Source organism: Hibiscus syriacus, unplaced genomic scaffold (assembly GCF_006381635.1).
Source record: "Hibiscus syriacus cultivar Baekdansim isolate YM2019G1 unplaced genomic scaffold, ASM638163v2 tig00001478_pilon, whole genome shotgun sequence".
Lineage (NCBI taxonomy): Eukaryota > Viridiplantae > Streptophyta > Magnoliopsida > Malvales > Malvaceae > Hibiscus > Hibiscus syriacus.
The window spans coordinates 3,335,336-3,396,283 of NW_024061874.1; the positions used below are offsets into that span (position 1 = coordinate 3,335,336).

General features: G+C 33.9%; 1 protein-coding gene and 1 pseudogene across 1 annotated transcript; both read left to right on the forward strand.

The window, feature by feature from the left end:
• Positions 1 to 20,015: 20,015 nt before the first annotated feature.
• LOC120127993 lies at positions 20,016 to 28,610 on the forward strand (annotated as a pseudogene).
• Positions 28,611 to 40,307: 11,697 nt separating this feature from the next.
• Positions 40,308 to 56,761, forward strand: LOC120128000. The gene is made up of 3 exons (XM_039145790.1): positions 40,308 to 40,419; positions 41,524 to 41,599; positions 55,875 to 56,761. The coding sequence occupies exons 1-3, from the start codon at positions 40,308 to 40,310 to the stop codon at positions 56,710 to 56,712; spliced, it is 1,026 nt and encodes a 341-aa protein (XP_039001721.1). The 3' UTR covers positions 56,713 to 56,761.
• Positions 56,762 to 60,948: the final 4,187 nt, after the last annotated feature.

Sequence of the window (60,948 nt, forward strand, 5' to 3'; positions counted from 1 at the left end):
GTGGCCGAAATGGTGACAGGAGGTGGCCATAATAGTATCCGGTGGTGGCCAGCCGGTGATCGGCTCTCCCTCCAGTGAGGGAGTTTAGAGAGAAGGGAGAGCTTCTCTCTCCTTCAAGAGAAAAGCAAAAGAGAAAAATGAAGAATAGCTTAAAATTGCCATTTAATGCCTATTTATACCCTCCTCAAAATTACGTCGTTTTGGGGAGGGGCTTCTGCGTAATTCCATTAGGGGAAAACCCTTTCCGTGATCCCTTGGATTTGTAATAGTTTCAATTTGGTCACTAAAAATCATGTTTTTGTGCCTTTTAATTTGGACTTCGCATTTTGTTTTATTTATATTTTAGTCCCTGGTAATATTTATATATATTTAGGGTAAATATTAGATTTAATCCCTTAGATTTTAATAATTTATAATTTAATTCGAATATTAATTAGGGATAAATTACACTCTTAATACCTAGATTTTATTATATTTCAAATTAGGGCTTTTAATTTATATATTTTTGTAAATTAATATTATAGTTTTAATTTTCTTTATTTTAGTCATTGTTAAATTTTATTTTTATTACCCTTTAAGTTTCAATATTTTTAATTTAGTACTTTAATTATTGTTCTTTATTTTATCTTTATTTAATTTTTGTCACATTAATATATATATATATATATATATATATATATGAAAAATTCATAAGCATTATTTGATTAATTTCACAAATTGATTAAATAATGATATTTATTTATTTTAAAATATTAAGAAAGTGTTGTCTTAAAGTAACTAGATGTCCTATTTAAATAAATAAATACCCTATTTATAAAACCTAAAAAATCAAATATGCTTATTTTAGTCAAATCAAGTTATTTTAATCTCAAATGCTTATATTGAGTTCTAGGGATGAAATATCATATTCTTATTATTTCAGTTGGAAAGATAAATATTCGTCCTAAAATAATTTAGGGATTAGTTTCTCTTCAATTTGAAATATTGGAATATTTCATATTTTCCTTAGAATTATGCGATTGAATCTGAAATAATAGGATTGTAAATTAAATTTATATTTGAATTCTTAGATTTCTATTATTAGATACAACTTATAATCGATGGGTACCAATTTTGGGCGTTGTGGGGGTGCTACTCCTTTCCCAAACGTAATCGACCACGAATCCCTTTTATTACTAAAAATAATGAATTTTTGGTTATATGCAGACCGATTTAGCTTTTAAATGATGTTTTCTTAAAAACTCTTTTAAAATATGATTTTTAGGTATTCAACTTACCTAAACCAAAAAAATCGATGGCGACTCTAAAATATTTCATTAAAAACCATTTATTTCATTCACTTGCTTTTCTGCCAAGAAACATTAGTGCCCGACGAAAAATCGATTACGACAGCTTGGCGACTCCACTGGGGAAAAAGTTGGTTAAGCCCTAAATTGATTATATATTGTCTCTACTGTTAAAGATTGAGAATTCATTTTTATTTAATTTATGATTATTTGGATTTCTTCTAATTCTTTATTATTTTTTTATTTTATTTTATTTTTTATATAATTGTATATTAATGTTTATATTTGATTGATTCTCAGATACTAGTATTCCCTTTTAAATGGTTGTTTGTCAAAGGGTAGAGAATTTCTCCTCACATACTGTGCACTGCATTATCATGACATGAGCTAAAACCCCGCTCTATCCTATTTGTTTGAATGAGAAACTACTCCCTCGTGTGGTTTTGATCTCCGTATCGGATAGTGGACCATTCCTTGAGCTCGCACCTTATGTTCCTCGTGTGGTTTTCACCTTCGTATAGACATAAAGAAGTGTGTTCCTTCGATTTGAACTCGATCTGAAAGTCTGTAATGGACCAGGATTGAAGGTTTGGTATCCCAAGGGGGCATCAACAAAGATAATTCGATGATCCTTTTTACCTTAGAGCCAAACCCAACATATATCAAACCTAGAACTTAAGTCTAGGTAGAGCTTAACCCAAAAAAGAATTTCGTAAGGTTAATACATAAGGGAAAGTTTGTTGAGTTTTTTTTTTTTAATTTTTACATAATATTACTTTATTTTCCAAACAAAGTATGGAATTAGATTGCATGAAGCTAAGATTTTTATGATTATTGACTAATTATTATTAATTGATTTTTATATTAATTTTCATTTTACATTACATAAACATAAGCTCTATACTCGAGCTCTTTTCTCTTTTAAGTGGGAGTGAAAGCGACGTCTTCGTGAGAATTTATTCTTCGTGTCAGACCTAGTAAGTAGCTTTAAGGGTTCATATACCATATGTCTTCGTGAAGATTTATTCTCTGTGTCAAGTATAGGGAAATGTGCCCTCTTAAATTGAACTAGACCCGTTTAAGCCTATAATGGGTGAGGATTGAGGGTTTGGCTCGCCCAAAGGGGCACCGACAAAGACAATTCAAGTACCTTTACTCCTAGAACTGAAACCATGCATATAATAAACTGTAGAAATTCACCCGATCTAAGACAATGCTGAAACTCTGTCCATAGATACCCAAATAGGTGTATACAAAGGAGAAATAAACTCTATTTTTCATCTTTTAATTTATTTGATTTTTTCTATGCATGCAAACTAGTAATCATGTGGTTAGGTTTATTTTTCCAAACAAAGCATGGAACTAAAAAGCATGAGGTTAGAATTTATATATATATACCATGATAGATAAGATATTTTCTCTCTATTAATTGGTACTAACCATTTTATTTTTTTCTTCTTATTTTTATCTATTTTTGTAGATACATTTTATTTTGTTCTAACTTATTTTTGATTTCTTTTGTTTGCATTGCATGATCATGACATGATTAGAAGGTGTTGATTTGTGAGTGGTCATCAAATTGAAAAGTTTTCATTAATGGACAAAGCGTTTTATGATCAAGCAAACTATGACGCAACCAGGGAATGGCATCCTGAGGGAACTCCAAGGATAGAGGAGAACTATGCAGCCAAAGAGCATAGCCCGTTGAAGAGAAAAAGGAGATACGAGAAATAAGAGAGCAAATGTCTAAGATAATGGGTAGAATATTTGTTTTAGCCAAAGGAAAAGAGACTCATGCACAAAAAGAGAGTAAGCTCAATGAATATAATCCTACAATCTCAGATATACAAGAGACTTTTGATCCTAACCAATTTGAGAAATTACATACAATCATCATTCGTATTCACAAGTTGTCTGGAGATACCAAGGAAATGTTGACAACTGTAAAAGCTCCTAGAGATGAGAAGAAATCATGTAATGTGAAATCATCAAGGTTTAGTTTGGTCCCGAAATTGGAAACTCTGATTCAATCCAATACGAAAGGCAATTCCCATTTTATGATATCCCTATATCATATAATGATTTGTACGAAAAGCTACTTGAAGCGCGAGAAGCGGCTCTGCATTATGTGAAACTGTTGCAACCTCCATATCCAAATTGGTATGACATCAACATTTATTGGGAATATCATGTCGGAGCTCAAGGACATACCATTGAGAATTGCCTTGCCTTTAAATATCGAGTCCAATGTCATTTGGATCATGGAATCTTAGAGTTTATGATAAATTATCGATTTAGTTTGGTAACTGAAGGTGCTGATAGATTAATACCAAAAGTGTTCAAAGGTAAGAGTATCAGTAAGGGGGTCCAGAAGGAAAGTATTTGCTGATGTACGAGGCTCAAATACATCATTTAAAGATTGAAAACGATAAATTGAGTACAAAACTGAAAACCATGCATGAGGATTTCCAAAAGGCCAGTCAAGCCTTTAAAAATGTTGATATAGAAAATACCCCAGAAGAGTGGATAACAGGGGTCACTAAACTAAAAAAGAACTTCAAGATACACAAAAATTGAGCGAAAAAGTTCTCTCATGATTTACGGATTACAGAAGAAAGACACAATACATCTGCCATCAAATTGGGAAAATGTCAAGCCGAAAATCAAATGTTGAATAGTGCTATAATCAACATGGAAAATTCATATCAGATCCATCGGTGTAGGATTGATGCTGAACTAGAAGTCACTAAGGCCAGAAACAAGATATTGATGAAATGTTTAGATGATTATGAAAATCTTGTACAAGAACTCCATAACCATAAAGATTCCCTCACAAGAGAAAATGAACAACATTGCTTACAACTCCGAGAATTGACACAAAAGATGAAAGAAAAAGACAATGTCATGAAGGAAGTTACTGCTCAAGCAAGCAATGTGGCTAATAAAACTGGTTGATATAGTTGGCTTCATGAGAGAATAAAAGTAGATTGACAACTCCACACCTGAGTATGAGTAGAAGTTAATTTGGCTGTTAAGGGAAATAAACAAGTTAGGAGTGAAATCTATCCCCTATATGTAAAGTTTTGTTTAATGTATCGAACCTTTTGCGTTTAATGAAAGTTGTTTTAAGATGATCACACTTGATTAATATCTTTTTCATACATGCATTTGCATTGCACAATTTGCATTCTTATTTTTGAATTTATGCATTTTTCGCATTTACATTGCATTTTTTATATACAAAAACATGTAAATAATTCCTGAAAGGTTTTGTAACAGTAAAACCGAGATCATCCATTCATATTACTGTATGATCATCATAAAAACAATGGAGCAATCTCGTGATGGATTACAAGATCAGTTGCTAGAGCAATTGACATGGTTACATCAAGATACGAGGAATGAAACATCGAATTCTCTACAAGATGGATCGAATCAAATTATTTAGATGATGGCAACTGATAAAGAAGAGATAAATGCTAAAGAGCAACAATGCTATCATATTAATGAGTCAAGAATGATAAAATACCTTGGGGCATCCCACTCAAACCTAAAGAATAGCTTCATTAATTATTCACAATACGATGAGGGATTCAAGAAGGTGGAGGAAACAATAAAAAATATGAAAAGTATGAATGATCTCCACAAAGAACTAGAAAGAAGAGAACTCAGCTTGATTCCAGTTTTGGTTATTCCTAATGAATTCAAGATGCCTGATTTTGAGAAATATGATGTCACCAGTATTCCCTTAATCCATTTGATAATGTTTTTCAGAAAATGGAAGGATATTTAAATTTTGATGATTTGCTAATTCACTCCTTCCATGATAGTCTCATTGGGCCAGCAGTAGTATGGTGCAATCATTTGAATCAAGAGTAGATTAAGAGATGGGTTGATCTAGCTGATGCATTTTTGGGACAATATCGGTATGTTAAAGACTTAGCTCCAAAACGTAAAGATCTTCAAGGAAAGATGAAGGCCAATGAAGGATTTCAGGAGTATGCCTTAAGATGGAGAGGAGTGGCAGTACAAGTTCAACCTCCCATGTTAGAAGAAGAGATATCACATATGTTTCATGATTCCCTTCCCGCTCCTTTCTTCAAGTTAATGCTAGCAAATTCGACGAATGAATTCGATAATTTTGTGACAAATGGAGAATTAATTGAAAATGTAATCAGCGATGGAAACTTAAAAGTTACATCCAAAAGCCCAAATGATCAAAAAATAAAAGCTAATGATGTGAATGAATGTCGCATCTAGAGTCCCCATAACTGCAAAAGAAAAGGATCAAGTAGTTATTCAGATCAACCAAAGAAAGTCACATGATCGAGAAATAATTTAGAGGTGTTACAAATTTCCATCTTAGATCTGTACCCTCATTTGATTAAAGGTCAGTACATCACACCAAGACCAATGAAAGTTCCACCAAACCCTTCTGCTCCTAGCTATGATCAAGATAGTGTTTGTGATTTCCACTTAGGGTATCTGGGTACTCTACGTGTAATTGTAGGCCACTGTTAAAAGAAATAGAGATGCTTGTTGACAATGAGACATTGACATGAGAATTAGTGGAATAGTGGATGATGAACTCAAATAGGACATCAAAGCATGATTGAATCAAGTGTTGTCACTTTGGATAAGTAAAGGGGCATCCTGATCAAAGAAGAGATCATTCCATCAGTCATAGAGCATTTTCTCATTTTCAACATCTTGTTTGAACTTATTTTTGCAATAAATAAACTTGTGTTGCTTTTAAAGTTATGAGCATTGAATCAATTTTGCAATCTTTCATTTCTTTGAATATCAACAGGATTAAAAACTCTTTATGATTAGAGTTACACATCTTTGACAAAGTATCAAGATTGAAAACTGGTAAAACAAGTACCTTGACCTTACCTCAGATTAAATACACCATACCATACTCTTTCGAGATAGCCTTATCCTATTGCAAGGAATTAGACAAAAGGCTTGATATTTATATATAGGAGCGTACAACATGGGGCATCTTTTGTGTATGACTTTGCAAAACCAACTAGACTATTTTTCTATTGATGACGTTTGATGACGAACATAATCTTCACAAATAGGTAAATATAGTTTAAGTTAGTTGATTGGGAATTGAACTCTAACGAAGAGATTTTCTGACTTCCACCAAAAACACCTAGATTATAACATGTTCTTCTTAACAAGATTAAGAAGTTGGAGTCGTATACCCATGTTATATTAATATATATACAATAAAGCTTGAGTTGTCCCTCTAAAGCAATTGGTTAATCGCCTTAGCTTTATGGATAATATTCAGCTATCCTATTATACTTTTATATAAAATAAAGATTGGTCTGCCCCTCTAGAACAATTGGTTAATAGCCTCAACTTTATGGATAAGTTTCAACTAGCCTGATAAAGGTGATTATATTATTATATACACAATAAATATGAATTCAGCTAGCCAAAATGGCAAAAAATTTACTACATAAAGATGGACTAAGGGAGTTAAGGAACACCTGTTATAGTAAACATCACACGAGCACTCAGAAATTTCATTTTTAGACCGATATTTTCGCACTGTCTTTGCTAGAATTTACAAAGCTTACACAAATGGAAGATTTCAGAGAATCGAAATAGAGGTATTCTAGAAAGTCTAGTAATTGGTAATCCTAGTTGCGTCATTTTGTACGCATTCAGTTAAAATACCAAGTCAAGAAAGTGAGGCATGTGACAAAGTTCACAAAGAGCGAGAGAGGAGTGACATCTTAAATAGATATAACCCTAGAAAATAGGAAAGCTATCCTGAAACCAACCCAAATTTTAATACTTGTAAAAGAGCTATAACTCTAAAATATTAAAGAACTGATGATTCTTTTGATATTCTTTGAATTCATGCTTATGATTTGATTCTATTATGAACTTGTAAAAAATAACACTTTATAAAAATCTTTTATTCTTTGATAAAGAAATGAGGAAAAACATTTTCAAACAGGATAGTCTCAATTGAAGAAGGTCCTTGAAGCAAGTTAATGCCTATTCTACCTCTATTGTAGAAAAAGAATGAGTGATGCCAAAATGATGAAGCATTTCACATTCTTGAAGGCAAGTGGCCCGAGAGTCCAAAAGGTATGGGGAATTGAACTTGTAATACTCTCTTGTGACATTATTAATAATCCATCAAGAAGGATTACCTTATTCAAAAGGGTACATATCTCAGAGCATAGCAAAAAGACAATAATGCGACCAGTCAAATATGACTACCTCATTCAGAAGAGGCACATATCTCAGACATTTCTGTCAAAAGGATTGATCACTTCTTAAGTTTGTGACAACATGAAGAGAATCCCTCAAGTTACTTGACAACACTACTGTTTAATAACACTAAAATGAGAGCATTCAAGATAAAGAGATTTGGGAACGAATAAAGCCACGAGTACTCACAAAGGGGCCTTGCCAAAATCAGACCTCGTGTAAATCATGAGATTCAAATCAAACAGACATTGAGAGTGAACCTTGCAACTTACAATATTGGGGCATTTTGCAGGCCTATTTCAGACAAAAATAATCCATGTAGGGAATTTTGAAGGCTCACATTAGTATGAAAAATTAGGACATTTTGAAGGCCCATTTAAGATAAGAATGATCCCTGTTGAGACATTTTGAAGGCTCATTAGCAAGAAACAATTTTGAATGCATTTTGAATGTTCATATCAGTAAATGTTGGGGCATACTGAAGGCCCATATCTTCTTGTGTCAAGATCATTGATTTCAGAAAATATTTCCAATGAGATAGAAAGATATGAAGAATGAAAATGGTGAAACAGTTACAGTGGAGCTAACTATGCATAATTGCTTTGTTCATCATACAATTGTATTATTCTGGTGATTGATGCTAACAAGTCAAAACATCCCACTTGTATTCCCACTGAGCTTTGTTTTTAAATTTCTTTGTGACGTCATATAAAAGCTCTGAACACTATGCAAAGAGCTTCACTAATTGAGAAATTTAAGTAGAAACCACAGGAAAAGATGAATGTGTTGTCAAATGTTTTACGAACCAGTGATTATAGTGCTGAACCAATGTTGCGATCATATGGTGTTTCCATTTGTTGAGCTAATAGGAAGTTTGTCTTCTTCAACCCCATGGTTATAAGTGAGATATGATGAAGATTTCTTTCCACAGAAGGGGAGCTGAAATTTTAACAATAAGAAACTAGTGTAGCCAATTAAGGTTAAACGATAGGTTGTTGTTAAAGCATCTCGACATGATATAGTCTAATTGGCTTTATTCGAGATCTGATTAGATGTGGAGACATGAAAGGAATTAGGATAAATCCTCCTTATGATGTGTTTCAAGAGTCAAATTAGAACAAACACTGCTTTCCTAATTAATTTCTGCTGAGTTTGACATATCTACATCTATATTATTCAAAGATGATAGATTTCCTTTTCAAAGATAATAGCTTTATTGGATTTCTACACAAGTACAGGTGAAGAAAGTCGGTTTTATCAAAGACAAAATAGGGGCATCAAGGTTATAATTCTAACTGCAACAAGAGTTCCATAAATAAAACATTTCTTTCGAGACTTTAATAAAGCAAAGAAGACACAAAAATGCAAGTGGATCAGATGGTTCTTCATAAATACAAGCTTGAAAGCATAAGTTGATACACTGACATCTGAAGTAAATCCTGGAAAGGAGTGATTAAGTGAAAGAATATCAAATTCGCTACTTTAAAGTCAAATGAAGATTGCATCAACATTTATGCATTCATAAGAACATAATTTGCATAATAGAAAATGGATTACATTGATACATTTGATTGCATTCAAACATGAGGTTTTTACAGATCTTCGTATAAAAAAAGATTCATGATGATAAAATACCTTACAAGCAGAAGGTAGAATTCAAACCTCAAATACAAGAATCACTTCAAGAAAGACAAACATATGAAGAATAGATGGATGCAATCCACATAATAAGCATTATTTTGAAGTGGGGCAGGTTACCCAACTAACAAATTGTTTCGAAAAAAATGAGAAAATTATTTTCAAGGTTTCTCATTTAATCTTTTCTGAAAATGAAATTGTTGAATAGTAAGAAAACGATTTCCAAAGTTTCTTATTTAGTAAACCATTTCCCGAATTTGTAAGTCCTCCAGGCCATCAGTAAGTCTTTCGAGCATGATGTTTAAAGCCTTCGGGTCATCTGCAAGCCTTTCGAGCAAGATGATAAGACCTTCGGGCCATCCATAAGACCTTCGGGTAGGATGTTTTCAAATGAGATTTTAAAAACTAAGCCTATTTTAGGGGTTTTTTTAATTATCTCAAAAGAGTTGTTAAATGAAGCTAAGCCTTTTAAGGGGTTCTATTACAACTAAAAAACTAAGCTTTCGAGGGTTTCTTGATTTGTAAGTCCTTCGGGCCATCTCTTTCGAGCATGATGCTTAAATCCTTTAGGTCATCTGTAAGCCTTTCGAGCAAGATGATAAGACCTTCAGGCCATCCATAAGACCTTCAGTGATGGATGTTTACAACATTTCCTTTGCTTAATTCATGACATTTCAAATCAGCAACGTCTTGCTTGAGAAAGTTTCACTCGAAATAGCAATTTGTCTCACTCGAGATTAACGTAAATCCTTCGGGTCATCAGTAAGTTTTTCGAGCATGATGCTTAAATCCTTCGGGTCATCTGTAAGATTTTTGAGCAAGATGATAAGAACTTCGGGCCATTCATAAGACCTTCGGGCAGGATGTTTTCAAATGAGATTTTAGAAACTAAGTCTAAAAGGGGTTTTTTAATTATTTCAAAAGAGTTGTTAAAGGAAGCTAAGCCTTTTAAGGGGTTCCTTGACAACTAAAAAACTAAGCTTGATTTTAAAGGGTTTATTTATTTGTAAATACTTTGGGTCATCCTTTCGAGTAAGATGATAAGTCTTTCGGGACATCCATAAGACCTTCGGGGAGAATGTTTTCAACCTTTTCGTTGCTTGATTCACGACATTTCGAATCAACGACGTCTCTCAAAACAAATTTTATCTCACCTGAGATAGTTTATCTTCGAATAAATTTCTTTACATTCATTTCACATTTTTATCCAGATATTAAATATTTGACAGGAATTACAAAGATTAGCAAAGATTTCAGCAAAGAAATACCATATTTTTCAAGCTTTGAAAATATGGATTTCAGCAAATATTCGAATCCATCACTTGAGGATTCAACAACTCCGTCTTAATCAAGAGAAGTTAAATGGACAAAAAACTTATTGTCTTTTCGCCTTTGCCTTATTCTTATTAACACAAGAATGAGAAAAGAGTAGCAGCTGCAGACATTAGTTTTTTATTCATTCGTTTTTATTTTTATTATCATTTTTTATTATTATTATATTATTATTATTATTATTATTATTATTAAATAATTTTATTACAAATCAGGCCCAAATACAATAAAATGAAGCCTATTTACAAATCAATCCCGGAGCCCAATAAACTGGAGGCCTAGATCCGAGAAGTCCAGACCTAGCCTGGACCACCCAGCAGGACCCAAACTTGATTAGGGTTTTCATCATCTCAACTCACAGCCACCACAGCTCACAACCGTTGGATCTAGCTTTGATCCAACGATCCATATGCTTCCACAAAAAAACTCTAGGGTTTTACCAACCCTAGGGTTTCACCAACCCTAGGGTTTATTTCGGCGCCGCCTCCAACTGCTCCACCTCCATGTCCCTCCAACTAGCGAATGACATGCCACTACCGTCGCAATGAAGATTCCAGAAGACACGAGGACGTCCGCACACCTCATCGAAGCTAAGGTAAGTCACCATTGTAGATCCAGTGATTCACCGAATGAAAAACGTTTTGAGGGCTATAAAAAGCCTCGATTTACCTGCAAAGAAAAAGGACAGAAAGCAATAAGCATAATTCCATTATGGGAAAACCCTTTTCGTGATCCCTTGGATTTGTATTTCAATTTGGTCACTAAAATCATGTTTTTATGCCTTTTAATTTGGACTTCACATTTTTTTATTTATATTTTAGTCCCTGCTAGTATTTATATATATTTAGGGTAAATATTAGATTTAATCCCTTAGATTTTAATAATTTATAATTTAATTTTAATATTAATTAGGGATAAATTACACTGTTAATACCTAGATTTTATTATATTTCAAATTAGGGCTATTAATTTATATATTTTTGTAAATTAATCTTATAGCTTTAATTTTCTTTATTTTGGTCATTGTTTAATTGAAATTTTATTTTTATTACCATTTAAGTTTCAATATTTTTAATTTATTACTTTAATTATTGTTCTTTATTTTATCTTTATTTAATTTTAGTCACATTAATATATATATATATATATATATATATATATATATAATTCATAATTATTATTTGATTAATTTCACAAATTGATTAAATAATGATATTTATTTATTTTTAAATATTAAGAAAGAATTATCTTAAAGTAACTAGATGTCCTATTATGATATTTTAAATAAATAAATACCCTATTTATAAAACCTGAAAAATCAAATATGCTTATGTTAGTCAAATCAAGTTATTTTAATCTTAAATTCTTATATTGAGTTCTAGGGATGAAATATCATATTCTTATTATTTCAATTGGAAAGAGAAATATTTTTCCTAAAATAATTTAGGGATTAGTTTCTCTTCAATTGGAAATATTGGAATATTTTATATTTTTCCTTAGAATTATGCGATTGAATCTGAAATAATAGGATTGTAAATTAAATTTATATTCGAATTCTTAGATTTCCATTATTAGAGACAATTTATAATCGATGAGTACCAATTTTGGGAGTTGTGGGGGTGTTAATCCTTCCCCAAACGTAATCGACCACGAATCCCTTTTTATTACTAAAAAGAATGAATTTTTGGTTATACGCAGACCGATTTATCTTTTAAATGATGTTTTCTTAAAAACTCTTTTAAAAGATGATTTTTAGGTATTCGACTTACCTAACCCAAAAAAGTCGATGGCGACTCCAAAACATTTCATTAAAAGCCATTTATTTCATTCACTTGCTTTTCTGCCAAGAAACATTCGTGCCCGGGTGAAAACCGGTTACGACATAGTGAAGTAACCAAAATCTTTGAATAACCCTTAAAGATTCATTTTTTAACAAATTTTAAATCTAATTTGTCTTATCGAGAGAGGAGAGAATGGTGGACTCTAGAAAAAGAATGGGAGTCTCTTAGGGTATAAGATTCAGATCTGATAATTTTCGATCTAATATGGTCCTATAAGGTCATTTAAAAAATCAAGTTTGAATTGAGTGTTAAGATTAAATCTTCGACTCAGCATGATATGATATAATAACGTAACTATCCTTTATATATTTAGATACAATTGTAATAAATGTTCCCTCTATATTTTTCCAGATATATTAAATATTGACAAATAAAATTTTTATGTTAGGAATTGACTCAAATTCTAATTGGAAATTAATTTGGATTTTATTATAATCCTGTTGATTGAGTATTACTTAGTGATTAAGTTCATTTACTTTAGAATTCTTATCTAATAAAGATTCTTGTTGATTAAGTTTGTTTCTACTATAAATATAGAGTAGGTCTTACATTTTAAAATTATGAGAGAACTATTTTAGAAATACATAATTCTTTTGTAGTCTATGTAATTTTTCTTGGTATTTACCTTGCGTAATTTTAATAAAGATGTTTGAAGAGTTTTTTGAGATACTTTGGACATATATTGGTTTTTGGGATATATGACATATCATGTATTTGTACTCTTTGTGATCTATACGTTTATAGTAAAATTTAAAAAAAAATTATATCTTTTTAAGATCGTTGGATGAAGAGAAAACAAAAGCTGAGATTAATAGTATAAAATGAGAAGATATTTACCGAAAAGATTTAAAGCTTTCAGGTTGTATCGGATAATGAATGGAGAGTATTAAATTCAAACTAGGTTGAGGTAGATAAAACCTTAGTCCAACTCGACCCGTGTCCATCCTAAGTATAATTATTGGAATTTAACCTTTTAATTGACTAATTCAAATCGAATACCGTAAAAAGCCTATTAAGAGGATGATATTCCTATCTCAGTTTTGATTTAAACTTAACTTAACCTTCTTATCTTAATAGATCAATTGATACCAAATAATATAGTAAGTACATTTTTAACTCAATTTGATACTTTAATTAGTTTTGTTGATGGATCATGTATGTTTATTTATCAACTGTGGTACTTAAACTTAATATTTTTGTAATATTATATCTGAAATTAACAAATATAACATGTGATTATGCAACATTTTCATCGTGTTTTAGAATCTCATTGACGGTTAAGATTCCACGTTATCACATATATTATGTTAAGAAAAAAAATAACAATTAAATATTATGGTAAATAAAAAATGTAGATACCATATTAAAAAACAAAAACAAATATTAATCTGTATATTAAACAATAAATTTTTTAATTTTTTTGGATAAACTTTAATTTAGTTAATTAATATAGAATTAAATATTTTACTTATTAAGGTGCTTAGATTAAAGGAAATATATAAAACTGAACACAAAACGAAACGCTAAAACCTGACACAGCCTCTGTTTGAGATATGGTCCCAGAGCCTGGCCCATTGAAAAAGACAATCGTATCACACTATATAAACCTACTCCGAAGCACCAATGGAATTGAACTAGTCGTCGTCTAACTGCAGTCTTTCCCCATTTTTATTTCCTTCTTTTTCTTCAAATAATTCATTAGCCATATATATAGATTCTAAATGATCAAGGAAAAACACAATTAATTCTTCGCCCTCTAATCTTTTCATTCAAGCAATCAGGTCGCTCTCAGACTCTTCTCTTCTTTTTTGCGTTTAATTTTGTTTATGAATTCTCCATTATTCTTTATTTCGATGTCAATCTCTTTATGAGTTGGCTTTATTTCGATGTCAATCTCTCTATGAGATTCGCCGGTGGATGAATTTCTTGATGGTCACGGATCCACATCATTTTTCTGTGTTTAGATGAAAATCCTCACTAAATTTAATGTTTCTTTTGGATTATATCTTGGCTGTTTCTTGGGCAATTAACTTGAGTTAGATTAGTAAATGCAGGTGGTTTCAGTAGCAGTTTTTTTGTTTTTTCTTGAATGATCATCGTTTTGAATAAGTTTGATTTTCCAGACAATGTATAGAGATATAACGTGTGTGCTTTCTGTTGAAAAGTCATAGCATTCAGGCGGCTAATTTGGGCAGCAAAGGGGCGGCTATTTTTTTTTTGTAAAAATGACACCAAATTGTTGAAATAATAAAGGTATAATTACTAAATTTAGTCCCTAAACTTTAAAGTATTTATAAGATTAGTCCTTAAACTTCAACTATAAATACCGTATCACATTTAGCTTCAAAATCATCTCAAATCATTCTAGCTTTCTCCCAATACTAGAGAATTTAGATAGTTTCTTGAGAGTTGTTTTCTCCTTTTAATCAAGAGAGAAATATCATTGTTTTCTCCTTGTTAGATCGAGAGAAGTTGTAATTCATATTTTCTCATAGTAAAATTCTTCTACCGTTACCCGTGGTTTTTACCCTATATTATTTAGGAGTTTTTCACATAAAATTTGTGTCTTCTTTATCTTCATTTTTATTTTCTCAATTTATCAGTTGCGATTGTTGCTCTATTAGATAACCGTATTCCACAACAATTGGTATCATAGCCAGATTAGAGTGTGTAATATCAATTTATTATCTTTGTGGTTGCCATTAAAAGGTGGATCCTCCAATATAAGAAAGTAAGAAGGTATTACACATTCTTTGAAGGTTCCATAGAACTATTCACGATAGTGAAATAGTGGTAGCTATCCGTAATAGAAGCTATGACAATGAAATTTGATATTGAAAAGTTCAATGGGAGAAATTTCTCATTGTGGAAATTGAAGATGAAGGTCATCCTGAGGAAAAACGGTTGTCTAGCAGCTATCAGTGAAAGGTCAGTAGATTTCATAGATGACAACAAATGAATAAAAATGGACGAGAATGTTATGGCAAACTTTCATCTAGCATTAGCAGATGAAGTATTGTCAAGCATCGAGGAGAAGAAGACAACTAAGGAGATATGTGATCATCTCACCAAATTGTACGAGGCCACATCGTTGCACATAAAAATTTTCCATAAGAGGAAATTGTACACTCTCCGTATGCCAGAATCTACTTCAGTGACAAAGCACTTAAACACGTTGAACACTTTATTTTATCAGCTTACATCCCTAAGATGTACAATAGGAGAACAAGAACGTGATGAACTTCTACTTCAAAGTCTACCTGATTCGTATTATCAAATCATCATCAACTTGACAAACAGTAATGTCACCAGTCTAGTCTTCGATGACGTTGCAGCTGTTGTTCTACGAAAAGAAAATCGATGCAAGAACAAAGAAGATAGACAAGTAAATATGCAACAAGCAGGAGTGTTGACAACGATGAAAGGGAGATCAACATAACGTGGCCAAAGCAGCAAATACAAACATGGTAGATAGAAGTCGATGAGCAAGAAGAATTTAAAGTACTACAACTGTGGAAAGTAGGGTCACTTGAAGAAGGATTGTTGGAGTCTAAATAAAAACTCCAATCCACAAGGCAATACCGCAAACACTTCAGATGATGGAGATGCTCTATGTTGTGAAGCGTCAACCACCGTGGAAGGTAGAAAATGATTTACAGATATACGGTTCATTAATTCAGGAGCAACATATCACATGACCTCAAGAAGAGAATTGTTCCATCATTATGAACCTATCTCAGGAGGATCTGTGTATAGTTGCAATGATCATGCCTTAGAAATCATTGGCGTAAGAACCATCAAATTGAAGATGTATGATGAAACAATTAAAGTTGTTCGAGATGTGCGACACATGAAAGGGTTGAAGAAAAATTTATTATCCTACAGATTGTTGGATAATAATGCAAGCAAGATTGAAACACAGAAATGAATCATGAAGGTGTTTCGTAGAGCGCTTGTGGTGATGAAAGGTGAAAAGATAGAAGCAAACTTGTACATGCTGAAGGGAGAGACTTTGCTAGAAGCAGAAGCCTCTGTTGCCTCATGTAGTTCAGATTCTGTAATGCTATGGCATTAAAAACTTGGACACATGTCAAAACAAGGAATGAAAGTCCTTGTGGAGAAAAAACTACTTCCAGGCTTAACAAAGGTATCACTTACTTTGTGTGAGCATTGCATAACAAGTAAGAAGCACCGGTTGAAATTCAACACGTCAAATTCTAGAGGAAAAGTGTTATAGAATTGGTTCATTCTGACGTATGGCAAGCACCAGTTACATCCCTAGGCAGAGCAAAATACTTTGTTTCATTTATTGATGACTACTCCAGGAGATGTTGGGTGTACCCTATTAAGAAGAAGTCATACGTGTTTTCTTCTTTCAAAAACTTCAAAGCGCGAGTGAAACTTGATTCTGGAAATAAGATCAAGTGTTTCAGAACAGATAATGAAGGAGAATACACAAGTGAAGAATTTGATGACTTTTGCAAGAAAGAAGGCATCAAAAGACAGTTCATAGTGGCGAACACTCCTCAACAAAATGGAGTGGCATATCGGATGAATAAAACCTTGTTAGAAAGAACAAGAGCAATGTTGAGGGTTGCAGGCCTAGAAAACTCATTTTGGGCAGAAGCAGTCAATACCGCCTGTTATTTGGTGAATCGAGCTCCATCAACTGCAATAGAGCTGAAGTCACCAATGGAGATGTGGACTGGTAAACCAGCTGATTATTGAAACCTCCATGTATTTAGAAGTATCGTGTACGTGATTTACAACTCCCAAGAAATTTCAAAGTTGGATCCAAAATCCAGGAAATACAAATTCTTGGGGTATGCTGATGGTGTAAAGGGGTATCGCTTGTGGGATCCCACTGCCCGTAAAGTGATAATCAACAGGGATGTTATCTTTGTAGAATATAAACTAAAAAGAAAAGAAGACGAGATAGCTGGAGATGTGGACTGGTAAACCAGCTGATATTGAAACCTCCATGTATTTAGAAGTATCGTGTACGTGATTTACAACTCCCAAGAAATTTCAAAGTTGGATCCAAAATCCAGGAATACAAATTCTTGGGGTATGCTGATGGTGTAAAGGGGTATCGCTTGTGGGATCCCACTGCCCGTAAAGTGATAATCAACAGGGATGTTATCTTTGTAGAATATAAACTAAAAAGAAAAGAAGACGATGATAGCACTGAAAAGTCAGAGACTACGCAGATACATGTGAAAAAGGAGTTTGAAAAAGGTGATTCTTTTGAAGCAGAACCAACACATGATGAACAAGAACCAGAGAGTTCTGAAGCTCCAACAACTCGACAATCAGATCGTGTAAGAAGACGTCCCAATTGGCACTCAGATTATGTTATAGAAGGAAATATTGCATATTGCCTTTTAACAGAGGACGGTGAGCCATCAACATACCAAGAGGAAATAAACAACTCAGATGCTTCACTGTGGATGATAGCGATGCAAGAAGAAATCGAAGCCCTTCATAAAAATAATACATGGGACCTTGTGCCACTACCACAAAGAAGGAAGCCAATTAGTAACAAATGGGTCTTCAAAATCAAGCGAAATGGTGACGGTCAAGTTGAGAGGTATCGTGCAAGACTGGTGGTCCAAGGATATGCTCAAAACGAAGGTATTGATTTCAATGAAATTTTTTCTCCAGTGGTTCGACTAACAATAGTTCGAGTAGTCTTGACAATGTGTGCTACATTGAATTTACATCTAGAGTAGCTAGATGTTAAAACAACTTTTATTCATGGAAATCTTGAAGAAGAGATTTATATGCTCCAGCCTGAAGGTTTTGAAGAAGAAGAAAAGAAGAACTTAGTTTGCAGGTTGAACAAATATATGTACGGTCTAAAGCATGCGTCGAGGTGTTGGTATAAGAGATTTGATTCCTTCATTATGTGCCTTGGATACAACAGACTTAATGCAAACCCTTGTGCTTATTTCAAGAGGTTTGGTGATAATGATTTTGTTATATTGTTGTTGTATATGGATGACATGTTGGTTGCAGGACCCAACAAAGATCATATTGAGGAATTGAAGGCACAACTAGTTAGGGAATTTGAAATGAAGGACATGGGATCAGAAAACAAGATTCTAGGGATGCAAATTCACGGAGACAAAAGTAATAGGAAGATTTGGCTTTCACAAAAGAATTACTTGAAGAAGATCTCGTCACGATTCAACATGCAAGATTGTAAGTCAATTTCTACCCTCTATTAACTTCAAATTATCCTCAAGTATGAGTCCTAGCAGTGAAGAAGAGAGGATGGAGATGTCTCGAGTAGCGTATGCATCGGCAGTGGGAAGTTTAATGTTTTCTATGATATACACAAGACTAGACATTGCACAAGCAGTGGGAGTGGTTAGTCGGTACACGGAGAATCCATGCAAAGAGCATTGGAATACAGTAAAGAGGATCCTGAGATACATCAAAGAGACCTCAAATATTACATTATATTACGGAGGATCAAAATTACTTATCAATGGGTATGTTGATTCTGACTATGCGGGGGATTTGGATAAAAGAAAATCTACTACAGGATATGTGTTCAAAGTTGCTGGTGGAGCTGTAAGCTGGGTTTCAAAATTACAGTCAGTTGTGGCTACTTCCACAACAGAGGCAGAATATGTAGCAGCTAGACAAGCCAATAAAGAAGCAATTTGGTTGAAGATGCTATTGTAGGAGCTTGGGCACAATTAAGAGTATGTCTCTCTGTTTTGTGACAGTCAAAGGCGCTTGCATCTAGCAAGGAATTCAGCATTTCATTCAAGGACAAAGCACATACGAGTTCAATACCATTTCATTTGTGAAAAGGTGGAAGAATGGACGATAGATATTGCAGAAAATCCATACCAAAGACAACATATCATATTTCATGATGAAGCCAGTCAATGTTGATAAATTTTACTTGGTGTCGATCCTCTTGTGGCCTGTCAGAAACGTAAGCAACATGAAGGTACAAGGTAGAAAGAATGGTATGAAGATATGATTGTTCCAATCAAATCTTCAAGTGGGAGATTGTTGAAAAGTCATAGCATCAAGGCACCTAATTTGGGCAGCAAATGGGGTAGCTATTTTTTTTGTCAAAAAGTGGCACCAAATTGTTGAAATAATAAAGGGATAATTACTAAATTTAGTCCCTAAACTTTAGGGTATTTATAAGATTAGTCCTTAAGCTTCAACTATAAATACCCTATCCCATTTAGCTTCAAAAGCATCCCAAATCATTCTAGCTTTCTCCCAATACTAGAGAATTTAGAGAGTTTCTTGAGAGTTGTTTTCTCATTTTTATCAAGAGAGAATTATCATTGTTTTCTCCTTGTTAGAGCGAGAGAAATTGTAATTCCTATTTTCTCATAGTAAAATTCTTCTACCGTTGCCCGTGGTTTTTACCCTATATTATTTAGGGGATTTCCAAGTAAAATTTGTGTCTTCTTTATCTTCATTTTTATTTTCTCAATTTATCAGTTGCGATTGTTGCTGTATCCGATAGTCGTATTCCGCAACACTTTCTGGATTGATAATCACATTGAATCCATGACTAAAGTTTGTTGTTAACTGCGTTGCTTGCTTATATTTGATATTTTAAAAGAGTTAGACGTTTTCTGTATCAAAAGAATAATAGAAATGCTAATTTCTCTGAATTTGATTAGCATTAGTTATGAATATGGATTTCGGTTTAATCTTTGCAGTGAGACTGGGAGCCATGATTGCTAAGCGAGATCGGTTCAGTTGTCCTACTGGTTGTCGTAGGCAGGGTATCCTTAGATGGGCAGGCGACAAAGAAAAGTAATCCCATCATAATTCACAAAGAAAATTAAAAGGGCAATGGTGGCCGGTTTTCAACCACAAGATCAAAAAATCACACTGAATACTCGGAGGATGAGGAATTTCTCAAGAGACGTCGGAATGGAATAGACAAAATAAGTACATTTGTTGAGGAAGATGTAATAGATGAATGGGATGAGGAGGCTGTTGCTATAATGAACATAAAGCTCGGAACAATTGTCAAAAGTTGGACAGTGATAAAGAGGATATGAACATTAAATGCATAAAAAATACAGAAAGTTGGAGAGTAGTGAGGAGGATTCTGCAATTACGAACATTAAAGCATTGATGATTCACAACGTTCTTCCTCATCGGCATCATCTTCTTCAGTCAGTCTCATCAGAATGCGATGGTAGCAGCAGCCATGATAGATCCACAAGGAAGAATGTTGAGGTATTGGATTTAGTTCTGGTTTTGCAACTGACATGTCTTCTTTTTCATTTATATGACTTCACTGACGAGTGACAAATCCTGCATGAATCAGGCCAAAAGAAAAAATTTCAAGTGTCATTAGTGCATGAAAGAAAGAATAACTGTCGTTCCGTGCTTACAATGTAAAGACAAAGTGTACTGCACCCGTTGTACCAAACAATGGTAACATTTTCAACATAATAAGTTTCAATAATCTTCTATTATTAATAATCTTGAATTATTTCTCATTTTCTCTCCTGCTGTGATGTAGATAGTTATTCCAATATACCCGAAGAAGAAATCGCAAAGCAATGCCCATTTTGTAGCAGGAATTGTAACTGCGGCATCTGTTTGCACTCAAGTGGATTAATTAAGGTTTGTTGTTAAACACTCAGGCTGTGAAAGGTCAGTGGAACTTTCACCTAGTAACTCTCTTTCTACTTAATCTGCAGACGTCAAAGAGAGACATTACATATGAGGGAAAGATTAAGCATTCGCAATACTTGATTGAGTCACTGCTTCCCTTCATGAAACAGATTTGCAAGATGCAAAAGCAGGAGACAGAAGTTGAGGCTCACATTCAAGGTATGCTTTTCAATATTTAAAGCTTTGGCCGCATGCTTTCTGTATAGTTCCTGACAAAAAGTTATGTATATAGGATTACTGCCTTCCAAAGTTGAAATACCAGACTCTTTCTTATTCCGACAAGCGTGTGTATTGGTAAGCAATTCCTGTACATAAGAATACAATATATCATGCAATTGCATATGTTATTTACATGTTATTTTTAACCATCTCCCTGGCCCTGATTTTTTTCTCCTTGGAACAGTGACCATTGTGCAACTTCAAAATTTGATCTTCATCGTAGCTGCCCAAAATGTTCATATGAACTGTCTTAGTTGTTGTAAGGAAATTTGGGAGGGAAGCCTTTCAAGTCGTGATGGAGTTTCTTATCAATACATGTAAAGAGGTCCAGATTATGTTCATGGTGGAGATCCTTTACCAGAATCTCTTCTTCAAGAAACAGCTAACGATCAAACTGAGCCATCTATTCTGTAGAAAGCTAACAATGATGGAAGTATTACCTGTCCTCCAAAGGAAACTGGTGGTTGCGGTGATTGCAGATTGGAGCTTAAGCGTATCCTTCAGGTGGGTTGGATTTCGGATTTGGAAGAGAAGGCATGGAAAACCTTTAGCAACTGCAGAATGAGACAATGGCTTCGGGATACATTACATGGAGGTTCTTCTAGAGAAGGATGTTTTGACGATGGCTTATATTCTTTAAGCGCAGATCATGCAGAAGGCCTATGTCATTTTCAAATGCGATGGGATAAAGGTGAAACCGTTATAGTTCAGAATACTCTTGCAGATTCATCTGGTCTAAGCTGGGAACCGATGGTAATGTGGCATGCTTTATGCGAAAATGGGAATTCGGAGCCATTGATTGTCTAGCTGGCTGTGAGGTTTGTTTCATTGTTTCCCAATCATTCATTCACCATTTTTTTTGAAGTCTAACTTTGCCAAGGTATATTTAGGTTGAGATTAATACTCGACAATTTTTCAAAGGCTATACAGAAGGGAGAACATATAGAAACTTATGGCCAGAGATGTTGGAAATGAAACACTCACACAAACAACTTTTATTGAAACTCAAATAAATATTACAAGAGCACTCTCACTCAAAAACAAGAACTACAACTCACTCTTATAAGACTTTGCTTCTTCACTTACTTAGAAGCTCTTAATTTTTCTTGATACTTAAACTAAAATGGGAAGGGATATTTATACTAATCAAGAACAATCCTACACCACACAAATAAAATAATTTAAACCATTAAAGTCTACAAATACCTAACTCTCACATAACTAAATTGATGTAAGCAATGACAACTTCATCTAATTGATGTAAGCAATGACATCAATTTAGTTTGGGTTTGGGTTTAGGCTCCCATAGTGGATCAAGTTTATGATCTAACACCCCCCTTAAACTTGATCTTGTGATTCCTAGTAAGTTCCTTAATCTTATGAAGTATTCGCTTGTCAGTGGCTTGGTAAAAATATCGGCAACTTGATCCTGTGACTTCACGTATTCAACTTCCACATCGTTTCATGCAACACACTCCCTTATATAGTGGTAGTGAATATCGATGTGCTTGTTTCGATCATGGAATACTGGATTCTTTGCTAAGGCAATGGCTGACTTGTTGTCGACACAAAATTTGGTAGGCTCTTCTTGTATCAAACCTATCTCCTTCAATATATTTCTAAGCCTAATTGCATGACAAACACATGAGGTAGCATCAACATATTCCGTTTCACAAGTGGACAATGTGACAATCGGTTGTTTCTTTGACATCCATGTGAAAGCAGTATCTCTCATGAAAAATATGAATCCAGTAGTTCTCCTTTGATTATCTATGTCTCCACCCCAATCACTATCTCTATATCCAACAAGCTTATAATCATTAAAAACTGAATAGAACAAGCCAAAGTCAATTGTACCTTTCAGATAGTGAATAATTCTCTTTGCGGCTTTAAAATGGGTGGTTGTTGGAGATTCCATATAATGACTAACCAATCCAACTACGTGAAGAATATCAAGCCTCGTGCAAGATAGATAGCGTAGACTTCCCACCAAACTTTTAAAGAATATTGGATCTATACTTTCGCCTTCTTTATGTTTGGACATCTTGATCCTGTATTCTGTCGGTGTGCTTATTGGCTTACAGTTCTCCATCTTGAACTTCTTCAGGATATCCTTTGCATAGTTTTCCTGTGAAATGAAAATTCCATCCTTTTGTTGCTTAACTTCAATGCCAAGGTAGTACGCCATGAGCCCCATGTCTGTCATCTCGAATTCCTTCATCATAACATCCTTGAATTCATTAAACATGCTTGGGTTACTTCCTGTGAAGATCAAATCATCCACGTAAAGGCACATGATCAAAATATCTCCACCTTTGATCTTGATATATAGAGCGTGCTCGTAAGGACATTTGTTGAAGTCATTCTCTTGGAAATACTTCTCGATTCGGCTATTCCATGCCCTTGGTGCTTGTTTTAGCCCGTAAAGAGCCTTCTTCAACTTTAACACCTTATCTTCGTGCCATTTGACTTCGTAGCCTGATGGTTGCTGAATGTAGACTTCCTCTTCAAGAACTCCATTTAGAAAAGCAAACTTTACATCCATCTGTTGTATCTTCCACTTGTTTTGAGCTGTCAAAGAAATGATTAGTCTGATAGTCTCCAATCGAGCAACATGAGCAAATACCTCATCATAGTCAATTCTAGCCTTTTGACTATAGCCTTTAGCAACTAGCCTCGTCTTGTGCCTTTCAGTCTCTCATTTGGCGTTTTGCTTTGTTTTGTACACCCATTTGACACCTATCACCTTATGTCTCTTGGGAAGTGATGTAAGTTCCCATGTGTCATTCTTCTCGATGGCCTTGATTTGTTCGTCCATCGCATCTCTCCATTTCTTTTCTTTTACCGCTTCTTGAAAGCTCACTGGTTCACAATCGGCAAACAGATAAAATAATGTAAGATTATCTTATCGTTCAGTTACCTCATAGAGATCTCTAAGGCTTCTTGTATGCTACACAAATCTTTCACTTTGACTCCCACTTGACGATGATGAAGGTGATGAGTCTCATTGAGTGGTTGATGTTGGTAAAGTGGGTGGAGTTTCAAGCTCTTGTTGAGGTCCTTGTTGAGGTTCACCTAGTTGTTCCCTCATTGTCTTCTCATCTTCTTCAAACTGAGGAAAGAAATTGAAGTCATTTGCATGAGAGTTAAAATCCCATTCTCCTTCTTCATTGAAGACCACATCTCGACTAATCACAATCTTTTTATTGTGTGGATTGTACAGCTTGTAGCATTTTGAATTAGTATCATAGCTGATGAAGATAAAACTCTCGCTTTTATCATCAAGCTTCGTTCTTATCTCGTCTGGTACTTGAACATGGGCTATACTTCCAAAGATTCTCAAGTGAGAAATGCCAGGCTTTCTTTCACTCCATGCCTCTTGCGGTGTCTTTCCCCATACACTTCTTTTTGGAGATCGGTCTGTCAAGTAGACTGCACATACTACTGCTTCCACCCAAAACTCATTGGGTAGTTTCTTGCTTTTGAGCATGCTTCGTGCCATGTTGAGTATTGTTCTGTTCTTTCTTTCTACGACACCATTTTGTTGAGGGGATATAGGAACTGTCATTGGTTGACGAATTCCATTTGCTTCACAAAACTCTTAAAACTCCATGGAAGTAAATTCTCCACCTCGGTCGGATCTTATGGCTTTGATCTTTCTACCACTTTCTCTCTCCACTGCTGCTTTGAACTTATTTCTGACTTCTGTTTCAAGAAATATACCCAGGTTTTTCTTGAAAAATCATCAATGAAGAGAAGAAAATAGTTATTGTTACCGAGAGAGCTTGGCTTGATCCGTCCACACACATCGGTATGGATGAGCTCAAGTGGCTTCTTGGCTATTGTCTCTGACTCTTTTGGAAAGCTTTTCCTGAATTGTTTCCCGACTAGACACCCTACACAAAGCTGGTCAGGATGGTTGATGCGAGGTAGTCCTTTCACCATCTCCTTCTTAGATAGCAGCTCTAGACCTCCAAAATTCAGATGCCCAAATCAAAGATGCCAAAGCCATGATGCATCTTTGTAGCAAGCTTTCAGGCACTTTGTAACATCATTTTGTATGTTGATCAAGAACATTCTATTCTTTGACATCGACACTTTAGTAATGAAGTTATTCTTATCATCTTTTATAGAAAGATTATAATTATTCATATGAATATCATAACCTTTCTCTACCAATTGTCCTAAACTTAAGATGTTACTTTTCATATTGGGCACATAGTAGACATTTGAAATAAATTGATGTCTCCATCTTTTAAACGGATAAGGATGTTACCTCTCCCTTTCACTGCTATTGTGGAATCATCTCCAAATGAAACATTTCCACTTACTGACTCATCTAGCTCCACGAACATGTCTTTCCTTCCACACATGTGATTGCTCGCACCACTGTCAAGATACCATGAATTTGCTTGGCCACCATCAATTTCCTTTCGTGCTAGAAGAAGAGTTTTTTTGCCATCTATCTTTTCCTCCACGTAGTTGGCCTTCTCCTCAATTTTGTTGTTGGGAGCTCTATATTCTGAAGTATAATGCCCAAACTTCTGACAATTATAACATCGAACTTGATATTTGTCATATCTCGAGCTCGGATTGATTCTTCCACGACCTCGTGTTGAGCTTTCTCCTTTCTCATTTCTCATAGTTGTTGTTGGAATTGTTGTTGTTGTAATTCCAGCCTCGTCCACGACCTCGACTTCCACCTCGTCCATGGCCTCTACCTTTGCCTAGGCCACGTTGGTATCTATCATTGCGTTGGATTTCATGCATATCCTTGAGTTGCAGCTTGAGGAGTTGCTCAGTAAACTCATGCTTCTTCTTATGTTTCTCTTCGTATGCTTACAATGATCCTTGGAGTTGTTCGATCGTCATTTATTCCAAGTGTTTAGTTTCTTCAATCGTCACGACGATGTGCTCAAATTTGGGATCCAACAAATGGAGTATCTTCTCTATTATCCTCACATCTTCTAATTTGTCACCATTTCTTTTTAATTTATTAGAAACATCTACTACTCTTGAGAAATAATCTAAAATAGACTCAGATGCTTTCATGTGTAAGGATTCGAATTCACCTCTTAATGTTTGGAGAAAGACCTTCTTCACTTGCTCGGATCCTTTATAGGATGTTTTCAGCTTCTCCCATGCTTCCTTGCTAGAGCTTGCACTCGAAATCTTTTCAAAACCATCATCATCTAATGCTTGATAGACGAGGTAGAGAGCCGTCTTGTCTCTCTTTCTTGAATCCTTCAAAGTTGTCTTTTGATCTGGTGTAAGAGTAGCAAAAACATCATCATCTGCAGGCTCGTTATAGCATTTCTCTATGATATCCCACACATCTTGTGATCCAAGAAGTGCATTCATTTTGATACTCCAATTGTTGTAGTTGTTGTTGTTGAGCGTCAGAACTTGGAATAGTGTCATACCATTTGCCATATCTATCAATATAATGAGAATTTGCAAAATCCAATTGCACGGATGAATCCGGAACGCCGAAAAACCTTGGGAGGGACTTGGACAACTCGGTCAAGGGGCTCAAACTCGGCTCAACTCAGTGAGTCAACTCAATTTTCTGACAGCAGTCTTTCGGCGTTACATTAGAACTCAGATTGGGAATATTTTGGCGGCGGCGGATTCCTCTCGTCGAAACCTTCAATCTTTCTATCTTGCTCTGATGCCACTTTGTTGGAAATGAAACACTCACACAAATAACTTTTATTGAAACTCAAACAAATATTACAAGAGCACTCTCACTCAAAAACAAGAACTACAACTCACTCTTATAAGACTTTTCTTCTTCACTCACTTAGAAGCTCTTAATTTTTCTTGATGCTTAAACTAAAATGGGAAGGGGTATTTATACTACTCAAGAACAATCCTACACCATACAAATAAAATAATTTAAACCATTAAAGTCTACAAATACCTAACTCTCACCTAACTAAATTGATGTAAGCAATGACATCTTCATCTAATTGATGTAAGCAATAACATCAATTTAGTTTGGGTTTGGGTTTAGGCTCCCATAATGGATCAAGTTTATGATCCAACAAGAGATGCTAAAGTTGAAGGACTGGCCACCATCTGATAAGTTTGACGATCTCTTGCCTCGGCATTGCGACGAGTTTATAAGCATGTTGTCATTTCAAGAATACACTGATCCGAGGTCTGGCATCCTTAACCTTGTTGTGAAGTTGCCACTAGATGTTATCAAACCAGATTTGGAGCCAAAAACATATGTTGCTTATTGGATTGCTGAGGAGCTTGGAAGAGGGGACTCTGTCACCAAGCTTCACTGTGATCTCTCAGATGCGGTAAACATTTTGACACATATAACTGAGGTAGCCTTGACCGACGCGCAGAAGGCATCGATGACAAAGCTGAAAATGAAACATAAAGTACAGGAAACGTTTGGAGATAGAGACCAAAATTGCAGATCAGAAAGATCACAACTTGGGTGGTAATGTATGTAATGCTTCGATTCCTGAACCCCCCCAACCAGCTGCAAGGAGACCGGTGGTGCCCTGTGGGACATTTTTAGGACGGAGGAGGATGTCCCTAAACTAGAAGATTATCTTAGGAAACACTTCAATGAATTCAGGCATACTTACTGCTCACCAGTTGAAAAGGTAAACCTTTGTTTGTGGTTATTCAGTAAAAGCAAATACTAATCGTGCTTTCGCCGTTAAAAACACTTCTAAAAAGCACTTTTCAACTACAACAACACTAAACTAGCCCATCTTATGTTTGGCTTTGCGTTCATGATCAGGTTTTCCATCCGATTCATGACCAATCATTTTACCTAACTGCGGAGCACAAAAGGAGATTGAAGGAAGACTTCGGTTTGTACGAGGAATGCATCTCAGTGTTTACTATAGAAGCTTGGTAAATATTGTGTTCCTCACCTGTGTTTGCATGATGTTAGGAGTCGAACCGTGGACGTTCGAGCAAAAGCTAGGAGACGCTGTTTTTATTCCTGCTGGATGTCCACACCATGTTAGAAACCTTAAGGTATTTATTTAAATACATCTATGTGTTGTATGTTGTTGATGTTCGACTTATGTCTGCGGTCATGTTTTTCTCCAGTCATGCACCAAAGTGGCTGTGGACTTCGTGTCTCCGGAGAATATAAAGGAGTGCCTTCGTTTGACGGAAGAGTTCCGGCAGCTACCGAAGAACCATAGAACCAGAGAAGACAAACTCGAGGTAGGTGTATCCTTTAATCAATGTTTTGAACTGATATATGCTCCTGCTAAACTTTCAACGGTTTTCAATTTCATATAAACAGATCAAGAAGATGATAATTTATGCAGTAGAACGAGCTGTTAATAAATTGTCTGCACCGATATCGACTCTAAACTAATTCCCCGTTGAAGACAGGCGACAACTGTGGCACCGGCCTTTTCTGTCGGCCGACTGACTAGCCGGCCTTTTGCCTCATTTGGGATGTTTATCATCTATGCCAATCATTTTTGCAGTTCATCTCTTATACCCTCTCTCCTGACCTGAAAATATTAAACATTATACCATTATTTAGAGGTATACTCCAAGTGGAAGGGAAAACTTCCACAAGTAAAGTTGAGATAAAAACTAGTGTCTTTATTTAATTTCTATATTTTAAAGGGGCAGCTGCCATTATCCCAACCGCAAAGTGTATCATATATATCATAACACGAATGCATCATTATGCATGAACTACCAAATGGAAGAAATGAGCACAAGAAAAAGATTTAGTTTCCTAAACAAAACTTCACGAGCCAATTTTTTAGAAGAATGCAAAAGAAAAATAATACATTATTTGATATGTTGACGATGAAGTCCTTTTAAATCCACGTGTGATTTTATATTTCATCATACGATCTTTATTATTATTTAAATAAATAAACGCGAAACATATGGTCTAGTACATAGTCAGAATTGAACTATGAGAGGGACAATTTAACTTTAAAATAAATAAGGTCTTAAAAAGTAATTAAATTATAAAAATTAAAAGATTAAGGATTTAATTTTATTGATTTTAAAATTCAAAAATGTTAAAAATAATTAAACCATTTGGGATCAAAACTTAATTCTATTAATTTTAAAAATGACAATATCCTAGAAAACAATTGCACCAAAAAGTTTTTTGGAAGGGCAAGATCTTAATTACATTGATTTCAAAATTTTGTCCCTCCCACCTATAACATTTGTCTGTCCCTGCATGTGTAGAGAAGACTAGGGGTACTTATCGAGTATGTTGATCACGAGTTGAACAATGCTTGACTCAACTTAAAAACTTTTTGACTTATACTCGACTCATATCCAATAAAAAAAACTCGTTCGTTATGCTCATAATTTTTTGTACCATTTTTTAAAAAAATACATCTAAAATCTAATAATAATATATGGAACTTAATATAAACATAAGTTAATAAATTTAACAAAAATAGTGTGTCAAACAATTTTAAAGTCTAAACTCCAAAATAATAATCCATAAATACATCAAACTAACGTATTATAACAAAAGTAACAATCTCCAAAAACACCAAATTAACATATTACAACCAAAGTAGCAATCCATAAACACAACAAACTAACAACTAAAGTAACAATACATAAATACACCAAACTAAAATATTACAACCAAAATAACAATTCACAAATACATCAAACTAACATATTACAACCAAAGTAACAATTCATAAATATGCCAAAGTAACAATCCACAAATACACTAAACTAACTAACATAGTACAAGTATCAATCCTGATGCAGGGGGATCCGAGACAGATGATGCTGAGCTGTCAGATTGCACGTTGATGGCGCTGAGATACCATAAGTTGGCAGATCAGCGCAAAGGCAGGAATTGATTGTGACATGTTCCTCATTGGGGTCGTTTTGAGTATGTTTCAGTCTTTTGGCCATAACTTTGGCTACAGGTGTCAGAATCGCGCATAAGACCCCAATCCGAAAAGCTCTTTTCGACGCGCACGCTCTCCACATGAGCTATGCTCCATGTGGCCTTTTTTTCAAGATCAAATTCTGCCGTTTTCCCCTCCGAATCACTAGATTTAGTTATTTTTTACTATTTATGGTAATATTTCGATTGTTAATTAGGAAGTCAATTTAAATCCGATTTAGGCCGGATTTTTGGGAGATTGTTTATTTTATTTCGAATTTCAATTTAGAGTGATTTTCGGGATTTTGCTATTTTTGGCAAAATTCGAATAAAGACGATTTTTTTGCTATAACAGTCCGGCTTGTGGACTGCTTTTTGACAGTTTTGATTTTATAATATTTTATTAAACCCTAGAGACTTTTTTCTCTGGTTTTTGGGCGAATTTTCTCTTGTGAATCGTCTGTCGGAGCTAGCCTACAGGATAATCACTATTCTGTCTGGCGTCAAATCCACAAATACACCAAACTAACATATTATAATCCTAAAAATAAGGCAATCAAATATCCTAAAAATTATTTAGAAAATTAAGGAGTTTAGTTTTAAAAGGCGCAAGACGTATCGAGATGTAAAGGGTCCTTAGAGCCTAGGCGTAGAACGAAGACCGAGACGTAAAAGATCCTCAGAACCTAGGCGTAGATTGAAGACCGACATGTAAAAGGTCCTTAGAACCTAGGCATAGAGCGAAGACGATTTTTGTAGACGAGGTGCACTTTTGTACTTAAAAAACCTATAAATCCATATATAAATATTAAGATTCAAACCCTTTCATTTATAAAACATTTATATGAACATCGATTTGGGCTACTATTTGTATAAAACCTGTAAATGTTAGAAGGGGTCATTTTATAAATGAGTTTTATGGTCAATCGATTATAGATAAGTACTAGAAGGGATGTTTTTATAAGTAAATAAGTATTGTAGTTGGACCATAGGTTTGAGCTACTATTTGTGATAGATTATCAAACCAAATATTATAATGAAAAGATACGCCAAAAATATTAATGAAATGTTGATTTTGACTTTCCTCTCCACTGTTCGTCATTTCTCTTTAATATTTTTCTGTTTCCCCTTCGTTTTCTATTTCTCTATAATATTCTTCTTTATGTCGTTTTTCTTCTATTTACTCCTATTTCTCTCTTCCACGCTCTCACTCCTTGTAAAGGCGCAAAAAACGTTTGTTTCTACTCCGATAAACTGCAAAAGCGGAAGAACCGTGCGCCCGCCGTAATGCATTGCGTCTGTACCTTCTGAGGTGATTTTTGCGAAGCCCACTAGCGCCCGACGCCTTAACCGGTCTGGGCACACTTTTTAAAACTAAGTTAAGGAGTTGATCTAAAAATTTTAAAGTCGAGTCGAATTCAAATTCAAATTGAGTCAATTTAAATTTAACTGTGATCAAATTTTGACCAGTTAACATCCCTATTTAAGACCATTTTAGATGTAAAATCACTCTACCATTAATATGTCGAACAATTACTTAAAACAAACAACCATTGATGGAGCCATGTTTACTAGGCGAGGGGGCCATACCCCAAATTTTTAGATTCAACTACATTTTAGATCCTTAAAGTTTTGAAACTACGCAAATTAAGCATTCTAGACTAATGTTTAGGGCTTAAGTAAATCCTATTTTTATTACTATTCATATTTACCCCTAACCTATCATATTAACTCCATCATAAACACAACACAAATACACGAAAATGAATAAGTTCATTGTTAAATCTAGAAAGGAATTAGCAATAAACAAATAAAAAACACCTAATGAGATTTAAATCTAAAATTTCAAAACACTACTTCTTTAACATTCCAATGAAGTGTTCGTCACAAAGGTTCAAGAGATCTATTGCTCTTTTTCTAATTCAAAAAGTAAAAAGAAAAGAAAATTTATCAAAACAAATCAAATTGGGATGAAATTTAGTGATCTAAAACAAAAGTAAAAGGAATAAGTTTAATAGAATAACTTACATAATTCCAAGAGAAGAAAACACCGTCATTTAGAAGGCTTTCATTAGAGAAATAACATCTTTTCCCCACAAATGGCAACTAGGGCTGTAAAAAGCTGACCCGACCTGTAAAACTAACTGAAACCGACTCGAGTCAAAACTATTTTTAACCTACGCTGTAGCGATCCGAAACCGACTCGAGCCGGAACTAGTGTTTACCTGAATCCGAGTTGGACCTAGAAATTGCGGACCTGCACCCTACCTGAACCCGAATTGAATCAAAAAAATGATACTTGAACCCGACCTGCATCCGACTGATATGAATCCGAACCCGAGATTGACCTGGTAAATAACTAGTATTACCCGACCTGTTTTCAACCTGACTTGTGATGAACTTGACATGTTTTTAACCTGATCTGTAAATGATTTGACTTATTGACCTCATCTGATATTTACCTGACTTGACATTTACCTTACTTATATATTACCATGGACAAAATTATATGATTTTAATAAAATTATGAGTTTTTGAGTTTATGATATAATTAAAAAATTAATATGATTAATTTTTAAGTGTTATAATAAAATATTTATTATGATAATTTAATTAATAAATAGACTTATTATATAAAATTATTTAATAAAATTAATAAAATTATTTAAATGTAAATTATATAAAACATGATTAATAAAAATATTGGCATTGAACAATGATTAAATGTAAATTAATATTGTTTAATCTATGTAAATTATATAGTTTAATTTATGTAAAGAAAAAATAATATTAATAATGTAAGTATTTATCATGTAATTTATATTGGTGTTTTACATGATTAATACAAATAATTTTGGCAATGAAATGATAATTAATTTGATAATAAATGAATATTGGTATTGAACGTGATTAATTCTCTAAAATATAAATATAAACTATACAATTTAATTTTTGTAAAGAAAAATTATCTAACAATTATAACATATATAAAACATAATATAAAAGATAAATTTAATTGCTAATGATAATTTAAATAACATTTGAGCTATTCAAGTTGAATACAATAAAATGAAAAAAAAAAGTGTTTTTAAGCTCTTAGATCTTAATTTTATAAGCTAAAAGCCTAACTTTGCTACCAGAAATTTCTTCATTGAGCTTTTGTATCGAAATAGCTGCCAACATTATTAAATTACTGACAACTTTTAAAGCTGCCAACATAATTTTGACATGAGTAGCTATTTCGAAAAAAATGACAAGTTTCAACAATCTATTTAAGTCAGACCAACAAAATAAATTACAAGGCAGTAACAGGCAACAAGAAGCAGGTTGCAACAGGCAACATGCAACATTTCTGAATTAAACAAACATGCAATCAGCGGTAAAGCCAAAGGGAATACGATGGCCAACAATGCCAAACATTTCCGACTTTACCAAACCCTTACATAATCAAGCATTCAACATTGTTTATAATAACATAAATAATATCACTCTAAATCAGGATGTGTTAATTTGGACAGAAGCATCAATAAAAAATAGTTTCAGTTACTGTTAAACATAATAAATATAATAATTAATTAATAAATAGAAGTTACATTTAAAGGGAAGAAACAAGACTGAATCTCAAATTCTAATGGTTTCACTTAACGTTAAACACCCTAAAAAATTAAAATTAAAATAATTAATAAAATTTTTGAAATATTGAGATTAAAATTAAAAATAAAACAATTTCATCATACATTTACATAGCAGACTCATTAACCACAGTAAGGTAGTCTTCATCCTTATCCTCTGGCTCAAAACCATACAACCAATTACGGGTTGTTACAAAATCTCAACATTTTTTGGTAAGATTGAAGCTCTTAATTTGTTCAAAATTCTACCCCCGTACTAAAGGACGATTTAGATGCAACTGAAGTAATTGGAATAGCCAATATATGTCTCGCCATGCGAGAAAGTACAAGATATGAAACACTTTGATTTTTCCAATACTCCAAAATATCAAAGTCAGATTCTCCAATACGAGGGATAAGGGGCAAACTGATGTAAGACTCAACATCAGATCATCCACTCCTTGAAGCAGCTAAAGTGGCGTCAAAATTCTGAAATATAAAAGACAAGAAATTAGTAAATGAAAACAAGAAATAAATAAGTTAAAATTCAACTAGAAATTATACTAACTAACCTAAAATAAATCTGATTTTCTAAATGTTTGAGGCCGATTAGAACTTGAGCCACTTTTGTCCAAGGATGAGCTACTTTGGACAGAAGAAGAAGAGGAAGAACCAGAAGGTGCATTTTTTTGAATAAAATACATATAACTCGAGAAACTTATCATAAATGAGACTTATCCACCGTTGAACCTCAACCTCAACATAAAAAACATTGTACAACTTCTTCAGAAGTTGTAATTTATATCGAAGATCAAGTAAAATAGCAAAAGACAGAATCATAGAGTGATCATACCAATATTTCTCATATAGTTCAAGCATGGGTCATGCCATTGCAGAAATACCTTAACAAAGATCATTATGAGCATCACACAACAATTTTCAATTGCAACAATGTTAGCCAAATACAAGTTAGAAGTGGGATATTTAGAACCAGAGAACATAGTAGTAATTTCATAAAAAGGCTCAATAAAATCACAGATTGTTTGAATTGTTTCCCATTCATGATCAGTAATGATATCCAACTAATTTTCCCTATTAACAAACAAGCTAATTGCTAATCTAGCCTCAACTGCCCAATGAATCATCAAGTAAGTAGAATTCCAATAGGTAGGAACATCCAATGCTAACTAACTACAGAAAGAATAATCATAGTCTTTAACAACTAATTCAAAGGCACAAAGTCAAGAGTCAGAAGAATCAATAAACTTAACAATCTGACGTAATTTATTAACAGAAGAATCAATTACCTTCAAACCTTTTTGAACCATCAAGTTCAAAATGTGGACATCACACCTTATATGGAAGTACTTACCATTGCAGGGAAGAGGAAAAATGACATTCAAATCATCTTTCAGTCTCTTAACCATTCTATCATTTGCAGAAGCATTATCAAGTGTAATGGTAAATGCTTTTTTTTCAAGACCCCACTCACATATCATCTTTTTCACAAACTTAAAGATAGACTCACTATAATGAGGAGGAGGAAACAATGAAAATTAAGTATTTTAGACTGAAGTTTCCAATTATTATCAACATAATGAGCAGTAAGGGAAAAATAAAAACGTGAAGTGCAGGCAGACCAAGCATCACATGTAAAATTAACACGACTTGAGACAGAATGCATTGAATCAAGCAGTAATTTTTTATGCTTTTCATGCTCCAGCATGCAATACTTAATAACATTATACCTAGATATATCCTTAATAGAAGAATTAAGGTAATGATGTAAATCCCTAAGTTTTTCATGCTCAACAATATTTTATGTATAACCATGACATAGAATAGCCTTAGCAAAAAATTCATAGTATTTGTTTTGATCAAACGAAGCTACACTAGCAGGATTTTCAGCAAGAAAATTCTTATAAGCTTGGCATTTCTCACCATGCCTTCTAGGATTAGATGTACCAATATAAGAATCAACTTTATACCTTTTCACTTTGCAATAATTACACTCGGCATAAACATAACCATCATCAGATTTGGTGAATGTGTAGTGGTCCCAAACAGGAGAGGTTCTTCTTCAAAATTCGGATGAACCAGTGGACTTCCTCTTAGAGGATTTATTTATATCAACTGCTTCAGACAGTATATCATTTACATCTCCTTGCAAAAAAACTAGGGTTAGTATGGTAAAAATTAAACCTTGATTAAGCTACAAACAAAGGAAGCTAACAACCTTATACAACCAATCTGAATGAACAACCAACAACACAAACAAGGGCTACAGAGGAAACAAATAAACAATAGCTACAGATGATAGTATATTTACCTTTTTCAGAGTGTTCTTCATTTTCATTTGTTAGGTTTTCTCCTACAAAAGAAATGAATAATATATTAATGAATAATAATAAAATAAAAAACAAAATAATAAAAAAATATACCTGGATAATTCAACTTGTAAGAAAGACTGTCCACGAAACCCTTGGAAAAAAAAGGTTTCGAATATCAACAGAGACTGAAGAAGAGGAAGAACATGAAGAACAGTCGTGGTTACAGAAGATGAAAAGATATAAAAAGTGAAGAGGCTCAGTTAGGGTTTTTTTAGGTTTGGGTTTGGGTTTGGGTTTGGGTTCAGGTTTAGGGGTTGAGTTTGGGGTTAGGGCTGAGGTTAGGTTATTAAAGATGTACTGGTGTTAGGGTTTGGGTTTGATCGAAGAAAACAAATTGATTTTTACTTTTAGGTGTTTATAAGGATCAAAGAATGGTTTGGGGAAGAATAAGGATGAATTGTTGCTTGGGTTTGGGGTTTGATAGAAAAAACAAGAAATGACATGTGTTTTGGTGTTTGTGAAGATCAACAGACGATTTTTGTGAAGAACAAATATGAACTGGGATGAATACGGATGAACATGGGAGAAAATTTTGGGTGTTTGATCGAAAAAAGAAATCGCATGGGTTTTGGGCTTATGAAGATCAAATGAGGGTTTTGGTATGAACTCGGATAAACAAGGATGAACAAATTAAGAAATTTTGTATGTTTGATCTAAAAAAACAGGAAAAAAAATTTAGGATGTGTTGTTTTTGAAGATCAAATGAAGATTTTTTTCAAAGAACAATGAAGAACATTGATGAACTTCTAGAGAGAAGACATAGAATTTTGGGAGAATCGGAGAGTTAGAGAGATAAAGCAATATGGGAGAATGAATAGGAAACCAGAAAATGAGGAAAAACAAAAAAATTTACCTTATATAGTCGCTCCGTTCGGGTCGGGTTCAAGATCTGCGTGTTTTTGAACTTCGTTTCGCATTGTACTGTTGTCCCCTTGTTTTGATTTTATTTAATTTATTCCAACTTTAATAATTCAATTTAATCTTTATATTTTAAATTCTTTCAATTTCATCCCTATATAATTTATATTAATAAACTATTTATAATTAATATTAATATTAATATAATTATATATTATAATTAATATTAATATAAAATATTGTTTATTAATATTAATATAATAAATGGTTTATAAACTATATTTAATATTAATACTATATACTATATACTATATTAATATAAACTATAGTTAAAATGTTAATATTAATGTAAACTATAGTTTATAAACTATCTACTACATTAATACAAATTATAGTTTATAAACTATATATTATATTAATATAAATTACAATTAACATAATTAACATTAATATAAACTATATAGTACATTAATATAAAAATAGTTTATAAATTATATACTATAGGTTATAAACTATATAGTACACTAATATAAACTATTATTTATAAACTATAGGTTACATATATAGTTTATAAAAACTACATATAGATTGTATATATGCATAATATATATACTATAGGTTACTGTGGACATTCATTTTCGTCTGAGTTTACATATTTATTATTATATTATTATTATTATTATTATTATAAAATCCGAAGGCCCAAATAAGCAAAATCGGAGCCCCGTTTTACAAGTCCATATCCGAGAAGTCCAACAGCCCAACAACCTGAGCCAAGTCCAGATAATCCAGCAGGCTCAAGACTCGTTTAGGGTTTTTTGCTAAGATTTTACACATTTCAAGCTCCAGTCGTTAGCTCCCTCAACCGTCCGATCAAACTAGATATGAACGACCCAGATGATTCTAGCAGAAACCCTAGGGTTTCATTACAACCCTAGGGGCTATTTCGATCGCCGCCTTAGGTTGATGATGATTCCACCATCGCCGCCTCCAAGTGCTCCAACCAGCAGCCAACACTTCACCACCTGATCTAGAAGATTTGGGTGCATTTAAGGTACCCAACAATATTAATCGCACACCTCACATCCATAGGGTGAGACACCACCATAGCTCCAGTGACTCACCGAAAGTTTCATCATTATGAACGGTGCCAAGAGGGCTATATAAACCTTTACCAGCAACAAGAAAAAGGGAAATAGAGAGACGAAAACAATGAGAGACAGAGAGACGAATGAACGACACCAAACAATGAAGAAATATACAACAACCAATCCATGAAAAAAGCTCAGAAAATAGAGAGAAGAGATTGAGAGAATCTTACCTTTATCGGAGCCTCCACGCATCATCGGAGAACTGAAACATCGAAAGTAAAAAGCCTAGATCTACTGCATATGGTGGGTTTTTAGAGGAAAAGAAGGTTGGATTCGGCTCTAGGGTAAATAGAGGGTTGATTTGGTGTATATTTTCAAATTTTGGCCACCGTTCACAGAGGCCGGCGGCGGCGGAAAATGTCGATTTGTGGCGGCCGGTCGATGACCGATTTTCCTCTGGCTAGGGAATTCTAAAGAGAACTGAGAACTTCTCTCTCTTTAGAGAGAGAAGTAAAATGAGAGAAATGAGGGTTGAAGGCCTTAAAGGCCAGATTTAGTGGTATTTATACCCTCCCTGAAATGACACCGTTAAAAGGAGGGGCCTTTGTGTAATCTTACACATGGGTAAATCATGCCCGCAGTACATGTACTCTGTAAGTCTTTCATTTTAGTCACTAAATTGATTTTCTGTGCATTTTAATTTGGCATTTGCATTTTATTTTATTTTTTAGTCACTTACAGTATTTATATATATATATATTAAGGTAAAATATCCATGTTAGTCCCTATTATTTTAATAATTTATATTTTAACCCCGAGTAGTTATAAAGGTTAAATTACATTTGTAGTACCTAAAATATAAAGTATTTGTATTAGTAACCTAGAACTTTGATATTTATATAATTTAATCATTAAATTTATTATATGTATTCTAGTTATATTATTTTAAACAATGAATCATAAAAATATTTCCTTAAACTTATTAGGAATTCATTTTAAATGATTTATTCGTATAAAATAATATCCCTAATGTTTTTATGGGATCATAAATTAAATTAAATTCAAATTTGTAATTTTTTACTACAAAGACATTAAATTAATAAAAAAATGTACCAATTTTTGGCGTTGTGGGGGTGCTAATCCTTCTCCACATGTAACCGACTCCCGAACTCATTTTCTGGTAAGCAAACCCTTTTTGTGTTGTTTTAATAATATTTTTATAAATTTCATTAAAATAACATAGCATTTTTGGTGACCAATCACACCTCGATAAATGATTGGTGGCGACTCCTTAAATTGTGTTTTATCTTATGTAAAAAGAAAAATACCTACTTTTTTCGAGATGAGATTTAGAAAATAACGACACTTGTTTTCGCCGGGAAAAGATCGTCTCGACAACTTGGCGACTCTGCTGGGGACTCAATTTTTTAGAGAGTTAAGCCACCAGTTTATTAATTAATTATCTTTGCAATAAAATTATAATTTTTTTAATTTTGTTTTTGATCCCTTGATTATTTTAATAATAATTATTTATATAAATAGTTGTACTAACTTGTTTGTTAATATTTTCAGATTTAATTATGTGTCTTTAGATTTAAAGATTAAATTTGTGTGTTATACAATTGTTTTTATTCTTTCTGATTTTCCTCACACACTGTGCACTACATTATCATTACATGAGCTAAAACCCCGCTCTATCATATTTAGTATGAATACGAAACTACTCCCTCGTGTGGTTTTTACCTCCGTATGGGATAGGGGACCATTCCTTGAGCTCGCACCTTATGTTCCTCGTATGGTTTTCACCTCCGTATGGATATAAGGAAGTGTGTTCCTTCAAATTGAACTCGATTCGAAAGCTTGTGATGGGCTAGGATTGAGGGTTTGGCAGCCAATGGGGCACCAACAAGGACAATTCGATGACCCTTTTCACCTTAGAGCCAAGCCCAACTTATAATAAACCTAGAGCTTGAGTTTAGGAAGAACCTAACCCAAAAGAGTCTCGTAAGAAGATTTTGAAAGTAAATTCAATTCATTCAGGGAAGATCTCTGGAAAGGTTAAATCAACGAATGGAATATCAACAAGAGTTAATAGGATTGAGAAAATCCAGGAGCAACTTGTAAAGACTCAACAAGAAATGTTTGATGAAACAAAAAAGTTCCAAGTCACAGATGTCCAAGCTGATAAGTATGATGGATACTGTTATGTATGGGGGGAAAACGTTAGAAGACCATATTGAGTAAGAAAAGATGAAAACTTCGAGTGAGAATCTGAATGTTAGTGGTGTAGCCAATGCCATGATAACAAATGACCAAGAACCTGTTGGGAAATGTGGAAATCCAATTCAACTACAAAAATCAGGTATGCTCCCAGAAAATGTGATGGAGATCAAGTTGGAGAAAACATAAATTAAGGGTGAAACCTCTAACATGAAAATTGAACTTGATTCAAAGAAGATAAACATGGAAGAGGTTCAAGTGCCATTGAAGAAAGCTAAAAAGAGCAAAATGAAAAGGATACCTCTCATTCCAATTTCAATCTCATATTCAGACTTATTACATTTTCTCTTTGAAAGTGACCTCATAACGCTCATTCCTCCAGGGCCTAATACTTATTTGCGTCCAGATTGGCAAGGTCTCAAAAGATCATGCAACTATCATTCTGAAGATTTTAGTCACTCCACGGAGAATTGTACGGCTATGAAATTAAAAGTTCAATATCTCATCACAGAAGGGTTGTTATACTTTGAGGATTGAAAACCTAAGATCCCCAGAAGCTCAAAACTTGTCAATAAATAGATATATTCATACTACTATCTCTCTCATGACATTTTTCAAAATTTAACTTTCTAAATGATCATTCATAAGGTTTTTAAGATGATGCCAAGGAGAAAATTAGGTCAAAAGAATTTCTACCCAATTTTTCTTGAGTTTCGTGCAACAAGTTATATCCCATGTTACTCCAAGCCCAACTTATTGCTCCATGTCTAGTTAAGCTTTTGTTGCCCCTCTTGGGGGTCAGTGAAAGTGTCACCAAATCCTTATGCCATTGCTTTGATCAAGATAACGTCTGTGATTTACACTTGAGGGTATATGGGCATTTTACAAGAAGTTGTTGGACTTTGTTAAAGGAAATAGATATGCTCTTTGACAAGGGAGTCTTAACACGAGAAATGACCAATAAACGAGAAAGGAAAAGTTAGCTGAAGAAGATATCAACTGGGAACCAATGACTTTTCCATTGTTGAGTAATACTTTTATGTCTGGAGGATATATGTTTCAAGATGGTCAACAAGGCGAGGAGCTGATTGTTGAGAATACTTTGAAAAAGCTAAGTATCAATGTCATATAAGATGATGAATCTGAAGAAAAGAGAGCTATAGGCATCTACCTCGCACCACCAGGTTTTGAGTTGAAGAATTGGACTGTGAAGGAATTACCTGTAGTTTTTAAGTTTTTTTTTCAGAGACCTCACATATCAATAACATGAATGCTGATGACGCTGACTCGGGAATTGATTTCGAACAGCCTATGTGTCAAGGGTTAGTCGAAGGCTGTTATAATGGTGAGGGATGTGACTTACCTTTCGAGCTATTAAAAATGGTGGAAAAAGAGGAATATACTGAGACCTTAAATTTGGGGTCAGATAAGGATAATAAAGAAGTGAAAATTGGAACCACTCTATTTAATAAAGGACGATAGTGTTTGATTAAATTGCTTCAAGAATACAAAGATGTATTTGCTTGGTCATATGAAGACATGCTAGATTTGGATACAGATTTGGTAGTACACAAGTTACCAATAAGTCAGAATGTAATCTTGTACAACAAAATCTGAAAAGAATGAAACCCAAAATGCTGCTAAAAGTCAAGGAAGAAGTAAACAAGCAATTCGATGTCGGGTTTCTTAAAGTGGCCAAGTACCCTGAATGGGCGACAAATATTGTCCCAATACCAAAGAAGGATGGTAAAGTCCATATGTGTGTTGACTATCGGGATCTCAATAGAGCTAGTCTGAAGGATAATTTTCCTTTGCCACATATAGACACCTTGGTAGATAATTGCTAAAAATTCCTTATTTTTATTCATGGATGGTTTCTCTGGCTACAATCTAATTAAAATGCACCATGATGATATGGAAAAAATAACGTTTGTCACCATATAGGGAACGTTTTGCTGTAAATTGATGTTGTTGAGTCTGAAGAATGCAAGGGAAACATATCAAAGAGCTATGATAACATTATTTCACAACATGATGCATAAAGAAATAGAAGTTTATGTCGATGATATGATTGTCAAAGCCAAGTCAGAGGATGAACATATCGAGAATTTGAGAAAGCTTTTCCAAAGGTTAAGGAAATGACAGTTAAAGCTTAACCCAAATAAGTGTACATTTGGGGTGACATCTGGAAAACTCTTGGGGTTTATTGTGAGCCATAAAGGAATTGAAATAGATCCAGATAAAGTCAAAACAATTCAAGATTTTCTACCCCTACGAACATAAAAGGAGGTTCAAGGATTCTTGGGAAGACTGAATTATATAGCTCGATTTATTTCACAGCTAATTGAGAAATGTGATCCCATTTTTCACCTCCTTAGAAAGAGAAATTTTGGGGCATGGAATGACGATTGTCAATAAGCTTTTGAGACAGTTAAGAAATATTTTTTAAGTACCCCAATCTTGATACCACCCATCCCAGGTAAACCCTTAATTCTTTATTTATCAGTTTGGGAAAATTCAATAGGGTGTGTATTAGGACAACATGACTAGACTGAGAAAAAAAGAAAGAGCTATTTACTATCTCAGCAAGAAGGTCACTGAATGTAAGGCTAGATACTCTCCAATTGAAAAATTGTGTTGCGCTTTGGTATGTGTCACTCGAAGCCTTAGGGAGTATATGTTATATCACATCACATGCCTTATATCCAGATATGATCCTTTGAAGTATCTAATGGATGTACCTACATTATCTGAAAGGTTAGCTAGTTGGCAGATCATGTTGTCAGAATTTGATATCCAGTATGTAAGCCAAAAAGTAGTAAAAGGAAGTGTCATAGCTGAATTTATTGCAAGTAGGGCTTCTCAAGAATATGAGCCGATAAGCTTTGATTTCCCGGACGAAGATTTAATGGCAATATCAGTGGAAGAATCAATTACATCCACCAATGAATATTGGAAGTTAACTTTTGATTGTGTTTCGAATGCCTTGGGGCATAAAATTGGGGTAATCTTGGTCTCACCAAATGGAGAGCATTATTCGTTTACCAGTCGGCTCAATTTTGATTACTAATAACTCCGTAAAAAGACTCAATTTCTAGTCTTTTCACTTAAGTTATTGCTCGTCTAAACAAAGTATGCACAACATTTTAGTTGTATTTAGTTGCATGTAGGTTATATTAGTTTGTGCTGGATAAGTTTTGCTTCGGCAAGATTTATGTGGTTTAACTGATGCTGCTAAGGAGAAAGGGTTGTGTGGACTATGTATGTGTAGAAAACTTACAGTGGAAGAACATTTCAGTCGTGACAACGTAATTTGCAAGGGCCAACGGAACAGAGAAGAATATAAGGAGCATATTTATCTTACTGAGGCAAGGTTTATCTGAAGAGTTTGAAGCGGGTATGACGAAATCGCCTATGTCTCACGCCAGCTGGATGACCTCCTTTACGTGCAAGCAAGCCTTAAATATTCTTACAGTCGCCTTTCTTTTTTAAGTCTGGATAAGAAAGCAATGGTTATTTAAGGAATCTCCAATTATGCAAAACCCTAGGAGATTCTTCCCTATAAATAACCAGTCGTAGCCGCCAAAAGAGGGAGGCAAGGAAGAAGAGATAAGAGCTTTACCTAAAGCAGGAGCGAGCAACTGCAGTTCTTTCTCACCGTTCACCAACCAACCTTCCTTGGTGTCCTCCATAGCCAGACTGTAGCAGAGCGGTGATCAGGTCTCGAGAAAGGCTGATCACCAAGATAGGTGCGGTGCTTATCAGAATTGTCACGACAGAGCCCACGGTTTTGGGAGTCGTTCTTCCTTTGTTCTTAATTTCTTTATATGTTTGAGGTTGTATTAAACATTGAATCTTGGATGATTTTTTATAGCACCATGACTGTCTTACTTGGTGTTAATCTTTGTGTTGCCTAGACAATTATTTTATGTTTATGAATGATGAATTATGTTTTTGCTCATGATTGTTTTGTTCATTGTTTAATTATTTTACCTTGACACTGTAAGAGCATTAGTAGATCACCTTGGGTTTCGGTAAAACATGAATTGGCAATATAAGACATCGAGAGATCGCCTTTTGTCTAGATAGTGATTCTTAGATTCGAGAGAATTAAGATAGATCTACGTGAACAATGAAATGAATCCAGAATGGTGAAGTTCTAACTCGTCTACCTTAGAGATAAGGAGCGGGTTTCAATCGACTAAAAAGGATAGGCGCTAGAGTAGGATATACAACGCCTATAGTTTACGCTGAGAGGTATTGCTACAACAACAGTCTAACAAACCAAGGGTTATAGTTAACGCTGAGTAGTATTGCCATAGCAACCGTTTAGAACACCTAGTAATCCTGTCGGGCAGCTTAAGCAAGTCATAATAATTCATTCGAGACTTAGAGTAATTGTTGTCAATACAAAAGATTAGCATAAGTTCTCTGTGATAAGTCTAAATATGTGAGGTTGTTTGAATCATATTTAAATCCACACTTTGCCTTGTTTTGTTTTAGTAGTCTGCATATTTATTTTTCCTCGACCAAACTTTTCTACAATCACACATTATATTATTTTCTTGCTTTATTAATATTAGCTTTTTAAGTTGACAAGATAGTAGGAATTAGTTTGTGACAACTAGTTCTAGTTGTGGTGAGGATAAATTTCTAAACCAATCCCTGAGGAGACGATAACTCACTCACTACTATATTACTTGCATCGATTATGTATACTTGCACAGAATTGTTTTCCTTAGCATATACATTTACAAGCGATCAATTGCACAAACAATATGGCTGAGTATGAGGCATGTGTTATGGGTCTTAGAGCTGCCATTGAACGTAAGGTAAAAATGCTCAAGGTATATGGGGATTCAGCTCTAGTAATTTATCAAATCAAGGGGAATGGAAAAAAATATTCCAAGCTTGTAGAATACGATAAATTGATTTTGGAACTCGTCAAAGAATTTGAAGAATTAACTTTCAATTACCTCCCTAGAGAAGAAAACCAAATGTCAGATGCCTTGGCAACTTTGGCAGCTGCATTTAAGGTAAATGAGCATTCGAGCATGATGCCTATTGAAATGTAGGCTTATGAGTATCCATGCCTATGGAAACTGATTGTATCAATTATGCTTAAAAATGTCATAAGTGTCAGATTTATGGAGACAAAATGTATACTCCTCCTCATCCATTACACATGATGAGATCTCTGTGGCCATTCTCCATGTGGGGAATAGATGTTATTGGACAAATTTTTCCCAAAGCTTCAAATGGTCATCGCTTCATTTTGGTAGCAATAGACTATTTTACCAAATGGGTAGAAGCAACTTCTTATGTGAACATCACTCGGTCCATAGTTTGTAAATTCTTGAAAAAAGAAATCATTTGTCGATATGGACTACCAGAAATGATTATTATTGACAATGCTTTGAATTTAAACAACAAGATGTTGAAATCAGTCTGTGAGCAGTTCCAGATAAAGCATCATAATTCCATCACTTATCGCCCAAAGATGAATGGGGCAGTTGAGGTAGCTAATAAGAATATCAAGAGGCTTATAGAGAAGATGACTAAAACTCATAAGGACTAGTATGAGAAATTACCATTCGCTCTATTGGCTTATCGGACTTCAGTACGGACGTTAACTGGGGTAATTCCATTTTCGTTAGCTTATGGGATGAAAGTTGTCTTACCCATTGAGGTAAAAATTCCTTCATTATGAGTTTTTATCAAACGTAAAACTAGATGAATCAGAATGGGTACAAGCCAGATATGACCAGTTGAATTTGATTGAAGAAAAGAGATTGAAAGGTATTTGTCATGGTCAGATATACCAGAAGCATATGATATGATCTCATGATAAGAAAAGTCCTTGAAGCATATGATGTCTATTCTAACTCTGTTGGAGAAAACGAATAAGTATCCGAACATGAAATATTTCACATTCTTGAAAGTAAGAAGCCCGAGAAATCAGAAGGGCTGGATGATAAAACTTGTATCACTCCCTTGTGATGTTGTCAGCAACCCATCAAGAAGAAGATGATCGCCCTGTTCAAACATAAGGAACATATCCCAGTGCATAGAAACAATACAAGAGGACGACCAGTTAAGAAGAAGATGGCCACCTCATTCAAAAGAGGCATATATCTCAGACATTTCTGTTAGAAAGGTTGATAACTTCTTAAGTATCGATGAAAACATGAAGAGAAACTCTCAAGATATTTGACAACATTGCTGTTTAGTAACACCAAAATGAAAATATTCAAGATTAAAAGATTTAGGCACAAAGAGAACCACGAGTACCCAAAATGGGACATTATTAAAATTGGATCTCGTGGAGATCATGAGATTCAAATCCAATGGATATTGAGAGTGAACCTTACGACTTAAAGGTTGAAGGTATTTTTAAAGGCCCATATTATCCATGTGGAGCATTTTGAAGGCTCACACCAGTATAATAATTTGGGGGCATTTTGAAGGCTCATATCAACAAGAAATAATGTTTGGGCATTTTGTACATTCATATTAGCAAATGTTGGGGCATTTTTGGGAGGCCCATATTATCCAGGAATATAAGATCATTGATTTGAGTAAATATTTCCAATGAGACAGAAAGTTGCGTTATTTTGGTGATTTGATGTTGGCAAGCCAAAACTTCCCACTTGTATTCCCAATGGATTTTGTTCTTAAGTGTCTTTGTGACGTCATAGAAAAGCTTTGAAAATGCCAAAGAGCTTCTCTTGTTGAAAAATCTAGATAGAAACCACAAGAAATAATGAATGTGTTGTCAAATGTTTTGCGAACAAGTGTTTATGGTGCTGAACCAATGATATTATTATATGGTGTTCCCATTTGTTGACCTAAGATGAAGGTTTTATTCCAAAACCTCAAAAAAATGTGAAGGTTTCTTTCCACGGAAAGGGCCTTGGAATTTTAACAGCAATAAACTAGTGGAGCCAACTAAGTTTAACGAGGGGATGTTGTTAAATGTCTCGACATAATATGATACAAATAACCTTGTTCGAGATCTGAATAGATGTGGAGACATGAAAGAAATTAGGAAAAATTATCCATTAAATGAGTTTCAAAAGTCAAATCAGAACATACGTTGCTTTCCTTAAAAAGGTAGATTTTTTTTTTCAAAAATAAGAACTTTATTGGATTTCTACACAAGTTTAGAAAGAATTTGCTGAGGGTAAGAAGAAATTGGTACAACTCTAGAATTGCAAGAGTGCATGTTGATGCAAGCAAAAAAAATGAAGATCGCTTTTGGCAGCTATTCCTCTTACAGTGAATCCTTGACTTCCTCGTGAAGAGAAGTAAACTTTTGTTATTCCCTAACTCCTCAGGGGAACCAATCCTTGACTTCATCGTGAAGAAAAGTCAACTTGTGTTATTTCTGACTCCCTAGTAGAGTCAATCCTTGACTTCCTTGTGAAGAGAAGTTAATATTATTCATTTGGTCTTCCTGGTAAAGCAATAAATCAAATCAACTTCAAGTCTGATCTCCACGAAAGAGTATTGGAACAGGTTCTTTTCATAACGGATTTGGTCTTTCTGAAAAAGCAACGAATCGAATCAACTTCCAGTCTAATCTTCCCTGAATGAATAGTGAAGAAGACATGTCTTCAAAATTTGATATGAATACCTAAAAAAGAGGCACAAATTAAGTCTCATATCCCTTGAAAGCAAAGAGGAGCAGACCAGTCATTATTAGATAGACATACGTCTTCATCGTGAAGGAATCGTGTTATCTCAATTATCTTTAAATATGGCCAAACGTCATCATCGCAAAGGAACAATGTCATCCACGGTCCAAAACTTCTTATCATGTAGGAGTCGAGTCATTCTTAGATAGTTAGACGTCCTCATCGCGAAAGAACCGTGTTGTCTCAATTATCTTTAAAGATGGCCAGACGTCCTCATCGCGAAGGAAAAATGTCATCCGCCGACCAGAACTCCATATCATGTAGGAGCCAAGTCATTTTTAGATAGCCAGATGCCTCATCGCGAAGCAACCGTGTTATCTCTCTTATCTTTAAAGATGGCTAGACGTCCTCATCACGAAGGAATAATGTCATCTTCCGACCAGAACTCCTCATCATGTAGGAGTTGAGTAATTCTTAGATAGTAGACTTTTTCATTACGAAGGAACTGTGTTATCTCAATTATCTTTAAAGATATCCAAACGTCCTTATCACGAAGGAATAATGTCATCTGCTAATCAAAACTCCTCATCATGTAAGAGTCGAGTCATTCTTAGATAGCTAGGCGTCCTCATCGCGAAGGAACCATGTTATCTCAATTATCTTTAAAGATGGACAGACGCCCTCATCATGAAGGAACAATGTCATCCACCGACCAGAACTCCTCATCTTGTAGGAGCTGAGTCATTCTTAGATGCCAGAAGTCTTCATCGCGAAGGAACCGTGTTATCGCAATTATCTTTAAAGATGGCCAAACGTCCTCATCGCGAATTAACAATGTCATCCGGTAACCAAAACTCCGTATCATGTAAGAACTGAGTCATTTTTAGATAGCCAGATGTCCTCATCATGAAGGAACCGTGTTATCTCACTTAACTTTATAGATGGCCAGACGTCCTCATCGCGAAGGAACAATGTCATCCGCTGACCAGAACTCGTCATCATGTAGGAGCCGAGTCATTCTTAGAAAGCACGACATCCTCATCGTGAAGGAATCGTGTTATCTCAATTATCTTTAAAGATGGCCAGACGTCCTCATCTTGAAGGAAAAATGTCATCTACCAATCAGAACTCCTCATCATGTAGGAGTCGAGTCATTCTTAGATAGCCATACATCCTAATCACGAAAGAACCGTGTTGTCTCAATTATCTTTAAAGATGGCCAGACGTCCTCATCGCGAATGAACAATGTCATCCGTTAATCAGAACTCCTCATCATATAGGAGTCGAGTCATTCTTAGATAACCAGACGTCCTCATCGCAATGGAACAATGTTATCCACCAATTAGAACTCCTCATCATGTAGGAATCGAGTCATTCATAGATAGTCAGACATCCTCATCATGAAGGAACTGTGTTATCTCAATTATCTTTAAAGATGGTCAAACGTCCTCATCGCGAAGAAACAATGTCATCCGTCGATCAGAACTCCTCATTATGTAGGAGCTGAGTCATTCTTAGATAGCTAAGAGTCATCATCATGAAGGAACCGTGGTATCTCAATTATTTTTAAAGATGACCAAACGTTCTCATCGCGAAGGAACAATATCATCTGCCAATCAGAACTCCTCATCATGTAGGGGTCGAGTCATTCTTAGATAGCCAGACGTCCTCACCGTGAAGGAATAATGTCATTCGCCGATCTGAACTCGTCATCATAAAGGAGCTGAGTCATTCTTAGATAGCCAGAAGTCCTCATTGTGAAGGAACCATGTTATCTTAATTATCTTTAAAGATTTCCAAACGTCCTCATCGTGAAGGAAAAATGTCATTTGCCGACCAAAACTCCTCATCATGTAAGAGCCGAGTCATTTTTAGATAGCCAGACGTTATCATCGCGAAGGAACCGTGTTATCTCACATATCTTTAAAGATGGTCAGACGTCCTCATCGCGAAGGAACAATGTCATCCGCCAACCAGAACTCTTCAACATGTAGGAACCGAGTCATTCTTAGATAGCCGGAATTCCTCATCGTGAAGGAACCATGTTATCTCAATAATCTTTAAAGATGGCCAGACGTCCTCATCGTGAAGGAACAATGTCATCTGCCAATCAGAACCCCTCATCATGTAGGAGTCGAGTCATTCTTAGATAGTCAGATGTCCTCATTGTGAAGGAACCATGTTATCTCAATTATCTTTAAAGATGACTAGACGTCCTCATCACGAAAGAACAATGTCATCCGCCAATCAGAACTCATCATCATGTAGGAGTCGAGTTATTCTTAGATAGCCAGACGTCCTCATCGTGAAGGAACTGTGTTATCTCAATTATCTTTAAAGATTGCCAGACTTCCTCATCACAAAGGAACAAAGTCATCCGCCAATCAGAACTCCTCATTATGTAGGAGTCGAGTCATTCCTAGATAGTCAGACGTCCTCACTGCGAAAGAAATGTGTTATCTCAATTTTCTTTAAAGTTGGCCATACATCCTCATCGTGAAGGAACAATGTCATCCGCCGATCAGAACTCCTCATAATGTAGTAGCTAATTCATTCTTAAATAGCTAGAAGTCCTCATCGCGAAGGAAGCGTATTATCTCAATTATCTTTAAAAATGGCCAAACGTCCTCATCGCGAAGGAATAATGTCATCCACCAACCAGAACATCTCATCATGTAGGAGCTGAGTCATTTTTAGATAGCCAGACGTCCTCATCGCGAAGGAACCGTGTTATCTCAATTATCTTTAAAGATGGCCAAACGTCCTCATCGTGAAGGAATAGTGTCATCCGTCGACCAGAACTCCTCATCATGTCGGAGCCGAGTCATTCTTAGATAGCCAGACATCCTCATCGTGAAGGAACCGTGTTAGAACCGTGTTATCTCAATTATTTTTAAGTATGGCCAGACGTCCTCATCGCGAAGGAACAATATCATCCGCGAACCAGAACTCCTCATCTTGTAGGAGCCGAGTCATTCTTAGATAGTTAGACGTCCTCATAGTGAAGTAATCGTGTTATCTCAATTATCTTTAAATATGGCCAGACGTCCTCATCGCGAAGAAACAATGTCATATGTCGACCAGAACTACTCATCATATATGAGCCGAGTCATTCTTAGATAGCGAGATGTTCTCATCGTAAAGGAACCATGCTATCCCAATTATCTTTAAAGATGGCCAGACGTCCTCATCACGAAGGAATAATGTCATCCGTCAACCAGAACTCCTCATCATGTAGGAGCCGAGTCATTTTTAGATAGCCAGACGTCCTCATCACGAAGGTACCGTGTTATCTCAGTTATCCCTAGGCATGACCAAAAGTCCTAATCATGAAGGAACAATGTCATACATCAGCCTGATCTCTCCTGAATGAAGAATGAAGAGGATTTCCCATTAAAGCATGAGGTCAACTGGACGAAAATTCCTTGTCTTTTTATCTTTGCTTTATTCTTGTTAACACGAAAATAAGCAAAGAGGGGCAGTTGTCGATAGTTATTTTTGTCCAAGTTTAGTTATTTATTATTATTATTATTATTAATATTGTTACAAAACCTGAAGGCCCAAATAAACAAACCAAGAGCCCCGTTTTACAAGTCCAGACCTGAGAAGTCCAACAGCCCAACAACCTGAGTAGGCCCAAGACTCGTTTAGGGTTTTTTGCTAGGGTTTTACATATTTCAAGCTCCAGTCGTTAGCTCCCTCAACCGTCTGATCAAATTGGATATGAACGGCCCAGATGATTTCAGTAGAAACACTAGGGTTTCATTACAACGCTAGGGGCTATTCCGGCCGCCCCCTTAGGTTGATGATGATTCCACTGTCGCCGCCTCCAGGTGCTCCAACCAGCAGCCAACACTTCACCACTGGATCTAGAAGATCTGGGTGCATTTAATGCACCCAACAATATTTACCGTACACCTCACAACCATAGGGTGACAAGAAAAGGGCTATATAAACCCTTACATGTAACAAGAAAAGGGGAATAGAGAGACGAAAACAACGAGAGGCATAGAGACGAACGAACGACAGCAAGCAACGAAGAAATACACAACATCCAATCCACGAAAAAAGCTAGTAAAATAGAGAGAAGAGATTGAGTGAATCTTACCTTCGTCGGAGCCTCCACGCATCATCGGAGAACTGAAACATCGAAAGTAAAAAGCCTAGATCTACTGCATATGGTGGGTTTTTAGAGGAAAAGAAGGCTGGATTCGACTTTAGGGTAAACAGAGGGTCAATTTGGTGTATTTTCCCGAATTTCAGCCACCTTGAACGGTGGTCGACCGCATCGACCGATCGGTGACCGATTTCCCTCCGGCAAGGGAATTCTAAAGAGAACCGAGAACTTCTCTCTCTTTAGAGAGAGAAGTAAAATGAGAGAAATGAGGATTGAAGGCCTTAAGGCTAGATTTTGGGGTATTTATACCATCCCTAAAATGACGCCATTTAAGGGAGGGGCCTCTGTGTAATTTTACGTATGGGTAAATCCCGCCCGCAGTCGATGTACTCTGTAAGTCTTCCATTTTAGTCACCAAATTAATTGTATATGCATTTTAATTTGGCATTTGCATTTTATTTTATATTTTTAGTCACTTACAAAATTTATATATATTTTAAGGTAAAATATCCATGTTAGTTCCTATTATTTTAATAATTTATATTTTAACTCCGAGTATTAATAAAGGTTAAATTACATTTATAGTGCCTAAAATATGAAGTATTTGTATTAGTAACCTAGAACTTTGATATTTATATAATTTAATTATTAAATTTATTATATGTATTCTAGTTATATTATTTTAAACAATGAATCATAAAAATATGTCCTTAAACTTATTAGGAATGTATTTTAAATGATTTGTTGGTATAAAATAATATCCCTAATGTTTTTATGGGATCATAAATTAAATTAAATTCAAATTTTTAAATTTTTACTGCAAAGATATTAAATTAATAAACAAATGTACGAATTTTGGGCGTTGTGGGGGTGCTAATCCTTCCCACACGTAATCGACTCCTGAACTCATTTTCTGATAAGCAAACTCTTTTTGTGCTATTTTAATAATATTTTTATAAATTTTATTAAAATAACATATCATTTTTGGTGACTAATCACACCTCGATAAATTATTGGTGGCGACTCCTCAAATTGTGTTTTATCTTATGTAAGAAGACAAACACCTACTTTTTCGAGACGAGATTTAAAAAATAACGACACTTGTTTTGTCGGGCAAAGATCGTCTCGACAGTTACATATATAGTTTACATATAAATAGATTGTATATATACATAATATATATACTATAGGTTACATATATAGTTTACATAAAAATAGATTGTATATAATATATATATAGTTTTTATATATTATATATAGTTTATACATACATGTACTATAAGTTACATATATAGTTTACATGTATACATATATAGTTTACATGTATACATATACTATATGTTACATATATTAACTATTGTTTATAGACTATAAGTTAAGGTTACATATATAATTTATATAAACTATTGTTTATATAAACTATTGTTTATATAAACTATATATGAATTATCAACTGTGTCTATACATATATAGTTTATATAATTTAGGGTTTAAGGTTTCTATAAACTATATACTTTATTATTTTATATAGTTTATGCATAGTATTTCTATAAACTATATAAGTAATTTACTTTATATAGTTTATATATATATAGGTTATATATATAGTTTATATATATAGGTTATGTATATAGTTTATATATATAGGTTATATATATAGTTTATATATACTATACGTAGTTTATACATATATGTACTATAAGTTACATATATAGTTTACATGTATACATATACTATAGGTTACATATATTAACTATTGTTCATATACTATAGGTTAATGTTACATATATAATTTATATAAACTATTGTTTATATAAACTATATATGAATTATCAACTGTGTCTATACATATATAGTTTATATAGTTTAGGGTTTAGGGTTTCTATAAACTATATATTTTATTACTTTATATAGTTTATATATATATATATAATCTATAGATTACTTATATTAGCTATACATACATATATATACTATATTAATATAAATTATAATTTATAAACTATATACTTTATATAGTTTATACATATATAGTTTATATATATATAAATTATAGTTTATAAACTATAGACTTTTTATAGTTTATACATATATAATTTATATACATAGTTTATATATATAATTCATATAAACATAATTTATATATATAGCTTATAATAATTATATAGTTTATAATATAAATATAGTTTATATATATAGTTTATATATAAACTTATATTATATTAATATAAATTATATACTTTAATACTTAATACAGTTTATATACTGTTTACACATAGTTCATTAATAAATTTTAAAGTTTATATAAAATCTATATAAATTTTAATATAAACTATTTATATAGTAATATATATATATGTACTTAATATATTATATATATAAACTATATACATAAATCTTATATATTATATATTTATATATATAAATTACATAGTTTATTAATAAACTACATATAAACTATATATATTATATATTTTTCTTTATATATATATATATATATATTATAATTTTTTTCAATTTTTTAAATGAATGCAATTTACTATATTTTTCATTATTTCTTCACATTTTGCATTTATTTCGATTTCATCCTTTTGTATTTTTTAATTTATTTAAATTTTAAGTCTTTCACTTTTATATGTATTCAATTTAGTCTTTAAATTTATATTTGTATCTTCATTTGGCCCATTGTTAGTTGTTATTTATATTTTTGTAACTGGCCCATAACTTTTTAAATGAGTATAATTTAGTCCTTTTTTATATTAATTTAAACCTCACATTTTAAATTTATTTCGATTTGGACCCTTACCTATGTGTGTTGTTTAATTTATATTTTAAAATTTTATTTGTAATTTTACATTTCTTCAATTTTGTCCTTAAATTTTTTTTTTACAAAATTGATCCATGATTATTATTATTTTTTTGTAATCTACTCAAATCATATACAATTACAACTTGCAATTCAACAATCACGAAAAATGACAAAATAATTGATCCAAAAATAAAAACGACCCGACCTGAACTCAATCTGTATCCGATAAATATCCGACATGAATTTTATCTGTCAATGATGTCACCCGATCTGAACGAGATCTGACTGAAGTCCACCTGAACCTGAATTAAACTGGTCTTTATCTGCTTCAGACTTGAACTGTTTTGACCTAAATTGACATCGATCCGAACTGAAAATAACTCGACCTGAACATGATCTGGATCTGGTGTTAAATCAACCTAAAAATGACCCGAACTGATTTGACTTGTATCCATCTGATCCGAGTCAAACCATCAAATTGATCTGACTTGACCTATATCCGATTTTACCCGACCTAATGGCAACAAAGGGAAGACACTTAGAGGAATTGAGGACCCTTATATATATATGCGCGCGTTGAGAATTTCCCGGGTTTCAAGTTATTTTATTGAAATGTCAAAATTATCCTTTAATTAAGAATATCCTAATTAGGGGGTGCAACATCCAGGTCTGGGGTGCAAACGAGCCGAGTCGAGTTCGAGTATTGCTGAGCTCGATTCGAACTCGAAAACTTTAAACATAAGCTCAACTCGACTTAAAAATTCGCGAGTCTAAAATTTTTAAGTTTGACTCGAATTCAAAAAATAGTAGTAAAACTCGACTCGAACTCGAAAAGGCTCGAACTAAAAAAAATAAAAAATTCAACTGAAACTCCGGACTCAAACTCGATTGAAGCTCGATTCAAACTCGATTTTAAGCTCGATTCAAACTTGATTGTGAGCTCAATTCAAACTCGATTTAAGCTCGAGGATGGGTTAATATTCTGTTGCTGAAACCCACCCCTTTTATACATTCAACTTACCCTTATTCCCCAGAACAATCGATGTTGGATATCAACTCACACATAGGACAGTGTATTATACTCCTTTCTCGACCTGCCCTTTTGATCCCGACGAAACGCTTATTCTCAATGGCTGCCACCCACTCCCACGGCGGCGTTGCTTATCGAAAACCCCATCAAAACCCACTTCTTCTCTTCCTCTTAACCCTTTCCCGACCGCTCTCCCCGACTCCTCCGTAATCTGGAACAGATACTCGTGTAAATCGTTCGCTTGTCTTTTACAAAACAACCCCATAGGCTTTGATCTCAATACCCAACGCTCATCCCTGCTGAAATACGCTTCCGAGCTCGACCTTCCCGTTAACCGTTTCATGCAATTGGCTAAGTCGGCTAACTCGGTGATCCGTCTCGGCATCGACATAGGCGGCGGAACTGGGACATTCGCTGCTTTGATGAAAATTTTCTACAATGTCACGATGCTGACCACCACCATGAACGTCAATGCACCTTACAATGAAGCAGTGGCAGCAAGAGGGTTGCTGCCTTTACACGTGCCTTTGCAGCAGAGGCTGCCAGTTTTCGACGGGACGATGGATCTGGTCCGGTGCGGGAGGGCGGTGAACCGGTGGATACCTTCAACGGTGATGGAATTTATGTTCTATGATGTGGATAGAGTGTTGAGAGGAGGCTATTTGTGGGTGGACCGATTCTTTAGTAAAGCAGTGGATTTGGAGAAAGTTTATGAGCCAATGATTGGGAAACTTGGGTACAAGAGAGTGAAGTGGGCAGTGGCTAATAAGACTGATCCAAGCGGTTTGAAGAATGGGGAAGTTTACTTGACTGCTGTGTTGCAGAAGCCTGTTTCAAGGTGATGATTTGGGTTCAAAGCTTGAGGATTCTTTGAATTTTTGAGGTAATTTTACTGCATTTCTTGGTTAAGGTTGCTATTTGATCTGAGGTGAAGACGAGGCATATTCATATTGAAGTGAACTGGTTCGACCCAGAAGAGAGATAACTTTCTTGAACTTGGGAACAGCAACGTCGGCTGCAACTTTGCAGTCCATTTCTAAATCCATGGAGGATCTCGTTGAGATTGAAGAAGATTGATTATTACAAGTCTCGGAGAGTAATCTAATGAGTTTCTCGACACTTTGAAGCCCAGAAGCAGCTTCTTGAATAGCGGTTTCTTCCACTTTCGATGTGAAACCGTTGTTTCTGTAACTCGTAATCAACTCGGTAGCCATGACTGCAACAAAACCATTCAAAGGAAAAAAGAGTGAAAAGAAAATGAAGAGAAGTGCCGTTGATAAAGGGAAAGGGTGGACTTATGGTCAAATTACGTGACTAAACTGTTATATGCTATTTATTTATTGAAATATCTTGGACTAGTTTTAATAATCTAGGGTTTTAGTGGAGGGAACATTCATGTATTTACAATTTTGTCTTCATCTGATTATTGTGGGTTAATTTCGTATTAACGAAGGTTACCACAAAGGGGAAAAGTCGGGTCAAACTGTTAAAAGTTTTGATTTTTAATATTGATTTTGTAATTTAAGTAATTGATAATTATTGTTATTATACACATTATGATGATTAGTGTAGTATTGAGGAGATAATTATTTTTCATATTATTTTAGTTTAAACCGAATATGATCAATTGTATATAAAACCATGTAGTTTATGCACATTTTGTATTTAAGTTTAATTCCAATTTTGTAAGTTTAATTTTACATTTACTTGAATTTAATCATCATTCTAAAGTCAGTATATTTAGCTTAAATTAGTCCTCACATTTAAGTTTCTCTTAATTTAGTCTCTGTTTAGGATTGTTTTTTTTAATTAGTTGTGTATATTTATTTTGCATGTTGATATGTTTATGTATAAGTATGCGAATGATTTATTTAGGAGTCACATAACATCATTTTGCATAATTTGTATGTTACCTTCATGTGCATAACTTAATCCCTATCACATAATCGGGTTAAGGGTTTAGGGTTTAGGTTTAGGTTTAGGGTTTAGGGTTTAGGGTTTAATGTTTAAGATTTAGGGCTTAGGTTTATAGCTTAGGGTTTAGGATTTAGGGATCATTGCAAAGACATTAATTAATCGACTTGGTACCGATTTATGAGGTAAATACAATATAGTATCTTGATATTAAATGCTCAAACCCTTAATATTTATGATATTTGAACCCGAAACCTCAAAATATAACAACAATTTAAATAATTAGTTATTAAAAATATTATCATTAGATATATATTAAATATTTGTCATTAGATAAATAATTTTTTTATTAATTTAAAATAAATATAAGAATATTTATTCAAAAATATTTTTTAACCATTTTCAATTTTTCTATTGTTTGGCTGTTTTTTCGTTATTTTATTTTATTTTTCTACGTTGTCAAGTACTAGTGCAGTAAAAAGTTAAAAAAGAAAAAAAATCAACCAAACACGTGTAATCTAACATGTGCTTAATTAAATGAGCTTTTAATTTTCTTTTAGTAATATACAATGTAACAATTGGACTTGAGCTGATTAATTAAAAAAATTAAAATTTGAGGATAATTATATTATAGAATTTTTAATATATTTTTAAAATTTTATAATTATTAATAATGTATTTTAATATATTTTTAATAATGTAATTTTAAAAAATCTAAAATTATAATATAACATTTTTTTCGAGCTGCTCACGAGCTTTTCGAGTCGAATATCGAGTAGCTCGTTTCGGCTCGTTAAGAACTCAAGCCGAGCTCGAGTCGAGTCCATTCGATCCGAGTATTTATCGAGCCTTGATCGAGTCGATCTCAAGTAGCTCGCGATCTGTCTCGTCTCATTTACAGCCCTATCCGGGTCGGTGATTTCTCAGCCCGTGTCCCAACCCGGATGTTGCAGGTACCCGATTTTTATTTTTATTTTCATTTTCAAATTATTAATTTCAAAAAAATATACACAAATTTAAATGTTTGAAACTTCGAATTACATACTCTAACATCCGAACATAAAATTTAAAAGTTCGAAATACAAAATCAAATAATTCATAATATAAATAATCTATTATATATATATATATAATAAAAAAATAAAAACTAACCAGGTACTTGGGTAACCAGGTACCCGGAAAAACTTAATTTTGTGACCCGGCCCGATCCGGGAAATGTTGGGCCGGGTACCCGACCCGATCGGGTAATTTTTAAAAAAAATACTCAGTTTTTTAAGTTCGTATCGGCGGGTCGGGTCAATCGGGTCAGGTATTTTTGCACACCTCTAATCCTAATAACAATGGATTACTTTGAATTAATCTGCGAGGGGCAGGATTGAGATCCAATTCATTGTTTGTTTTTCATATATGAAACCTAAATTATCCAGCCAGACGGGGGCGGTTGCCACGCAGAAAGAGATAGAGACCGAAGGGGCTTCAGGTGACTGTTCTCCACCCTAACTGGATCCGCGAGAAAATCATCCAAGGACACTGAAGTATCAGGGAACTTCGCCAAACACCAGCAGCCTGCATGGTATTTAATTTTCTCTTCGAAATAAGTATTCTATGAAATTTAAAAGATTGTGTTAATTTTGGAGGTCAATATTCACTTTTAACATTATATCAACCCTCGTGAAATTATTTTTAGGGTTATTTACACGGATGATTACTTATATTTTGTTGATTGATTTTAAAAAATATAAGATATAATCATTTCGTTTTTATTTAATTAAGATATGGTCACCTTAAGTTAATTGTCGATAATAGCAGTTAAATATTTTGATATAATCACCATATTTGGTCTTTATTATTTACATATTGTCTCAATTTAGTCATATTTTTAATAAATTAAAATAAATTTAATCCCCTAATAGAACGATACCACGTGCCATGCCATGTGTCACCATTCGATTGGATGAATAACTTTATTTTAATTTAATATATTTATTTCCAGCAATAAAAGAGTGATATGTGTCACCGTTTGATTAAAAGAAAACAATGTAAAGCAAATTGGAGTAAAAATGATTCAAACATTGGTCACTTAAGAAACTAAACATATATCCAACAATTAAGCTAAACCATTAAGCTAAGACAATTGTTTGGTCTAAAGTAGACAACATGATGTATATATTTTGTATCTTAATGTATGAATACTTAAATTCATAATATTTTATATGTATTAACTTAACAAAAAATTATATTAGCTTATTAAATAATTTAATTTACAAATATTTTATTTTTATTTAAAAAATATATTTTATGTTAAAATTTATTTAAAATATGATTAAATTAAGAGAATATATAAATAATAGGGATTAAATTTGTGATTATACAAACTATCACGTCACATATTTTGTTAAAGTTAATAGCAATTAACCCGTGATGAACACATCTTAATTAAATAAAAACGAAAGTGACAATATCTTAATTAAATAAAAACGAAAGAGACTATATCTTATGATTTTTTATATCAATGACCAAAAGTGGACAAAACACAAATATAAGTAATCATATGTATAGTTAATCCTTATTTTTAAGATTCTAATACATTGAATTACATGACACAATATAATAATAATAATAATAATAATAATAATAATTATTATTATTATTATTATTATATTGTTTACTAAGGTAAAGTATACAAATGATCTCCAAATTATAGTGTGTTGCTTTGTTAAGTCTCTAATTATAAAAAAAATATAAAATGATCCTATAATTATAGGATGTTGCTCTGTTGAGTACTTCGACTATTAAATGTTCAAAAATTATCATCTGGTTATTCTTATGTTTCAAACTTGTCCTTTTGTTAAAAAGTTGATGGTCATTGATAAGCGTTGTTTTACTGTCAAATAATTTATCCTTAATCTCAATAAAAACAAAATAAATTAGTAGAGAGAGTAAGGGTCGATCCACAATGACTTTGGAGTTGACGATGTAGAATGCTTTTGATTATGGTTTAGGCGAAAAATTGTAAAAAGAAATGGTGGGTTTTATTGAGAGATTGTAAAAGAAACTAAAGATTTAATCTAAAGAAATTAAATAAAGAAATTAAATAAAGTAATTGAGATGAAAATAATTTTGATAAAAACAACCTTTGGCTTTTGCTTTGCCTTAATTCCAAT

Bases quoted from the DNA above. Each gene is read 5' to 3' on its own strand.
- LOC120128000 (XM_039145790.1), top strand. From the start codon at position 40,308: ATGAAAACTTCGAGTGAGAATCTGAATGTTAGTGGTGTAGCCAATGCC. The intron at 40,420-41,523 runs GTATGCTCCCAG...TTTTTTTTTCAG, and splicing joins AATTCAACTACAAAAATCAG to AGACCTCACATATCAATAAC. The intron at 41,600-55,874 runs GTTAGTCGAAGG...CTTATTCCCCAG, and splicing joins GAACAGCCTATGTGTCAAGG to AACAATCGATGTTGGATATC.